Genomic DNA, 72,089 nt, shown 5'->3' on the forward strand with positions numbered 1-72,089 from the left:
TCCACATTATTCAAGAATATCCATATAAAATATTTTAACCCTATCCTCATACATTTTCTAAAGTCTCTACAAAAACTACTTGTGAAGCATAAAAAACTGCATTAAGATAGAAACTCCATTTTATTCATTTCTGATAAAATCAAAGATTACTTGATGCTGAGAAATGGCAAGAATACAAAACTGAGATAAAATTACCAATATATTTTCTTGGTTGATGTGGGATCACCTATCGATCTGTATGCTCCCGCATCACTGAGTAGAAAGGAATAGTCAAAATAAGGCTTTTGTGGTAATGGTTTTTTTCGATAGACCGGACAAGAACAATGGTTGGAATAAACCTCAATCATAGACAACTTATTATTAGAAATACTATAGATGTTAATCTAGTTGTATTGTTATAGGAATTGGTCATGGCCAATTTTATCTTCCTGTGCCCACACCAATTTTGTAATCTTTATACTTTCTTAGAGATTGCATTTACGCAAATGCAAAATATGTATTATTTACCAAAAGCAGGATTATTTTTGAAAAATATGCACTTAGAAAAATAGTGCCAAAAAAATGAGTCTCAAGTTATTCTTCTCCAAGTTTTGCTAATCCAAAGCATCAAACCCTTAGTTGGGGAATCCACCATCAAATCTAGCAAAACCTTTCATGCCAATCCAAAGCATCAAACCCGTAGTTGGGGAATCCACCATGAAGCTAGCCAATGGCTACAAGATCACAGCTTAAAATAGAGGTGTCTAGCAGTGAAAAGAAAACTCCCAAACCAATAAACAGAACATCCACCCAAGGCATGTAAGGTGGGAGCCACTGAGGAAAATTATATGTTACGAATTCCAATCACATTGAAGCTAATGTGTTGAACAACGAAAAAGAGGAGATACAACAGAGATAGAACCTTACTATTCTGGCAGAGGTTGCACTGAAGCTGCCAAACGTGGCACGTAATCTTCAAACCCTTCCTCTGCATGTAATGGAACCACAAAATGCAGTATCCGACCAACATTAACCGCACAGCCTTTCTTCCAGTCACGCAAGACTGAAATTAAGGTGCAGAAAAGACTTCTTTTTAACTTTGGGAAAGTGTAAGTCCGTGTTGGTTGAAATTTTGACCAACACGGGCTTCTAGTTAAAAAATTTATATACATTGGCATAGCAAAGACCTTGTTTTTAATTTCGGTAAAGTGTAAGTTCGTGTTGGTCAAAATTTAGACCAACATGGGCTTCTAGTTAAAAAAATTGTATACATTGCCTGCATAAAATGACCAATTTGACCCCATTTTTTAGATGGTTGAAAATTTTGGTCTAAAAATGGGGTCAAATGTACTAGTGAACACTTTTGTGGTTCAAAAAAATCTTGAGGTAAATTTATATCAGAGATATTATAAGGAGGTGCTTTTAACTTGCATCAAATGGCCAATATTTTGTGTTGCAGTGACTTAGGAATATAATTGAGAAATTTTATTTCATCTTGGAGGATTTCTATTATAAATGCAACTATTAGAATGGTGTGTGTTTTGGCATATTTTTTTTATCCTAAATGGAATATTGAAAACTTAAATATCTAAGTTTATATTTTACTTTATGAACACACAAAGATATTGTTTTACATTGGTGAGTTACATATTAAAATCTTATAGATTATATACATTGATCATCTTTTTGATTTTCATACTCTGATCTTTGTGCTTCTTTATTTTATACCTTTCCAAGAAATAAATGGGAGAAAATATATCAAGGAAGACTAGCAATGCTCGTTAATTTTTCTTCTGAAACTCCTAGTACACCTTCTAAAGGGGTTTGTGAAGATCATAGTAAAACTTCTAAAAGAGATGGTGTACATCCTAAATAGGCTTCTACTACAAATGGTAAGCAACACATGGTTTCCATACTTTAACAATTTTAGCCGCAACATATAGTCTAGCATCGACATAGTTTAGAGCTTAATGTTAGTTTCACTACGATTTAGTTAATCTCATTGTATAACTGTAATTGAGGTATTGAACATATAATACATGCTTCTTATATAACTATAATAGGATAATAAGGGAGTTCTTTCTCACAAGAAATTTGCATGCATTATATGAAGGGTATCCTCCTAATAGGAAAAACTATAAACTTAAATAATAAAAGATGCCATGTGCAAGATAACCCCTAGATGGCCTAGAATTAAATGCTCTAAAATTATAATATAATTTTTTGAGTTAGTATAGTTAGTTGCATGTAGAATATAAATAATAGCCTTTAACAGCTAAAAATTTATCATTAATTGAAATAGTAAAAGGTTGCATATAGAATACAAACTCCAGATGGGCCAGAAAAGAAATGCCACATAGTTTCAATATTTGGTCAGCTAAAATGCTTACCAATGACCTTAATCATGAGATGAAACCAAAGAAACCTCTTGAATTTAAAGTCTCAAAGTACCCTTAGAACTATGCCTCATTTTATTGATTAATATTTGATTTTGTTAGTCAATGGTTTATATTGTCAATTTCATAAGCTTCATTTTTGTGATCCAAGAGAGAAGCATACACTAAAACATTGGTCTAGGGGCATATGCATGTTCTTGAATCTATCTTTCTATTCAAACCAAATGAGTTCTAACATGCCACAATATATAGTTCTTTCTAAACATTAAGCATATATTATTATTACCAACAACAATACATTACATCTACAAAATTTGTCAATATTTTTGTTTTTTTAAAACCAATTTCATGATTCATTTTTCTAGATTTTATATTAAATTATGTAAAACATCAATGTACTCGCATCCCCTATTTCAATAAATAGTTGTACCTATACCCATATATACCATACCTTAAGTACTCAATTTTCCTCGTCCCCATTCAAGCTCATGCAAGCTCAATATTAAGGAGAATGCTTCAATAATAGTTTCTAAAATCTAAAATAATTTATAGGAGCTATTTGTTAACAACTCAATAAAAGAACTTATATCAAGAGAATAAGGAAAAAACCACAGAAGGATAAAATGGTGACAAGAACTATTGTGATACCTTCAATCTCTTATTTTCTTTCCTGTACAAAATTACATCAATGGTTTTGATTACAAAGCTTGTCATCCTAATGATAGTTACATAGGCCTAAATTTTTTGTAATCTATGAAGATAATTTTGAGCACTTTTGCATATAATTTAGAAAATGATTTGTAGTGTTGAAAATAAATAAATAGATTTGCATAATTGAATCCAAAATTGAAATACAAATGTTGGCAGTCTCCTTTATTGATATGTAGATTTCTAGGATAAAATATCTACAAGCTTCCAAACACCATCACATTATTAGGTAGCTCTACATTGAACTATTCCATTATATGATAAACTTGATGTAAATATAAATTATTTTCTTGATATCCCAACTCTCGCAACACTCCAACCAATTGTTAATATTATTGGATAGTCAAAGCAAGATTGCACTATGTCAAATGTCACTCAAACAAGATTTCTCCAGATGGACAATCAACTTGCCTGCTTGGATATTTCTGCAATGACTTAGCCATCAATTGTTGACTAGTGCATCTATTGATACTAAATAGATCCTTCCTACATTTTTTTCTTTGAATATCAAATAAATCAATAGTCTAACCACTATTTGATACCAATCATCACACAACTAGAACATGACTACACATTGAGGGTCTTCTGCCATGTCACTCCAATAAGATATTTTGAAATGAATAGCCCAATCATTTTCTTAGATACTCTTACAACAATTCATTCATTAGTTTTTGACTAATACACCTATTGATATTGAACAAAGTCTCTGCAATACCACCAGGACTAAACCCATGGCTTACCATAGGAAACAACACTCCTATAATTACCTCTCAAAACATCTACATGCTCTATGTCATTATTACATGCACTCTTACAATATCTCACAATTACCTACACTACTACACATACTTTCAAGTTGTGACTGTTGTAAAAGCATGAGAAAATCCTTTCATCATATTCTTGTTGGTAGGAACCTAATCATTACAATGGCTTATTGTGTGAACCTAATGAACTTTTTAGTCACAAAACATACTAGTCCTCTAATGTTACACATTTTGGGAAATGCCAAGGTATTTGTCACAACATTTATTTTAGTTCTTACCTTTAAGAACTTAGTAACTATCATGGGGATAACAAGCATTGTAATCACAATCATCAATGTGACTGTGTATAGTGAAACAAAGAATAGATTTAAGGCACCACATATATTCTTATGACCATTTTATTACTTCCATAAATTTTTCCTTGTTCTCTTAATATGTAATCAATTATTGAGTTGTTAAAAAATATCTCTAGGTGAATATTTTGCATTAAAAACACTCTCTCAAGATGTTAAGGTTCTATGCAAGCTTACTTTGAACGTAACATGTTGCATAATGATATTTTTGGTGAGGTATTAGAATAAAGACACGCAAAAAATGCTAGAAGTTGGCAAAATCAAAGTTCAAATTAATTTACGTACCAAGCTACTTTAATCAATTCATTCAATGTACTTACATATTCTTTTTGTTAATTTTTTATGTTTCTAAAAGAGAAAATGCTCCATTGAAAATTTTCATTTACATTTTTCCATTGGCTACTTTCCTTTTGTATTATTCTTCCATTTCAGACAACTTTAAATATCTCATGTAGGAATCTTTAATTATCTCATGTAGTAATTTCTAATAATAAAGAATGTTATATTTTGTCTTCTCTGATAGACACAAGGATTTAGATGATCTTACAGATATTGATCACAAATTTGAATAGTAAATGTCGATTTGAACCTAAAAGATGAATATTCCATATTCTATGTACAATTTTTGTTCATTATGATGAATGCCATTTTTTATCTTTTTAATAGAAACTTAATGTTCTATAATACTAGGATAACTTGAAAATGAATATTAGTACACATGAATTTTTTGGAATTAATTAGGAATAATGAATAAGGAACCCAAGTTGGAGGTCAATCCATGACTATTGAAGAGAGAACAAATAGTTTTGGTAAAAGTTACTCTAAAACCCTCAGGGATAAACCTATCAGTGAGGGTTTTTTTTATTTTGCAATTTAACCATTGGAAAAATTTGATACTTGGTTTTTCTTGAAGTATACTCATGGACCTTTGATATGCATTTGGTCTCATTTCAAATGGTTTGGTACAATGAAAGAAATGTTATGCCCTTGTTGATTGTTTCTCTCTTTTTTCCGCTATTTTGGGATAGTAAAATTGTTCTTAGGATGGGGTGCATAAGTTTGAATTCAATTGCTAGATTCTCCTAATTTTTGGATATGTTTTCATAAACCTAGACATTTATAATCTCATTGGAGGGATTCTCAAAATTCATTGAAATGTGAAAGATATGGGTGACTATATTCACATATATAAAATTGTCATGATGCTAACAACAACATTGATAGTTCTTATTTCTTATTAATTGGTATAGAAGGAAATTGATTGCGAAGGGTTGGAAAATATCTAGAGGACTATAAATAAACCTCTAGAATCCTTGAATGAAAAATTTGCATAAATATTTAATCTTTGTGCATACAACTCAACTATCAAGAATGAAATAGTGATACTATTTAGCCTGATTGACAATAAGCCAATGTTCTCATTATTGTTCCTTCTTGATAAATGAGTCAATAGATAGAATATTTTAAATGAGTTGCCTAAGTAGTTCTAGAAAATGTCAATTTTGGTGTAAATTTTTGGAAATTGAATGTCAACCTTAATCAAATTATCATAGAGCACCTATAGTGTTGCAATCCTAGTTTGGACAATACTTATCAGTCTAATATTATTGGAAAATGTTACTAACATGATATTGATACACATTGCTGACAAGATAAATTTGATTAGAGAATGTGATGGGATATTTTGTGTTTATTTATAAAAGGAGCATATTGTGACTTAGTATACTACATTAAAGAAAAACCTTGAAATATTTTTGATTGATTGAATGAGTTCTTGCAGCATATCTTGAAGTTGTCATATCGTTTTGTCTCTTCAAATGTTGATGGTATGAAGTACTATCACCCATCTAAGATAAGAGTTAAAAAAATCTAGTTCATTCTTTTATTTCTCTTGTTAGATCTATGTACTAAATAACTAAATGATTTGAATTACTTTGGGTTGTTAATACATCTCTGGTTGGGGATGAGCTTTTATGAGGTAATCAATCCCCCATTTCATGGCCTCTAGGGAATTGTCCATATATCCACTATCTTCCAATTAATCCCTATACTTAATTACACTCTAGGCTATCATGGTGGTATTATATGCCATTGGAAGATCAAACTCAACATTATCTTCAGCATCATTGTATCTACTAGTTAAATGAAACTATCCACAATGAAGTAGTTGGTTATCATTAGCACAAAAATAAAGTTTGGAGGAGAATTTGTAAAATTGGAACTTGAAATCCTCTAACTGTCATGTATTTCTATCATATTGTTGACAATGACAAATTTTGTAAACCATTTCAAGATACAAATATCTCATGTAATAGTGGTAGAAAGAATGAGGAAGGAAATTGATTCTATGTGAATCATTTTCAATGCATTTAGGTTTGGATAGTTAATGGATAAATTTATGTTCTTGTTAAATATTTATGACAATCACATTTTTTATTTTGTCCAAGGCATATTTCTATTGGTATTTTGATTGAATGAGTCCAAAAACCTATTTGAACTTGTATAAGGGAGAGTTAACTTTGGTTTGAAATTAACTTGATGTCTTTTTATTAAGTATTTTGAAAGTTATAATAAATTTCCTAAAACTTACCACAAACTATTCCCAAGGTTATTCATCATAGTAAAAATGGCATAACTTTATTTTTCACCATTAGATTTCTCTCTAAATTGAACTAAATCTATATAATGCATTTATCTAGACCTCCATCGAAGTGATTGAAAATAGATGGTTATATGCAAAAGTTATTGATGACCAATACAAAAGTATTGAATCTTTTTGGCAATCATAGATTAGAGATGAATTATTCATGGCTTGATCTTTAACTAAAGGGTCAATAGATAGATTCACCGATGGCTATAGAATTTAGGTGAGTGGATGGACTGAGTGGCCTAATGGCTATGGCCCATATAGAACTTGTATTCACCAACTGTGGCCTTGTAGATATATAGGAGATTAAAAATGCATCTTCCAAATTTTTTTAAGCAAACATGCAATATCTTAGTTAAGGATGGAATCATGTTATCGTAATGTTACCTAAAAAATATGAAATAAAATGATATTATCCTTTTCATAACAACCAAGGTTGCACATATCAATCAAACAAGTATTGAATGTGAAAATATATATGGGAAGTTCTTTTAAAATTATAGGAATGTGAAAATATCAAGATTTTGTAAGGACATAAATTCTTTGTAAATTATTATTAGAGAATGAAATAAGGTTCTGCATAAATAGAAAACTCCATTCACACCCAATAGGATATCATTTTATATATTGAACACAAAGGAGCTACCTTACACTTGTTGTATGTGAACAGGCTATCCAAGTTTTACTCTAGAAAATTGAGTAGCCAACTCAGAGGGATAAATAGCACCTTGGCCATACATGCCAAGTCCTACTATAATTTGGTTTTATCCACTCAACTCTCTTAAAATTCCTCTACCTAACTTTAGTTCTAGAACTTTGTGTTCATTAAATTATATCTTGGCCCTTTGGGAGTCAATATGTTGTGACTAGAAACATATTGGAAAAGGCAATTATTTATTAGCATTACTACAAGAAGATAGATTTTATATTGGTCTAGAAATAAATAAAGCAAAAATTAGGAATCAAGATGACTTAGTTCCTAAAATTACTATCAAAAATATAGGAAACAATTAAGCACAAAAGTTGGAATATGAATCAAAATGATTCAGTTCTAAAATATTGCCATACTAGATTTATAAAACTAGAATGCATAAAATATTTCAAGATATCTTCAAAGATGGTGTATTTTGGTGTACATCTATGTTCTAAGTGTTTCATGGTATCACTACTAAAAAATAGATAGATTCTCACATGGCCTTTAGTTATTACTTTGAGGGCATCTTATAGTCTCGATAATCTAGTATGACCTCCAAGGTTTGGAGGCATATTTGCAATCATTGTCCTTCCCATGTCTTGTAGAAGATCATGCATTATAAACCTTTTTTTTTTCATTTACCATGACAGGTGAATTTTGAATTAGACAACTCTATTTGGAGTGTGGCCAATGGCTTCCTAGAACCTCAAAATGCTCTTTCCTGGTTATCTTTCCCAACAAAAGAGCAAGCAATGTCTAGAAATATTTTAATCTCATGATTCATGATAGGTAAGAACTTGTCTACTTACACAAAGGTGTCTATGGATATCCTAGTCAATATTATTTTCTAAATGCTTGATACAATCATCCCATATAAGGATGCCCCAACTAATTCAAGCAAACAAGGAATTCCTAAGCAACATGGGCATGTTTACAATGTCCTTTTCTACATATAGAAGAACTAACCAATATAGCTTACATGTTCCAAAAACCTTGTATAATAAAATATAAAATTCAAGGTAGCCAAGTGAAATGTATATTCCATGATATCCAGTTAGTAGTTTCAATAGGTAAATAGACAACAAATAGGCATCACCAAATAGCACTCACATACTCAAAAAAATGTTTTGGACATAATTAGGGCCTCCATTTAAGAATTAATGTTGGAGATTGATATAAATATTGTCATTGGTGGAAAAAGATTTCAAAGATGAACAAGACACTTAACATAATCAATGTCAAAGATTTATGAACCTTGTATATTAAAATGAATGATGTTAATAAAAATAAATATAAAGAAATAGAAAATATTTAGGTAAAAAATATTATAAAATGGTAGAGAACTAAATTGCCAACGCTCAATCCTTAAGCAGTGATTAATCTCCCCTTAGCCAGCCAATTAAATGCTACACATTATTTGTACAAACTCTATCTCTAATGTTTCAAGGTACACATTATTTTTACACATTAATCCTTAAGCAATGATTAATCTCCCCTCAACTAGCCAATCAAATGCTATACATTATTTGTACAAACTCTATCTCTAATGTTTCAAGGTACAAAGTTGCTCATTTTTTACTTGTCTTTATGCAAGAATAATTTTGGTGGCCTTTGATTTTCATTTTAGATGGTAACTAGAGCCCTTCATAGTAATCAACACTAGAGAACAAACACTTACAAATGCTATTCTTGAAGGGACTTAGTATAGTTGGTACTTGGGCTTTAGTGTTTTAATGTGATGTGCTATTTTGACTAGCTAGCTTCAACTACAAGGCTATGGCAGGGACACCAATGACAAAAGAAAGAGTACTTGTCACATAATCCACCCATTGATAATTAAGAATTTTCCCCCATGTAGCTTAGAGGAGTATCATGTGTATTAAGCTCTGTATAGATTTTGATGATAGAAATAATTTTAGAAATTGAAAACCTTGAGGTTGATTTTGCTATTAAGGAGGTTGTGTATTTTGTAATAGTCAAACATGGGGGTTCATTCATGTCTAGCAAGGCTTTATATTCATGCACACAAGCTTTGGAGTCAGGATAGGAAAATAGTTGTTTCTAGAAATACAACCTTTGGACTTATCTTGGTTACAAATGACTATAGGAATGATTTTTGATATATGATTGAAAAGATCATTTGAGTAGAAGAATGTTCAAAGAAGACTATGTATTTTTAATCATTTTTTTGTCACTAATGTCAAACCTGCTACATGCTAGTAAAATAATTGCTTATATGTTTCAAGCACTATCACTTAGTTGGTTGATGAAGAGGATTTGATCAACAAGATGTAACAAAAGTACCTAGAGGAAAGATTGAGTTATGATTATGTATTGAAGTGCAAGAATCAGTTAAGACAGTGATAACATAATGTATTGGTAATCTACTTGAGGTTACAAAATGATTGGCTACACTTAGAAAGTTTAGAAGAATAAGGTTGGACAGAGTTCATTTATTGAGCTTGACCAAGTTGATAGAAGGTGTCAAGCAAAGTTAGTGCAAGCCAAGCAAAAAGTTAGTTGGAGCTGAGTGGAAGTAAATTATAGTGGATGTCGAGCAAGTTAGTAGGTGCCCAGCAAGATAGTACATGCCAAGTGATTTTCAGTTGATACCAAGCACCAGTAAAATCCAATTGATGCTGAGTGATTTTATAGTAGATGTTGAGTAACATAGTATGTGTCAAGCATCAATAAATTGATAATATTATGCTACTACATTATGAAAAAGATCAAAGATTCGCCAATTAAAAGCTGACAAGTTTGTTTTCTTGGAACCCGTGAACTAGGAGGAAGATAAGATTGATGAGCTAGAGGCACAAAATCTTATGTAAACCATTTTGGAGGTGAATTCAAGTGGATTCTAGGAGAAGTTTCTAGAGAAAACAAGATATGGGATAGATGAATTGTATCCTACCTAATCCATCAAAAACTCTAATTTTGGTGATAGATAATGAGTGGAAAAAAGTTCTAATTTCCTATATGTAAGAATGTATAGTCATGAAGCAATGTTGGATTGAGGTTAGAGAGTTTTGGAAGTGAAAATATAACAAGGAGAAGGAAGAGGGTTTGCTTCATCAAGTGACCCCAGAGAAGAAGTCTGCAATGGTAAACTAAGCAAGAAGGCTTAATGAGGATGAATGCTTGAAGGGTGAACAAGTTAATAGAACTAAAAAGATTGAAAGCCAAGTAGAGATGAGGACTAAATAGTGATCTGTAATCTACAAGTAAGGTTGTAAGTTGTATCAGATCAAACCTATATTGTTACTTTCTAACAATTGTATCAGATTAGGGTAAATCCTTTGGAGAAAGGTTGACTTAACAGTCATTGGAAAATCCTTTAATAGGGTGGCATTCCAAGTGAATGGCCTAAAGTCCTCTAACAAGGCTCACTTTTAACACAGTGATTGAAATCTCTTAACTAGATCACATTTAATAGTGTGTGTTGTAACCTTTAACACAGTTGGCCTTTAACTAGGCATCACTTCAGAAGAGTGAAAAAGGAGTAGCATGTTACTAGTGGTTTTTCCCAAATTGGGTTTCCACATTAAATTATTATGTCAAGTGTAGTGATGGATATGTAGTGTTTAATGCTTTACATTTTTGCATGTTAACATCATAGTAACATATCAGTTTAGATTAACACACAATGATTGCATGCATGGTTGAGAAATTTTTAAGGGTTCACTAAATTGTGAAAAGTTTTATTTTGTACATTTGGACCTTGAATAATTTATTCACCCCCCCTCTCAGTTATTCTAAAAGGATTCCAATGATTGGTATCAGAGCCTAGTTGCTTAAGAGGATTAGTTTTAAGGTACTAAAAGCATAAAGATCAAGATGTCAAAAAGAGAGATACCCAAGTTAAATAGAGATAACTTTCCTGCATGGAAAAGTTTGATGAAGCTATATCTTGGAGGACTTGGAGATTATGCACAAACTTGCATTACAGTAGAACATGTTGATCCAACAAGAGCCCTAACTATTGAAGACTTGAAAAAAAAAAAAGAGCACAATTAGGCAATGTTGGAGATTGCCTCTACCCTAAGCTACGCTAAGTTTGATGATATCAAAGACCTCAAAAGTGCAAAGCAAATGTGGGATGACCTAAACACCATTTATGGAGGAGAAAAAAATGTTCAAAGAGCCAAGCCAAAGAGTCTAAGAGGTAAGTTTGATGACATGAGAATGAAAGAAGGTGAAAATATTGCTCAATATGTTGCTAGAATAAAAGAAGTTGTTAGTGCAATAAAAAGTGCTACTAGTAAAATAGATGATGATACTATGCTAAGTAAAGTCTTGAGAACATTATTGTCTATGTATGCCATTAGAGTGTTTGTTTGATCCAAGAGTTAAGATGTATGCCAAGAAATGATCTAACCCTTAAATGTTTGGTACGAAGACTCACTACTTTTGAGTAATCTAATTTTGTCAACTACAAACTAGAAAGTATTGAATTAGCTTTCAAAGCAAAATTATTACTGAAGGATTCTGAGGAGGTAAAGCCAAAGAAGAAGAAAAGAAAGATAAAGTATGCATCCAATCACAGCAACATAGATGAGGAAGACATTGAAAAATTGGAAACATTGCTAGCAAGAAGATTTCACAAAGGAAAAGGTAAATTCAAAGGTAAGTTTCCTATCATTTGTTTTAATTTCAATGAATTTGGCCATATTGCAGCAAGATGTAGATAGAAGAAGAACTTTAGATAAGGGAACAAGCACAAAAATAGAAGAGAATATGATGGAAGAGACTACAAAGATAAAGGTAAGAAGTCGTGCTACATTGCTAATGAAAATGATGATGAAGTGGTATATGTTGCAACAAAGGATGAATCAAATGAGGATGAGGCTATTGCACTTATGACTTGTGTGAACAAGAATGACAAATGGATCATTAACAATGGATGCCCACATTACATGACTGAAGACAAAAGTAAGTTCATTACCTTAACCTGTTATGATGGAAATAGTGTAAGATTTGGTAATGATGCACCATGTGACAATGCTTATTATGTTGAAGGAATGAATTATAACTTGTTAAGTGTGTCACAATTGAATAATTTGGGGTGCAAATTTGAGTTTGAAAATAAATCAATCAAGATATATGATACAAACTAAAACTTGATTAGAAAAGGTGATCAAACTAGGAGTAATCTATTTTATTTGGATATAGAAGATGTTACTTGCCTTATTGCAAAATCTGATGATGTATGGCTTTGGCACAAGATATTATGTCATGTTAACTTTGATAATCTAATTAGTATCAATAACATGAAAAGAGTTAGAGGTTTTCCTAAGTTGAAGAAACCAGAAAATATAATGTGCAAACAATGTCAACTAGGAAAGATGACAAAGTCAAGCTTTAAAAGTAAAGCTTATACCTCTAAGGAAATACTTGAAATCGTTCATACTGACTAGTGTGGACCTATTGAAGTACAAAGCTACAAAGGAGACAAGTATATAATGCTACTTGTTGATGATTACTCTAGGATGATGACAATCATGTTTCTAAAACAAAAATCAAGTAAGAGTTGAGAAAGAAACAGGTAAGAGCTTGAAATGTTTGAGATCAGACAGAGGAGGTGAATTCACTTCACATGAGTTTGAAATATTCTACAATGATAGAGGTATTAAGAGATAGGCATTAGCACCTAGGACCCCTCCACAAAATGGAATTTTTGAAAGAAGAAATAAGTCAATAATGGACTGTGCTAGAACACTCATGATGGAGAAAAATGTTTCCCTGAAATACTAGAGAGAAGTTGTAAGTACTACAGTATACAATTTGAATCATGTGTAAGTAAAGAAAGGTACACACTCAACACCTTTTGAATTATGGTATGGTCATCCACCTAATGTGAAATACTTTAAGGTATTTGGAAGAAAATGTTATATTCTTAAAGATGTTAGGAATGGAAAGTTTGATGCAAAGAGAACAGAAGGTATATTCCTTAGTTACTCCACAAGAAGTAAAGCTTACAAGTATTTAATTACTAACACTAACAAAATTGTGGAAAGTGAAAATGTGAATTTTGATGAGTTTACAGATGCACATGAGGCTGAACCTATGAAAGAACTAGAAGATTACAAGACATTTGTATACTATTATGAAGCAATGCCTACTGAAGAAGATGCTACAAATCATGTAGCAAACCAACAGTAAGTTTCAATAATTGTCAAGTCACATCCTATGAATGTCACGTTGCATTCAAATGCCAAGTTGCAAAATGAGGAAAATGCACAATCTGACTCTAAGATTGGCACACATGAAAGAGATGTTGAAACATCTAACATAGATACACATAGTGATACTTAAGCTAAGGGACAGAATGCAACCACAAGAATTAAGCCAAGATTATCCAAATATGTCAAAAGACACCATCCTACAGATCAAATCATTGGAGACAAAGATGCAAGGCCAATAACAAGAAATAGGTTGAGAGGTGAAGCATGCTTGTTAAGCATGAAGGAACCTAAGACAGTAAGAGATGCATTGGAGGATTATGATTGGTACAAGGCTATGGAAGAGGAAATTCACCAGATAGAAAAGAACAAGACTTGGAGCCTAGTTCCTAGACCAGAAGACAAGAATGTGATTGGCACAAAATGGGTATTCAGAAACAAGCTAGATGAGAAAGGTGAAGTGACAAGGAACAAATCAAGATTAGTTTGCAAAGGGTATGCACAAGAAGAAAGAATTGACTATGGTGAAACATTTTTCCCTGTTGCAAGAATGGAAAAAGTAAGAATTTTGCTTTCTTATGCTGCATACAAAGGTTTTAAAGTTTACCAGATGGATGTCAAGTCTATATTTTTTAATGGAATATTTGAATAAGAGGTCTACATAGAAAAACTAGAAATATTTGTGGATGAGAACAATAAGAACATGGTATGTAGACTACACAAAGCTCTGTATGGATTAAAACAAGCACCAAGAGCATGGTGTGAGAGACTTCATACTTATCTTGTTAAGATTGGATTTGAAAGGATAGATGATAACAACAATTTGTACATGAAGATAGATAAAGAAAAAGGTATATTGTTATCTAAAATATTTGTTTATGACATAATATTGGAGGAGAAGATGTTTTGTGTAAAAAATTTGCAAATCAAATGAAGCAAGAGTTTAAAATGTCAATGTTTGGAGAGATAAAATTCTTTGTGGGATTACAAGTCTATCAAATGAAGAATGGTGTATATATCACTTAATCAAAATATGTTAAGGAGATATTGAAGACATTTGGACTTGAGGATTCAAAACTAGTTAGTACACCTATCGTAACAGCACTCAAGTTATCAAAGAATGATGATTCAACTGAGGTCAATCAAATATTATACAGATCCATGATTGGAAAATTGCAATATGTAGTACACATCAAACCTAATATTACATTAGTTGTGGGGATAGTTGCTAGATTCTCTAGTAACCCTAGAGAGAATCACATGATGGAAGTGAAAAGGATAATGAGATACTTGAAAGGAACATAAGAATATGGTTTATACAGTAAGAAGAATGAAAAGTTTGAACCAAAAGCCTACACTAATGCTGATTGGGCTGGAAATATTGATGACGGAAATAGCACCAATGGAGGAGCGTTTTCTTAGGTAGAAGACTTGTTACATGGACAAGCAAGAAGCAAAGTTGTACTTCCCAATCTACTGCTGAAGCAGAATATGTTGTTGCTACTATTAATTCTACAAACATTGTATAGATCAAATAGCTACTAAAGGGAATGAAGGAAGAGATCATTTAACTAGTGACACTTTATTGTGATAATATAAGTGATATTAACATATCAAAGAATCCTGTAATGCATACAAAGAAAAAGCACATTGCAATAAAGTATCATTACGTAAGGGAGTTAGTTCAAGACAAAGAGGTGAAGATGGAATATATCAACACAAAGAAGAAAATTGCTGATATCTTCACCAAAGCATTGCCTAAGGATGCTTATGATTATCTAAGAGGTAAATTAGGGGTGATACCACTATCAAAGGTTATGTAAAAGACAGAGGGAGCACCCTACATCAAACAAGATGACATTCATTTCATACACATTGATGTAGTGGATCTTACTTTAGGAATTTGCCTAAATAATCATAGAACTAAAACTTCAAATCAGTCACAAGCAAGGTGACAGAGGGAGAAAATTGAAGAGCTTGCAAAAGCCTATATCTACATATATAAAGATGCCAAGTGTTAAGTATATGTCTTTGGCATTGTTGTCAAAGAGGGGGAAAGTGCAATAAACTAATCAAGTGCATACTGATCAAGAGGGAGATAGCAAAAAAAAAAAGACAGAGGTATTCAAATATTTTGTTGATCCATGACTGAAGAGAATCTTGTATTTTGTAACCTAAGAGGGAGTTGTTGATAGAGGGAGAAGTTTTATTCACAAGCTTTCTTTTTGGTATTTCCTAACTATTTTAACTTAGTTAGTTTGATAGAACACTATGTTCATCATTTATTTAACTAGTTGATTAGTTTGGTTTGCCATCAATGCCAAAGAGGGAGATTGTTGATATATGATTGAAAAGATCATTTGAGTAGAAGAATGTTGAAAGAAGACTGTGTGTTTTCAATTATTATTTTGTCACTGATGTCAAACTTGCTACATGTTGGTAAGATAATTGCTTATATGTTTCAAGCACTATCACTTGGTTGGTTGATGAAGAGGATTCAATCAACAAGATTTAACAAAAGTACCTAGAGGAAAGGTTGTGTAATGATTATGTATTGAAGTGTGAGAATCAGTTAAGACAGTGATAACATAATGTACTGATAATCTATTTGAGGTTACAAAATGATTGGCTACACTTAGAAATTCAGAAGAATAAGGTTGGACAAAGTTCATTTGCTAACCTTGACCAAGTTGATAGAAGGTGCCAAGCAAAGTTAGTGTGAGCTGAGAAAAAAGTTAGTTGGAGCCGAGTGAAAGTAATTTCTAGAGGATGTTGAGCAAGTTAGTAGGTGCCAAGCAAGATAGTAGATGCTGAGCACCAGTAAAATCTAATTGATGTCAAGGGATTTTACAATAGATGTTGAGTAACATAGTATGTGCCAAGCATCAGTAAATTGATAATGTTGAGCTACTACATTATGAAAGAAATGAATGATTCCCCAATTAAAAGCTAACAAGTTCATTTTCTTAGAACTTGTGAATCAAGAGGAAGATAAGATTGATGAGCTAGAGGCACAAAATCTTATGTAAACCTTTTGGAGGAAAATTCAAGTGGATTCTAGGAGAAGTTTTTAGAGAAGACAAGATATGGGGTAGATACATTGTATCCTACCTAATCCATTGAAAACCCTAATTTTGGTGATGGATAATGAGTGGGAAAAGAGTTCTAATTTCCTATATGTATGAATGTTTGGTCATGAAGCAATGTTGGATTGAGGTTAGAGAGTATTGGAAGTGAAAATCTGACAAGGAGAAGGAAGAGGGTTTTCTTCATCAAGTGACCCAAGAGAAGAAGTCTACAATGTTGAACTAAGCAAGAAGGTTTAATGAGGATGAATGCTTGAAGGGTGAACAAGCTATCTAAACTAAAAAGATTGAAAGCCAAGTAGAGATGAGGACTGTATAGTGATCTATAATCTAGAAGTAAGGTTGTAAGTTTCATTAAATCAAACCTATACTGTTACTTTCTAACAATTGTATCAGATTAGGGTAAGTCCTTTGGAGAAAGGTTGACTTAAAAGTCATTGGAAAATCCTCTAATAGGGTGGCATTCTAATTGAATGGCCTAAAGTCCTCTAACAAGGCTCACTTTTAATAAGGTGATTGAAATCCCTTAACCAGGTCACATTTAATAGTGTGTGTTGTAACCTTTAACAGGGCATCACTTCAGAAGAGTGAAAAAGGAGTAGCATGTTACTGGTGGTTTTTCCCAAATTAGGTTTCCATGTTAAATCATTATGTCAAGTTATTTATGGATATGTCGTGTTCTATGGTTTACATTTTTGCATGTCAATGTTACAACAACATATCAGTTTAGATTAACACACAATGATTGCATGCATGGTTGAGAAAGTTTTAAGGGTTCACTAAATTATGAAAAGTTTTATTTTTTACATCTGAACCTTGAATAACTAATTCACCCCCCCCACCCCACCCTCCCCGCCCTAGTTATTCTAAAAGAATTCCAACAATGATTTTTCAAGTTAATCTAATACCATATATTTCACTTAAATGTATGGCTGATTTCTATCAAGGATTACTATGTTCTTTTTTGTTTTATTGCTCTATTATACTCTTCTTGCAAAGAAATTCATTTCTTTATTTTATTTTTTCTTTGAATAGTGGGGTTAAAAACTCATTGATTTTCTTTCTTTCTATTTTATTCTTTCTCGTGGAAAAGAAAAACACTTTCACTATTGTTATATTTTCCTCTCATATGATATGGAAAATTCATCTATTTTATTCAATCTTCCCTCCTTAAAAAAACACTAGGGATTTATCTTCTCTAGCTCTCAAGTGTCACTTATAAATATTCAACATAGATTGGTTCAGAGCACTAGAGATCAGAGAACCTCGTGCATTCACATGTATGTGAAATATTCATTTTCTTGAGGGTTTAATCAGATGTATGTAGCAGTTTGAGGGTTTTCATAGTTGAATTGGGTAGGATTTTATAGTTACTAAATAATTTTTGCTCTCCCAAATTGAGTTGATATATGCATTTGAAATGATAATGTGACTAAATAAATTCTCCTAAGTTTTCTTTTAGTGTTTCCTTCTTACCCAATCAGCCCTATTAAGTCACAAAATCTATTTAATTGAAGACTACTCACTAGCTATAGTTCTAATGATGTATATTCTTAATATCTTTGAGAGATTGTTGAAAACTCTTGCAAGCTTAAATGGTATTATGATTCTTCCAAACTTGTATATGAAATTATATTATCTAGTGTGATGAGATTATATTTGATTAATATGTCATTTGCATTCGTTGCTCAAGACAACAAATAATAGTGTCAAACTTGATAACAAGGGGAATTAATTTTTTTTTCTCAATAATGTTATCATAGATGAGATGAATGAATGAATGTTGTGTCTATACTAGGCACCTAGTAAATTCTTTTAATGTGATCCTAATCATCACTTCACTTAGAATCTTTTTTCCCAAAACTTTGAAGTATTAAGAAAAAAAAAATTGGTCAGGTTTGTGTGCCTTGAAATTTTTATTCTAAATTTAGGGGCTACCCTACATGTTGCTATATAATTAGATGTATGATAGACATGGAAGGTGGCTATGTAGGGCTACAACATGGAAGGGGTCAATTATACAGGCAAAGTTTGTTCCTTGTCTCTTATTGTTGTTGTGTTTTAGGTTTAGCTAGGCATTCCCAATTGCATGAAGCCAGTTTATCTTCTTTCTTGTGCTCTATTTTGGTTAAATTAGAAATTATAATTATAGACAATGATGGATTTAAAAAAACATTAGACAATTCATTTTGACATGGTTTTGAATCTTTGAGAAGCTTGTTTCTCATTGCCATTGCAATGCATTTTCTTCAATTATTTGTTGTACATTGTGTGGAGCATGTGACAGATTTTCCTCTTCCATCCATATAGCTCGATTCATATCTTTGACCTAGATTACTGGTAATGACTTGTAGTTTCACACCTAAAGTATGTCATAACAAAAATTTTAGGCTATGATTAATTGCACCCTTTCAAGAAAATTGTCATTGTGCTTTGGTTTAGATGTTGCATTTCATAATTCGTCTCTTGTCACCACATTTAGAATTGAATGTGTTTTGTTATAGGAAATTATAATGCTTGGAAGCATTTCAAATATTACACTACAAATTTGTTTCATCTATTTCTGATGATGTATGAATTATAAGTCCTTTGAGTTAGTCTCTTCATGAGAATTTAGAACACGTATCTCAATCTCATTATCATCTTCAAATTCATGATTTTCTACATCTAAATCACTTGAAATTTCTTGTTGATCTTAGATTGGTTTTGACAAGTGAGTGTCAACACACTTAAGTCTACTTAGTTCATGTTGAACTAGTAATATATGTCAAGCAATACATGTAAATAATAGACCATGCCGAGTTGCAATGAGTGTCGAGTCACTCATGTGCTAAGTCACTCAAGTGTCGAGTAGATAGACCATGCTGAGTGATTTAGGAACCAAATAAATAGTGGATGTTGAGTAATGGAAGTGCCAAGTCATAGTATACTAAACAATGCATACTGAGCATCAGAGACTTCATATGTCGAGTGACATAGTTTTGACATATTTGATTGTAATGGCACAAACAACTATGTAAACTATTTTGAGTTGACTTAAGATTATATTTTGATATTTTGAAGATAAGGATGAATCTCTATTTGGATTCCCTGTGCAATTGCATGCAACCAAATAGAAAATGGGAAGGATTAAGCAGCAAAATGGGTGAATCTTAGTTATAGATTAATACCTAACCCTAAGTCACCTAAGTCTTATTAAGGAGGACAAATCCCTAAACTTTTTACTAAGTGAGCAAGGAATTGAAGGAGTTAACAAGATAATTTGCATGCAAAGCATTCATGGTGACTTAGAAGTAGTGAAGAAAGAGTGAATTGCAAAATTAGTTAGAGAAGAATAGAGGATAGAGAAAAGGATATAGCATTGAGACATCTAATTGTGAAGGATCAAGAAGACATTGTTTAGAGGTGATCTGTTATCAGGAAAGCAAGAGCCAACTACAGGATCTATGCTGAGACATTTTAAAAGGTGATTTCAATTAAATTTCTTAACAGAGTAGTCCTCACAAGATGTATGAAATCCTTAACAGGGTGCTTACTTAGTTTTAAGTTGAAGTCCTATAACAAGGAACACTTCTAATAAGGTATTGAAATCCTCTAACAAGGTGAGACCTAATAGTCTTTGTAAGCCTTTAACAAGGCAGACCTTTCACAAGGTAGATCATGTTTCATGGTCAAAACATTTTCACCTTCATTGGATACACTTTATTACTGTAGTAGTGAAGATTTGTGGGTGTCATCCCCACCCCTATTTTACCTTCTCACTTGGAGGGTTTATGGGTAATTGTATTTAGTGTTATGTGTGTGAATGCTTGCATGGTTATATGATTTAGATGTATATGCTTTACATGTTAATTTAGTTTACTCATTGAATGCATGAGGTAGATGTACGGTGAATTTTTTATGGGTCCAAGTTTAAACTATTGATTCACCACCACCACCCCCCCCCCCAAAGAAGTTTACATTTCCTATTCTAATTCCAACAATTGGTATCAGAGCCTAGTTCTCTAAAATGAGAACCTGTGTAGCTTTGAGGAAAGATCTTGAAATGGAAGTCTACAAGTTGGAAAAGACTATTGAAAATCAAGAGATTGAAATACATCTCATACTATATCAACTAAATGAGGCAAAAAAGGAACTAAAGAAATCCTTGAAGAGAAGGAAAGAGATTTCTACTATAGAGAATAACACACTATACAAAGAGATAGACAATACTAAGCTATTTGTAGATGGTGACTCCAATGAATTTGATGCAGCAGTCATAGATCTAATAGAAAAGAATAGATTCCAGGCTGAGGAAATTAGATATATCAAGATAGAACAAGAATCAAAAGCTATACTACTATGTGAGGTGACTGAACAAAAGAAGAAAGCTATGGAAGAAAAAGCCATGATTGAAGAAGACAAAAGAATTTTGGCCAAAAAATTGGAAAAGAAGTCAACAAAGCTAACCAAGATTTCCAACATGCAATTGGATACTCTAAGTCAAATAATGAATGCCAACTATGAATTGAATGTCAAGGACATTGAGATAACTATATTGAAGGTTGTAGAATGAATAATTATAGAGTGACCTAAAGAGAGAAAAGGAATTTGCTAAAAGTTTCAACAAGCCAAATGAATCCATCAAATATGTTGAGCAACTATTGAGATCCGATAGATCCAAGAATGATACATCAGGACTGAGCTACACAAGCAATGAAGAAGGAGAATCATCCAAAAGTGCAAAAGAAAGGAACACGTAAGAACTCCAAACCTGCTTGTCATAATTATGGTAAGAAAGGACATACTACTAATATGTGCAGGAGCAAGATTAAAAATTAGAATTTCAAGCCTAAGAACATGATTCATTGTCATAAGTGCAACAAGCAAGGTCATCAAGCATATGAATGTAGAACTAGGACCATGCATACACAAAGATTTGAAGGATATTTCTACAATTGTCAAAAGTATGGACATAGAGCTTTTGAATGCAAATCCAAAACCATGTGATCATCAAACAAGCCAACAAAGGTAAGAAACAATGACAACTCTTATAATTGGGATTATAATACAAGATATACCTATCATTATTGTCAAGAATATGGACATGTTCCTCAAAATTCTATTAGGACACACTTCAGTGGTAATTACAAAAGATGGTTAAGTCAAACTACATGTTTTAGTTGTTTGAAGATTGGTCACATCAATAAATATTGTCCACCTAAGACAAAGGTGCCAATTTGTGAATTTGATAAAGGTAAAGGCAAGGCAGATGTTGAATACATCAAAAATGAGATGAACAAGACATAGAAAAAGAAAGATGTTTGTAGAACATCAAATGGAGAAGGGATCACCTCACCCAATGGGTCAGGTGATCACACCTCATCAAACTAGGAAAACAAGAGGTATGTGGGACTAATATTTAAAGGTTATATCATGCATCAATTTCAAAAGGAGATGGTACTAAAAAGAATACATTAGCATGAATAAAGATGCAAGATGTTATTAGAAATTAAAGACAAATCTTTAAGTTTTTCATGTTGTTGTTGAGTATTAAAAGTTTCCTATATGCGTCGAATGGAATGTTAGTTGATGTTGAGTTGTCAGACTAGTTAATTAATGTCAAGCTCATAGTAACTATCGAGTGATGGAAATTTCAATGGATGCCTAGTGAACCCAAAATTGGTTATTGCCAAGCTTATACCTATGTAAGCACTTAACATTAAATGCAAGGTTTTCAAAGGGTATATGATCGATTTGAGCTTATTTTTCATCATTTCAAAATTGAGAAAGAGCAAGAAGAGCTAGAGGTGACTTAGAAATTTGTCAAAAGTGATTGCAAAAGATTTGTGCAGTGACTCATTGCCTGTTTGTCAAATTTTCTAAGGTATTTATCAAGAGCTAAACTATGTAGTTTAAATTTTCTAAACCCTAGCTTGTCATAATGGCATCAAGTTCAAAAATTTTGAAGGAAAGGAATTTTTAAATATTCAGCTAGTTAGTAATGAAGTTAAGTAGCCTATGTTTAAAGCCATTCTTGAATTCACTTATAAACAAGACCCTTCTGATGCATTATCAATGATCTCACCAAATGTGATAATGGTACAAGATGTCAGGAAATGCTACAATTACAAGATAGGAAGCATTGGTGACATGGAAATGAGAGTTGCATACAAAAGGTTGTGTGAAAACAATGTTTTGAAGGAAGAATACGAAATTGTTGAGAAAAAGGGTTTAACACAAGCCCTAGATTTTACAAATGTATTCAAAACAAAGTGGATACGAATTGTGCTAAGTTGAATTCATGATGGTTCCTTGTGGCTGGAAGGAGGACCAATCAAAATAACTAAGAGAATAATTCATAGGGTTACTGGCTACCCAACCTTAGATCGTCCCAAGACAATAAGAAGTGATTCCAAGGAAATGATTGAGAAGAATACTAGAGCAGTTTGGAATAAGAGATGTATGACTATAGATACAATCATAAATCCCCTTATCAATTTTGTTGTAAGGGTAATCTTACATAAATTCTATCAATCCAGTGGATTGAATAGTGTACCCTGCATAGCTGTGGATGTTGGTTATAAAATTGTTAAGAAAGATCATGCATATGATCTAGTAGAACTTCAATTACAACAACTAATAGAGAACCTTGGAGCAATAAGGAAAACCAAGAGTGCACAATGCAAGTTTGGTTCTATACTAGTTTGCATATTATTTTATGTATAGAACACATTTCCCTCATTTGTAATAGTAGGATGGAAAACTAATAGATCAGTTGCAGTATAGATTAGTGAATACATTGAGCAACTAGGAGAAAACTTTGAATCCTTAATGACTAGTTACTTTGAAGATTTCAAGAAGTCAATGAAGGAGAGACTCAAAATACTAGTTTTCTTAGTTGAGAAATATTATAATGATGTATGTTTTCTTGTCGATGCTGAATACACATTTGTGCAAGCTACCACACCAAGGGTATAAAGTCAATCTGGATGAAGCCTCAAAAGCCAAAATAGCTCTACTTGCAGAAGAAATAGATAAAACTACAAAAAAAATTGGAAATTATGAGATGGTGAAATCAAAGATTGCCATGGAATTGAAGACTACCTCTGTAGTCAAGAAGAAGGACAAGCTAGTAAAGAAGTTAAAGAAAATTTTTGAGAGAGTACCAAGGAGGAAAAGGAAGAAGAAGAAGAGGATGAAGAGGAAGAACAAAAACAAGCTCAAGAACCTCTAGCTTTAACTCAAGGCATGGGAGAAGACAAAGAAGAGGAGGAGACTAAAGGTGCTAAAGGAGAAGAAGTCAAGAAATCACCTACTCCTATTGAGTCAAAGAAGAGGAAGGCTAAGGCACAACCCGTGGCAAGGGAAAAGAAAATTGTAAAACCAAGTTAACCAAAGCCTACTACACCTACTACAAGGGCCACCACATGTGAAACTACCCAAAAGGACAAGGAAAAGACTAAACAAATAGAGCAAGGAGGATATGAGCAGAAAAGACAGAGAAGAAAGTATGTGGCTCAACCAAATTCTAATGAAGAGAAGACAGAATCAGATGACAACAACCAATTCAAGGTGGTGAGTCACAATCCTCTCTCAAATCTTGAGAATCTATGTCAAAAATTTCAAGAACAATGTTGATTTATCAGGTTGTAGTCATGTTGATTTTGTTAAATTTGGTAAAGAGGAGAAAAACCAAGTGGAAGAGGCATTATATGCCATGATGTCAAAGTTCAAGACAACACCACTAGAATTTTCCAACTCAGTAGCTAAAAGCCTATATGACATTGTTAAGCAAAAATGGCATTATTGTCTAAATTTGGAAAGACAAATCAGGGAGACAACAATAGCCCAAGTAATGCTAGAGTTGACAAAGGCACAAATTGCTAAGGCAATAAAGAAATATGTAGTTAGGTTCACACCTAAATACAAAGCCTTTAACATTCTCCAAAATATTATTGAAGATGTTTTTAAGAAATCAACTCAAATATGGAAACTCATTTATGGGTTAACCACTATCAAGAAAGGAGTAGCTAACCCTTCAAATGGTAAAGATGATGATAAGGAAGATGATGAAAAAGATAAAAAAAATTGGAGAAGAGACAGAAAAGAAAGAAGATGACAAGGCAATAGTTGAGTAGCAACAAGAAAAAAAAAGTGTGCATGACACACAATTACTGAGTGTTAGTCCTCCCCAAGACACAACCAAAACTACTAAAACTATAACTGTAAAACATGTTTCTAATATATTAGGCTCAAAACATCAATCCTCTTACTATAGAAGATTTAAAGAAGATCTTAGATCAATCTACATTACAAGCCAAACTATGTGGCAATCCTGTTTTAGTTAGTATAGAAGAACTACAAAAGGCAATAATTGATGTCACAAGGGAAAAGTTGAATCCACAAGAACCACCTTCCATCATCCCTTTAGTTACTAATGTGCAACCATTGATCCAAATGATAGTAGATACATCTACGAAGGTTGATACAATTGAGAAGAAAATAATGGAAGAGGAAGACACCACTATAGGACAACAGAAGGAAACTGAATAGATAGATTCATCTATACCTACAACACAAGAACAAGGTGCAAACCAAGTCATAGTGATAGACTAGAGCAAGCCTAAATAGACAGAACCAAAAGTGAAGGAACATGTGGCCATCCAAGCACTAGTAACTTTACCAGCATCTGACACTCCTTCTACACAAACTCTTCAGAAGCTAAGCATAGATGCTACTCCATTGCAAATCTTAGTGCCAAGCCCAAGCTCATCAAATGTTGAAAAGGTAATAAGTTATGGAGACATAAGCCTTGATAAAGAAATTGTTATTCCAAAGTATGATTATGATACTATGACATTGGAACAAATAGGCATTTTATAGCATTCCTTAGAAATGAAAAAACATCAAGAAATGCTTAGGAGAGAACATAGGCAAAAGCAAGCACTTCAAGACATCAAGGACATATTTCTAGATGCATTTAGCCTACCAACTCTTGAAGAGACCAAGCCACTAATAGAACAATTGACAGATGTAGTGGAGAATGTCAATAATGAAGACCTTGATAAAAATGCAAAACTATTGGAATGGTTAGAAAAGAAGTTTCAAAGCAAGGTAAATAAGAAAATATCTAGTGAGATAGCACTAAAAAAAAATTGCATTGGCAACAAAGGATGAGGATGTGAATAAGGTACTTGAGAATATATTATCACTATACACAAAACTATGCAATCCTACATTCTTCACCCAAGAGACCAGAAGTCACATTCTAAGTCTACAAAGCCAAATATCTACATCAAGTGCAAGACTACCTACAAATCTAGCTTAGAGTGAGAAGCACTTTAGGACATTGCTTTAGAAATAGAGTTAGTTAGTTATCTTAATAGTATATGAGGCTAACATTAGAGCCAAACTGATAAGCATACAAGCTACCCTCACCCCATATATGGAGATAATGCACAAGGAGCTAGGCTATGCTAAAAATATATTGAAGAAAGACCCCAATATTTATACTTTAAATGGTCTAGTACACCTTGCTACCAATCTTGCAATTCAAATTAATTCATTGGATGTTGCATGTGATAACTGGGATGTAGCCCTAAAGATCATAATGGATGTCCACAAATCTTTTCTAGATAAACACACCATAGGTGTATAGCCCATTTAACATAAGTGTCAAAAAGGGGGAGAGATATAATATGGGGGAGTATGAACAAAAGGGAGAGAAATAAGAAAAGGGGAGCATAGCAATAGGGAGAATACAATAGAGAAGAGATATATCATTGGGGAGATATACATTTTTGGTGGAGAAAGAGAAAAAAGGGACAGATATCAGCTAAGGGAGAGCATATCAGATGAAAAGTATCAGTAACAAAACCCATTGAAGTCAAAATGTATTAGTAGAGACACATTTACTTAGAAAGGAACACAAATTTTGGATACAAAAAAAAAATATTAACTTAGGGGGAGTTATCAAATTTTGAGGTATACAAGTTATTGCAAATTTTTGAAATCTTGTATACAAGCCGAGTTTGCATAGACATGTTATGCTCGAGAGATTAAGGATAATTTTGTATATTCAAGTGTTTCTAATGCTCATGTCAAAGGGGGAGATTATTGATCTCAGATTGGTTTTGACAACTGAGTGGCAACACACTTAAGCCATTTACTTAGTTCATGTTGAACTAGTAAAACATGTCAAGCACAACATGTAAATAATAGACCACACTGATTTGCAATGAGTGTTGAGTCACTCATGTGCTGAGTCATTGACGAAGGGCCACTCTAATACTACTTGATGAAGGTACACTCTGATACCACTAATGAAGGTATGCTCTGATACCACTTGATGATGGGACACACTACCCTTACCAACTCACAACCAAGAATGCAACAATATGAAGACAATGAGATAAAATGCTTCCCAAGTAACCTCCTTGTTTCTAAACCGCAGTCACTATCTCTTCTCCAACTTTATCCAAGATCCAAGTGTAAACTGCCTCACATTCGGCACTCTGTCTACACTCACAACTTCACCATAATCTTTCTGTAAACTGCCTTACATTTGGCGCTCTATCCACAGACTCATGAAAACTCACTCTTCACTTCCTCCTTCTCTTTCACGCCTTCCAAGCTTTCCAAGCTTCACCTTCCACAACTTTCACCTTTCCAAGCTTTCCTTCCAAAGCTTCTACTTCCCGAGCTTCTCCTTCTCAAGCTTCCACTTCTCAAGCTTCTACTCCTCGAGCTTGATTAGAAATGCTCATATGCCTTGCTTAAATAGGCACTTACCACCCAATACATGACTTATCCACAACCTTCTAGAATTCCTCCACAACCTTCTATAACTTCCATAACCTTCTACAATATTCATAACTTTCTAGAATTCTACCCACACACCTCGATAAATGGAATGACAACCATTTATTTTTTATTTTTTTCTATTATGCCACCTATGCACCTCAAAAATAGAAATTTCTCATTTTCCTTTATTTTCTCCTTTTTTCCCCTTTTTATTATTTTTTTTATTATTTCTCCTCTAATTTTTGTCACTTTCTCTCTCCTCCACAATTTTTTTTTTTTTTTTCTAATTTTTTTTCTTTTTTTTTTTTTTTTTTTAAAATAATTTTCCCATGCAAGATGCTCCTGCATCAGACTCCCCCGGTAGATAGAAAAGTGTGTCCCACACTTTGACACCAAAAAAAAAAGATCTACCACCATCTTTATCTTCACCAAAGGTTTCCACCTCAACGAGGACAAGAAAACCACCATGCAAATCTTCCACATCTGCATTACTCTATCAAACACTAGAATCTCAACCATCCAATCAACATGCTCACTCCTAGGAACAAACTGAACATAATTCTTCATCAACAAACCCTCATTCACATCAGCAACTAGTGAATTCACACCAGTAGCAATAAACCCCGTATCAACAACAACAAACTCCATATCAACACCAACATGTAGATCTCCATCAATACATGCCAAACTAGCAATATCATTGCTCACAACAAGATGCTCTGCAATACATAACTCACCTCCAACAACAATTGGATCATCCATGACCAAGTGCTCTGCAACATACAAAGCACCACCAACATCAACTAGATCATCCATGACCAAATGCTCTATAGTCTCCATGTTAGACTCAACCAACTGATGATGAAAACCAATCTCCATCCCAACATCAGCAAGGTTAGGAATATCCTTAGCAACAACCTCTATTTGCTCTACAGGTTTTGCATCAGGCTCCACAAATTGATCAGCAAAACTATCCTCTTCCACCTTGACCTTCTTAGCTTGATCAGCCAATCTAGCATCCAACCGAGAAAACATCTTAGAAAAATTCCTCTCCACTATATCATGGATTTTCGCAATCATCTTAGGGTCCAATCCTCTTGGAGCCATCTCCCAAGATCTTCGTAAACCCTCTACAACAAATCCTTCCTATGCTCCTTGTGACAACCTTGAATTGTTTACAAGTCAGATTGCAACCTGCCACCTCACATGAACAATCAGAAACCACATCACAAGTCTAGGACAACAGATTTGCAATCCACAAGCTCTCCACAATCATGCCTCAACAAGTTTAGTCTTCCATCTCTGCATCAATCAATCACTCTACATGTCCTCCCAAGGTCCTAGTGCAAATTGCCTCAGCTTCGACGATCTGTTTACACACTCAGGAACTCCCACTCTAATAAACTTCACCCAACCAAGGTCCTAGTACAAACTGCCTCACACTTCGACGATTTGCTTGTACACTTGAGAACTCCTGCTCTAATAAACTTCACCCAACCAAGGTCTTGGTACAAACTGCCTCAAACTTCAGCGATCTGCTTGTACACTCAGGAACTCCAGCATATACCACTGACGAAGGGTCGCTCTGATACTACTTGATGAAGGTACGCTCTGATACCACTAATGAAGGTACGCTTTGATACCACTTGATGACGGGCCACACTACCCTTACCAACTCACAACCAAGAATGCAACAATATGAAGACAACGAGATAAAATGCTTCCCAAGTAACCTCCTTGCTTCTAAACCATAGTCACTAGCTCTTCTCCAACTTTATCCAAGATCCAAGTGTAAACTGCCTCACATTCGATGTTTTGTCTACGCTCACAACTTCACCATAATCTTGTTGTAAACTACCTCAAATTCGGCGCTCTGTCCACAGAATTAGGAAAACTCACTCTTCACTTCCTCCTTCTCTTTCACACCTTCCAAGCTTTCCAAGCTTCACCTTCCACAACTTTCACCTTTCCAAGCTTTCCTTCCAAAGCCTCTACTTCTTGAGCTTCTCCTTCTCAAGCTTTCACTTCTCAAGCTTCTACTCCTTGAGCTTGATTAGAAATTGTCATATGCCTTTCTTAAATAGGCACTTACCACCCAATACATGACTTATCCACAACCTTCTAGAATTCCTCCACAACCTTCTACAACTTCCATAACCTTCTACAATATTCATAACTTTCTAGAATTCTACCCACACACCTCGATAAATGGAATGACAACCATCTATTTTTTATTTTTTTTCTATTATGCCACCTATGCACCTCAAAAATAGAAATTTCTCCTTTTCCTTTCTTTTCTCCTTTTTTCCCCTTTTTATTATTTTTTTTATTATTTCTCCTCTAATTTTTGTCACTTTCTCTCTCCACAATTTTTTTTTTTCCAATTTTTTTTCAATTTTTCTTTTTTTTTTTTTTTAAATAATTTTCCCATGCAAGATGCTCCTGCATCAGTTACTCAAGTGTTGAGTAGATAGACCATGCCACGTGATTTAGGAACTGAGTAAATAGTAGATGTCGAGTAATGCAGGTGTCGAGTCACAATATACAGAATAGTGCATGCTGAGCATTAGAGACTTCATATGTCGAGTGACACAATTTTGACATATTTGTTTGTAATGGCACATACAACTATGTAAACCATTTTTGAGCTGACTTAAGATTATATTTTGATATTTTGAAGATAAGGACAAATCTCTATTTGGATTCGCTATGTAATTACATGCAGCCAATTAGAAAATGGGAAGGATTAAGTGGCAAAATGGATGAATCTCAGCTGTAGATTCATACCTAACCCTAAGTCACCTAAGTCTTCTTAAGGAGGATGAAGCCTTAAACTTTTTTAGTGAGTGAGCAAGGAATTGAAGGAGCAAACAAGATAATTTGAATGCAAAGTATTCATGGTGACTTAGAAGTTAGGAAGAAAGAGTGAATTTTAGAATCAGTTAGGGAAGAACAAAGGATAGAGAAAAGGATACATCATTAACACATTTGATTGTGAAGTATCAAGGAGAAATTATTTAGAGGTGATCTATTATCAGGTAAGCAAGCACCGACTGCAAGATCTATGCTGAAACATTTTCACAAGTGATTTCAATTAAATCTCTTAACATAGTAGCCCTAACATGCTATATGAAATCCTTAATAGGGTGCTTACGTAGTTGTAAGTTGAAGTCCTCTAACAAGGCACACTTCTAACAGGGTGTTGAAATCCTCTAACAAGGTGAGACCTAATAGTCTTTGTAAGCCTTTAACAAGGCAGACCTTTCATAGGGTAGATCATGTTTCATGGTCAAAACATTGTAACCTTCATTAGATACTTTTTATTACTATTGTAGTGAAGATTTGTGGGTGTCATCCCCACACCAATTTTACCTTCTCACTTGGAGGGTTTATGGGTAATCATATATGGTGTTATGTGTGCGAATGCTTACATGGTTATATAATTTAGATGTATATGCTTTACATGTTAATTCAGTTTACTCATTGAATGCATGAGGTAGATGTATGGTGAATTTTTTATGGATCCAAGTTTTAAACTATTGATTCACCCCCTACCCCCCTCAAATGTTTACCTTTCATATTGTAATTCCAACATTTCTATGCTATTATAAAATTTTGTAGAGTTTATTTCATCCATGTTGGTTGGATCCTTTGGAGATCTATCTACAGATGGTGTGTTCAAGTTTGTACAAGATGTTGATTCATTATTACTACCAATGTCACAAGATTCTTATTAATAATTCTTATTATTGGTCCAGAGAGTAGTTTGCTACATTTAGTTCAATAGAACAACAATGATAATACATCTACTCATACCATTTAAACAATGTTCTTACACTAATATTTTGATGGTGAAACCACACATTTGATGTTGGCCTTCTTATTGGAGACTCTCAAGAGGCATTGGTGGAAGACTCATGAAATATTTATCAAAGTAGTTCACTAGATCTTTTTCTCCACTGCATTTTATTTCTTGAAATTCGATTTTATGAGATAAAATCTTGTCATGCATGAAGCATCCATCTTATATAAAAGCAACCATTTTAATATCAAAATTAAGTCCAAATGTTGCAAGCCAAACCAAGGACACAAATCCCTTCAAAATTTGTATTTGACAATTCATCCAATCTATGGAAAATTGCTTCATATTGACTTCCAATAGTCACAACACTAATAAGCTTGTAATGCAACTCCTAAGGCATTTTTGCATCCTCTTGCAAACTAGTGGTATATTATCATCATTATTCTCATCAATATCAACATCAAAACCCCTTATTCTATAACCTCCTTGGGATGCTCTAGGTCACCCCAAGGCTACTCCAACCAAAGAACTAACATATTAACTTCTGAAACTATCTTACAGAGTAAACATAGACATCATAGCCCATGGTAATGATACTTGGACTGAGTTTTTTATCACACCTCTACACTACAACTTTAGGCCTCCAAAGGTTCAAAGACTTTGAGAAAACCATTTTATCTTTCTCAGTAATTGCATCAGTAATGGAGGAATTTTTATTATTTTATTTATTTAAATATTTTTTTTTAAATGAATTTGAACCCTAAAGTTATATTATGTACTTCCATATCCAGTATGTTGTAAGATCAAGTCACATTGTATACTTTGGACTGTCAGATTTAAATGAAGATTTTCATTGAGCATTTAAAAGAAAATAGTCTTTATCTTTTTTAAACTTAGGGACAAACATTTATCTACACTTTTTATAGAAGTATTTCTTGTTGATTATGTATGATATATTAGAATTTTGTAATATTTATATCTCTAAATTTGTTGGAGAAAACCAAATTACAATACACAACAACCCTTTCAACATTTATGTTGGTGCAATTTGATGGTAACTTGGCTTAATATAAGACATTATCCAAGATGAAGTTGTGATCCAACCCTTGATTATGGTCTGATATTTGAAAATTTTTATTAAGGGGGGTGTGAATTATTTTCATGTAAAGGGGTGCTTTAGTATATAGAAAAATTGGGAGGTGAAATACAGGGCAACCTATTTCAAGGTAGTCATGTGAAATTGTTCTACATTCTTAACATATTTAATACAATATGATATTCTATCCATTTTTTTATGTAAAATCTTCTAGAATAGCCATTTCTTGAATTCCACAATTAACTGCATTGGTTATTACACATACAAAATAATGTTGATAGCAAGCGACCAACTAATAACAAACAATGTGTTCGAGATGAGGATGCAAACAAGATGAGGAAATTTTTCTTGGCAAATATGTCTTGTCCAATCCACTATAAGATTCACAAATTATCAGATGGAATGTCTAAGGGAAAGACAACCTCTCATCCTCTACATGGTAGATAAAAATATTAAGAGGAAATGCAGAATCTCATTTACTTGTTCTTTTATTTACCTCTAATTTTCCTTATATTTCTCTATAGACTATTCAAATACTTTATACAAACTCTAGTTTTAGTGTCCTAAATTTGGACTCCAATGCTTGTCACAAGTAATGGACATGGAGATGTAATGAGGGGAATCCAACTGGGAAGGTGTACATTTTCAGGAAAACATTTTACTTAGATTTAAATGGAAACAAATTTATTTTAAATGAATATATACATTTAATTTGACCATATTAGGAACTTGTTTTTAGGTGATAGTTACCAATTCAATTGGATTGCCCTTTGAGTCACCTAGTCATTCAACAATACATGATTCACATTACAAGGATCTAGAAAAATAGATCTCATGTATGGTTGTGTCAAACAATGATGAGTACATAATCTCCACTTCTGCTAGAGAGATGGCCCTACTCAAATTACAAACATCTAAGGTGATTGATATGCTCATTTATAATGAATAAGTTGATTTTTAGTTTCATTATTTGCTTCACTAAATTTCTTCCTTTCCAATTAAACATTTCTCATGATAGAAAATATGGTAATTTGCCAATGTTTCTACTTGTACTTAATCTTGTTATATAAACTCCATGTTGTTTATGTTATCAACATTTTTAAAAACATTATTATGTAGGTAGAATTAAGATATGGGTGTTGAGAAGTAGTTTTCTTTTGGGAACTTTCTTTAGGTGAGTGTTGTTACCAAAACAAGATTGATAATGATAAGTTTCCTTGTGAGAGCATGTGGATCCAAGATATTGTGGATCAGTCACTAATTTAGAGATGCTTGACTGTCTTTTTAGTACAACTGTATTTAAAATAAGTTGTTTTAAGAGAACTAGTTTATGCGATAACTATTGATCGATAGTTTCTTTTTTTTGTTCCAAAAGTTAATATTTTTCATTTATCATACATTGCACCTATTTACCTTGTAAAATTGAATAAGTTATAAAACACCAAAATTGAATATGTAAATTTGTGAGTTGTGTTTTCATAAACCTTATGCACTTTATGTTCAATAAGTGTACTCAAACATTTAGAATATTGTCTTAAGTATATCTCCAAAACTTCTATTGCAAATAGAGGTCTTCAAAACACCCAATGAAATTTATTTAGCCCTTAAAAAACTCTTTGAGAAGGTTCATGCATTAAGGAGTCATGAGTAAGAAAAGTGAACTCTTAAGTAAAAGAGGCTCTAACACCTTGGAGGACTATTTTATAAAATTTGAATCATTAAGGTTGTCGCTCGAAGAATGTGGCATATAAAAGAAAGATAATCAGCTCATCATTTCCATTCTTTCAACCAATGAAGCCCCAAATATCCCATTTTTTATTTACCTTTTATGCCACTAAGAGAGCTCTTAAGGACACTAAGAAAAGTTAAGGTTTGCTCAAGACAAAACTACTATCCTCCACTTGGAGTACTCAATCATAGAACTTCTACACCCTCAAATGTATCCTTTTGTTTCACCAACTCATCTTATTACATTCCCCATAACCCCTTACTAAATTGCTCCTAACATCCAGGTCTCCTTGTGCTAATGCACCCTTTTCTTCCTAGTATTCCTATCTCTCTTCATTTGATAGGTTCATTCCAAGAAAATTCATAGGCTTCAAGATGTTTACCTAGGTCAAAACAACTTCATGTTATTCCTCACAACATCCAACTTCTGCTTTGGTCTCAAATTCACTCATCATCTAAATTGTTCTAATCATGCCAATTTTAAATGGCCTTGTCTAGACCCTTTTTGTGGGATTGTCTTCAAAACTCTTATAGAACATACCATTTGATACACCCTCCTCTATAACAAGGTTATATAGAACCTTTCCCAAAAATGTAGCCTTTGACTCTTTATATAACTCCTCAAGGTTGCAAACCCTCATCTAGGCTATGGAGACCTAATTAGCATCCCTACCAAAGGAAGTATCAATTAGACTTAGATTTAAATCAATTTTCTTATTGGGGCATTTAGAAGCATCCAAAACAACTTTGAATCTCCATTTTTAGGCTTTATATCAAAGCCCATCAAAAGTTATGGGGACTATTGTTTCTTTCCTAATTAATGTTACCAACCACATTGAGATGTTTGACTAGGGTTTCAACCATATCTCCTCCAAAATATAACCATTTGAACTAAAACTAAATACAACATAAAATAGACTCTTATGTCTTTCATTTAAAGCTAGTTTGAGGATTTTCCAATGGTTACATTGGAAGATATTGAAGTTTGAAGTTGGCTAATTCTATTTTCCACTAGATTACAACCTCTTAGTGGTTGTATGCGGATTTCTCCCTCATTTATTCACCTTTTAACCTCAAACTTGTTGTAAATGAAAGTTAACAAGTTTTCCCAACTTCCTACTAGGCTATTTTTTGCATTTAAATCCATACAATAGTGTGATAAATGAAAACCTAGTCATTTTTATAGTAAAATATTTTATTTTTTATTGATATATACCTTCTTACAAATAAATAAAAATTCACCTTGTTTTCATCAGTTTTCACTCACTAATTCAATGATTTTCCTCCAATTACAATCAACTTGGAGGTTATGAACATTGGGCAACCAACTTTTAAAATACAAGGTAAAAAATAACTTTTGTTTTCAATAATCTTATTGCTAACAATAATTAAAACAAATTTTGATTATTGTCTTAAACATCTTAAGAACTTACATATTTATTCTAGTGATTGATTCAACCCTCTTACAAATCTACCCAAACTTTGTCCATTTGACCATAGCAGACTATAGGATTTATAACTCATCCTAAGTCACTAGGCCTTACATATTAGGACTTAGTACAATTTTAGGACCTCTTGATCCTCATAGGCACTTGGCCATCTTATTGAGGTCTTGTACCCTCATTGTCTTCATCAAAGGTTTCTGTTAAGGTGTGCCCTTGCACCAGTGATGTACCAAACTAGGTGAAATTCTAAAAAATAAAGATGATGTTGTGGCTAAAGGAAAACCATCTGAAGGACTTAATTGGTAAGATAAAGAAAGAATAGTGAACAAGCATCTCTATGAATATAACCAAATATATAAATCAAGCATTATGGGCCATGGAAATTGAAGCCTTGGAAGTCTTTATGACATTCTTAAGTTGCATTGATGTAATTTTACTAGAGGAAAGACCACGTTTGATTTCACAAATTTAAGGATAAAGGTCAAAATGCTAGCAATCCCCAAGATATGTACTTTTTTCTAACCTGGATGAAGAGATGAACAATTTGACTGTTGCCAATATTTTTGATAGATTTATTACTGCATGTCTAGATGAATAGATTCTTGTGCTCAAGTTCTTACTATAAAATTTGAAAAAGAGCCCAAAGTCTTATCTATCATCTTTTTCTCACGCTATTTCTTCCTAATACATTTATTGTTTCAACTTTAATATCTTTCTTCAAAAGGGCTTCATGTCCCCCTACTTATAAACCTCTATAGACCATTGCACCATGAGTATTTTAAGTTTTGGGGGTAAATTGTGGGAAAGGTTATGCTTTGCCTTTGTTAAGATTTGATATAAGCTTGGGTCTTAATTGTTAAAATTACATATCTTTTTCACACATGAATGTACATGATTTTTGTACACCACCACAAACTCGTCACTTGTTAGTGTGTGGAAAATATTTATCTAGTATTGCATGGAAATTCATTACTTGGGGAGTGTAGTCCACCTTTATTTCTATGTGGGACAAGCCTAATTCACCTTCCATTTTAAACATGTTCTTGATCACTTGGCAATGTTTGTATTGTTTAGTGTGGTGAACCTCAGCACATGTTGGTTGCATACTTTTATTATCAGTAGGGAAAAGCTCTGATAAAATTCACTACCTATTTTGAACATGTTTGTTACACCACATCCTGATCACTTGGTAACATTGGTCATATTTAGTGGAGTGAGTTCATTACAACATGGTGGTAGCCCACTTTTAGTGTGATACGGGACAAGCTTGGATGACACTCTTAAGATTCTCAACCTAATTTACACATGAATAAACCCATTTTTGTCTCACTATAGTGCCAATACTTGGGCTAAGCTTAATTCACCTTGTCTTTTATAAATGTTTGCTACACCACATCCTGATGACTTGGTAACATTAGTCATATATAGTATGTTTTATCTCACTAGGTAATTGTTCATATTTATTGTGATATAGAATAAGCTCGATTGACAATTTTAAGATTTTCAATCTAAGTTACACCTGAATAGACCCATACCGTCTCATCACAATCTTGTCACTTGGCTAATTGGGCCAAGCTGTTAGAGTAAATAATTAATAATTATTTATTTATTCTATTACTTAAGCTTACTTAGGTTAATGCATTTATTTAATATTTATTATTTAATGCATGTAGTGGTTAGTTGTTGACAACACGGGAGTTTGTTCCCTTCTAGTTGTCACACTTATCTTCTACCACCTTCCAGCTTGTTCTACAAGCTTCCATGAGGCCTTTATAAGTGGTCTCTCACTCATTGTAAATTCATTCCATTTTCACATAGCAATTCTAATTTTCTATTGTGAAACATTCTTGTGCGTTTGTTGCTTCAAGCTCTTTGCTCCCTAGGCTTTTCTTCAGCAAGTTATTTGCACTGCAGGTGATCTTGGCGCATTATCGGAGTCGGATTCTCAACTCCTACACAAGCTTAGGTTATATTTTGATCAAAACATGCTTGTTACACCACAATTTAACCATTTGTATTCTAATGAACCTCCTTAGATGATGGTTGACCACTTTTAGTAGGATGTAGGATAAGATTGGATGATATTCTTAAGATTATGAGTATAGGCTTCTCTTATGAACTCGTGTTTATACCAAAAACTCATCACATTTCTATTGGGTTTGTGGGAAACCTTTCCTAAGTTATTTAACCTCATGACTTTCCAAGCTGGCCTCCAAAATCTCATAATCCTCACGCTCAAGAAAGTCATTAAAAATATAGATTTCCTTTGTTGAGTATACATAAATTACAAAACATGAAAAATTGCTTCATGTTTATGATTTGATAGTACTTTTTTTTTTAGAACAAAGTGAAAGGGAACTCTTTTGAGACTAAAAGGGAAATCTTATGAAAAAGGGAGCAATTGCAAAGTTCAACTAAATAGGTTTTGAATCAAATAACTCATAATATAGTAATAGAAAATGCTTCTAAAATAGTATCTTACATCTAAAAAATAATAAAAATAACTTTTAAAATAGTATTTCATATGTCAAAAGACCATAAGTGATACTAAAATGTTCTCATTGATAACCATTTTAGTAGATATGCAAAATAGTTAAGGGAGTGTTGATAGTTTTTTATTAGATTATAAAGATATGCTAGTACAAAAGAAGAGAGCAACTATTTGAGCCATATTTTAGGTACTATTTTTCAAGTAGAGTTTCCTTATTATTAGATATAAGTGGATGATAGAGTTAAAAACATCAACAAACCTTGTTATAACATGAGTAAAATGGTATCTTATTCCATTCAAAATAATGTTAGATAAGAGAAATAAGAAAATTAATAAATAATTTCAAACATAGATTTTTCAAGAAATGCATAAAAACGGAAACTCAAAACTCAGACATAGGTGAATTAGAGAGAAAAATCAATATAAATAATAGAATTTAAGACCTTGAGCTCTTAAAATTTAAAAAAAAATTGTGATGTGATGTAGTGAAAAAAAAACCATTCCCTACAAATTTGATGGGTACACCGTACAACTATATACCTTGGCATAATTGGTGAAAATCTTACCAATTCCAAACTGAAGTGGAGAAAAAAAGTGATAACTAATTTCAAGCAAAGATTGAATTTGAACTCTTCAAGTCTTGAGCTTTTCCAAACCTCTAGTTCCCCAACATGAAGCCAACTAAGTTTTGGTTCTAGTTATAGGAAAGCAATAGATAGCTAATTATGGTAGACCAGCTGAATATCATTCCTAAATAACTTGTAAAGTGAACCATAGATATTATAATGTTTCTTCAAAAGGCATATCTTCATCATCATGGTAGATATTTTCTGCCAAAATTGAAGAATGTATCCTTTGCCACACTAGCTATTACCCAATCCTCATATGGGTTCCATAAGAAATCTGATATCTTACTCAAATGTCCACCATGAATGAACAACAATTTAGGTGGTCCATCTTCTACATCCTCTAGTGTTTGCACATGATTAATCCTACAAAATCATAGACCTTTTAGAAGTATCAAATGGCAACTGCAAAATACAATAAACTATATTATAAGGCAAGGACATAAGATATTTAGAAATCATGAACCAAGAATTTGTAGTGTACCTATTACACTTGAAAACATAATTCTTACTTTTGTAACAAAATACAAAGCTTTATCCAGGATAATTCAAAAACCCAAGGACTAAGATTAGGATAGGAAAAATGTGTCAATTGGATTTTATAGAATATAAAAAGTAAAACCAATAACATAATACTAAACTAGAAATATAATAATAAATCAGAAATACATAGAGGCCTTACAACTTCCAAAATAGAAACACTAGATACTGATGTACCAATTGTTTAGCATTAAACTAATAGTATCTTATATCTTAGACTTATTTTTTTAATGTGTCTTGCCTTCCAACTCATGTCAAAAACATAAGACTCTACATTTTTGCAAGTCATCCCTACCATTCCCTTACTTCTTCAAGAGTAACCTTATTTAATTCAAGCAGTTCAACTCCATCCATTCTTTGAGCTCCAACCACATGCTTATCCTATACCAAATCCATAAACTATTTATTACATTTAAATGGATTATGGAAATCTGATAGATTTGAATCATGAAGTTGTTGACAACTTTAATTATCAATTTGAAAACATTAGTTAAGGGCTAGATTGATCAAGATTGGTTATAATGGTGGTTAAGAGGTTATTGTTGGTCAATAGTGTAGGAAATGGTTTAAATATGGATTTAATTGTCCTAAATGATAAGAGGAGTCCATGTAAGGAAGTTTTGAGCATTTACACAATTTATTTCTACTTATTAGAAGACAAAATAAAGTAAGAATTTCTTGTAGCTCTGTCTAGTTGGTCTATGTTAAGATATTCATGACTGAATTATCTACCTTGCCCATTTGTTTGACACTGCTTAAAAGTACTACAATGTTTCCTTTTTATTTTTTCATTAGAAGCTGTTTTGGTCAAATTTATTGTTGTTGGAATCCCTATACCCCAATACTTCATTGTTACATATAGGGGCTAAGATAATTTAGATTGCTAAACTGCTAGATAGCCTCAACATTATTTGTGGGTTTCAATCATCATTAATTAATAACTAGAAGTTATTCATGATTGTTGAATGAAGTTTATTTGATATTATGTTTTCAGTAGACATACTAAATGGTGAAACTATTGTTGGCCTTCCCTTATGAGTTTTGTCTTCCACTATTTGAAGTTACTCTAAATTCTTTTTTTTGGCAAATATTCTAGACTTAACGTGTTTACTTTATATTTTGTTGTATAGCTCTATGGCAGTGTTCTTGTGATCCACCGTGGGCAAGCCCATAAAATCAATTTTACTGTCAAAATGTGCAATAGGTCACACAGACTAACTGAATCAAAACCTTTATTGAAGTCTTTAAACATAGTAGCCCCTATACTTAGGGAAGGTTTTTATAGTAGGAATGTTAATGTTATGGAACTTAGATTTTTGTATCATGGGTGATATAAAATCTAACATCATATGAGTGATATAAAATCTAATATCATGAGTGGCATTGATAGGTCACCCTTTTACTTCTTCTTCTAGAGTCTACATTGGCATTTGCATCAAGCATAGTAATTAGTATCGGTGCTAAAACAAGTTCAGGAAAGGATGGAAGGTTGAGACACTAATGGGAAAAGGTTAATTATTACTAAATTACTAGTTATTTGATAATATTTATCAAGTCCACTTTTTTTTTCTAACAGTATTTAGCAAAATCCTTTTTATGTTGTTTGTGTAGACAATTTACTATCTTAGAACAAATGGACCATCTTCTTCATCAAGCTACAAGCATTGATAATTTATGCAACATGTATGAGGGTTGGATACCCTAGATATTATGCCTCAAAAAAAAAATCGTTGGAAAGTGTATTTTATTTCAGGCTAGTTGATATACCTATTATGATATTCCAGAAAGTGTATTTATCACATACCTCTTAGAAGTCAAGTTGTTGTCTTTCTTCATTTGGGCTATCTACATATATTTGTGTGAGTCTTTATGTTTATTTAAGAGAATGGAAGCATGGAAAATAAATTCATCCAACAACATATTGGATGTGCAAGGATTGGATGCATCTGTTACATAGCAAAAAAAATAATCTCCATTAAATAAGGTATTCTCTTCAACTATAGTAGTCACATTACTATTGATTTAATTTTTATCAATGGTCTATTCAAAGAATTTCTAGCCTTATCTTGTAGATGCCTATGATATTAATTGAAACATAATTGAGTCCTACCTTTCTGTATTTGTTTTGCAGTTACCTTTTCAATCATAATCTCTGAGGTGTCCAACTCTCTCTAATCATCCTTTATGGCTCACCTCTAGCTCCTTGGCCTTTATTAGTGTATCCTATAGCCATCTCTCCTTCCTCTTTCACAAAGTGACCTCTTGTAGAGGAACATCCTCATGCCACCTTGTCCCCTATGGAAGTCTAGCTATACAAGATATACCTTTGTATTAGTTGACCGATCACAAAGAGAAGATCATTGAAATGTATTATTCTCTCTATATCAACAATATTAGAGTTCAAGTTTCATGCATCTAGATTTATTATACAATCTACAATATAATTTCAATTTGAACCCACACTTATATGATTATTATCTACAAAAAAAAACTAACTATGATTGTAAAGGCATGTGTTAGGGCTAATGATTCTTCTTTGTCACAATAGTTTCAAACATTCTATAATACTTTGAGAGTCATTTTCACATTGATGTGGGTAGTCGCTTGGCTATGACTCTTTGAGGAGATGAAGCATATGAGGACTTTGATCTTATCAAGAGTGTGGATCCTATAATGCTTCTCATAAATCTTCCCAATGAAGAAGAGAAGGTGAACCGTGTCCACACAATTCTATGTAATGGTTTGAGAAAATATCATGTCATTAATTGATTTTATTTCCAATTTTATATTGGAAATTACTTATTATTGATAAGTATAATATTTGTTTTATTAGTGTTGGTAGTGTTGCAGGTTACCAATTATCCTATCATGTTGAGCATTTATTTTGCCTTATTCCTCTCATTTTTCTATGTCATCCTGGCTAGATTTCTTGGATCAAGATATCTTTATAGTTGTCTCTATAACCTTTAGACATAAATGTAGATAATTTTCAAATATTATTACTAAAAGTTAAGTGAGCTATTAAATTTGATGTCCTAATTAAGAGTTTAATTCTTCAGTAATGGGCTTATTTATGGATTTCTTGCCACTTAGTTATAGTTTTTCTCAATATTCTCTTTGTATTACATTTAAGTGACATTTAGTTTCTTAGTAGTTGTTTTTCTTATTCTTCAAACTTTTTGGATATATGCAAATTAGAAACTAAGACAAGACAAAGAGTGAAATTATGGTCTAGTAGCTTTATTGAGATGCAATTGGGACTTTTCAATTTGTTTAAATATCATTTGTTCTTTTAACAATTATTAGTGATAATTCTTCACTATGTAACAATGTGTAGATGCATCCACTATCTAGAAAGAATTCATGACCCTAGAAGGAAGGAAGTAGTAATCTCATCCTTGCATAAAATGCTCTCAATTTTTGGACAATTTCAATTGCCTCGAGCTCTATTATTATTAGATATCTAAGTATTTGGATTATTGTTTTCTACTTTATAGGTATTATTAAAATAGGGTTACAAAAATTTCTAAGTGGATAATTCTAGATGATCTAAGGGTTTCTATAGCTATTTTATTCTGTCTACAAAAAATTCAAGTATAGCTCTTCCCTTATATTTTGTTTTTGTAGAATAATATAGGTAATTTTAACTATGAAAAATGTTGATATCATGCTTAAGTGATTTCTCCTATGAGAAGGAATTTTCTATAGTTGGTTGTTAATTATTGTCTGGTTATAGATTATGTCATTGTGAGATACTAAATAATTTATTAGTTAGGTTTTAAATTTGATCTTGTCTATCTTCTGAATATGATTATTTATGTTATAGGAATTAGCCTATATTTCTTTCCCAAATAATCAAGAGAAGAAAAGGATTTTAACAATGTGCAGAGCACATGTTTGTTACTTGAAATAAAAAGGATCCTTTAAACTATTAGCTTGATTGGATGTTGCCTTGTTGCCCCCATTTCAAGAAATATAGGTTCATAACCTTTTTGCGTGCTATATTGAGAATGAAATGAAACAAATAATAATTTATTATGTAATCTTTGAAGGGTGCTAGCTCAATGGAAGATCACCTACTTCACAAGCAAGAGGATGGTGGTTTGATTCCATTGTGCCCTATTATGACCAAGTACAGTACCAAATATGTGACTAAATATGCTATTAAATATGCTACTAAATATGTGACCAAATATACTATTAAATATGCTACTAAATACACTATCAAATATGTGCCAAATATGTGACTAAATATGCTACTAAATGTGACCAAATATAATATTAAATATGCTACTAAATACACTACCAAATATGTGAGTAAATATACTAAATATGTGATTAAATATGCTACTAAATATATTGCTCAATATGTGACTAAATCAACTATCAAATATACGACTAAACATGTGATTAAATATACTACTAAATATACCACTAAATATGTGACTAAATCGATGATCAAAATCAGTGATCAAATTGTTGGAAATAATTGATTAATTTTGTATTATCTTTGATGTTACACAAAATGTCATATCATTGTCAGTCAATGCATGCCAAGCTCACTCAGGCATTGAGGACAGTTTCCTATGTTTGTCGAGGATTCTAGAGTTTGCCTAGTTCAGAAGATAATGTCTACCGATTTCACACGAGCAACAAAGGAAAGTTTGCAAAAGTTGAGTGTTAACCGAACTCACTCGGTTAATAAAAGAAAGGTTGGATGGAACCAGTGTTAACTGAGCTCACTCAGTTATCAAAGAAACTTTGTGCATATGTAGTGTTAATTGAGTTCACTTGGTTAATATAGGAAAATCACTTTGAGTTAGTATCTACCGAGCAAGATCGGTTAACAAAGGATTTTCTTGTTTTGGCATATTGAGCTCAATTGAATTGTTTGTTAGTTCTAGCCAACTAAGGAGATGAATATTAATTATTCTAAGTAGTATTCAAGTCGACTTGATAATGTATAAGGTACAAATATAAGGTCAAGTTAAGAATTGAATGTGTGGAACATAATTGAAGATTTTGATGATGCTTAGAGGAAGTGAATTAGAAGGATAAGTAGAATATCCTTGTTGAGCTACAAAGGTACATTCAATTAGGTAGGATCAAGTATACAAGCCAAAATTGAGATCTATAATTAGCAATTCAGTTGCATCAGAAATCAAGTCATCTCATTATTACCTTCTAACCATTGTAGCATTGATATAAATCTCTTAATAGAGTTTACTTAACAATTATTTTTAAATCCTCTAACAAGGTGGCATTTCTATTGAAGTGTCTAAAGACCTCTAACAATGCCACTCCTAACAAGGTGATTGAATCCTCTAATAGGGTCACACCTAATAGTGGGTTTTGTTATCTTTAATAGGGTTGGATCCTAACAGGGCTCACTTCAAAAGAGTGAAAATTGGTAATTAGTTGCAATTGGTGCTTTTTCCCAAATTGGGTTTCTATGTTGAATCTTGGTGTCAATTGTGTTCATGCTATTTTTTTTTATGTGTTTGCAAGTAAGTTAAAATTAAGGTTAATCATACTAAGATCAATACATTTAGTTATTTCCAAGTTAAAGTTGATTTTCAATTGTTTAGTGAGTTATAACATTTGCTAGTATAAACCAAGTGTATGTGTCTTTGCTGAGTTACAATAGAGTTCAATTTAATTAGAGTTTTTATTTGTATTAACATCTAAGGGATATAGGATTTATTTTTGTTGTAACTAATTCACCCTTCCCCTCTTAGTTACTCCTCTTACATTTCCAACAATTGGTATCATAGCTTTTGGTGCTTGTAGAGAAGGTTTCAAGGACCCAAGCTAAAGATCATGATGTCTTATAGAAGAGAGATTCCCAAGTTAAACAGAGATAACTTTGTAGCATGGAAAGGACTTATGAGGTTACATTTGGCAACAATCAGTGATTTAAGTTGTAAATATCATGATATTGAATACAAGACTCCTACTGGAACATTATCAATTAAAGAAATTGTTGAAAAGAAAAATCACAACATCATGATGAATGGCATTGATTATGCTCTTAATTATGCTAAATTTGATGAAATCAAAAGTTGCACTATAGCTTATGACATGTGAATCAAGTTGAAAGCCATCTACAAAGGAGATGATAATTTAAGAAGAGCTAAAGCTAAAAGTCTCAGAGGATAATTTGATCAAATGAAGAAGAGAGAAGATGGAAACATTGCAAAATATGTGGAGTGAATTAAAGCAAGTGTGAGTGTAATCAAAGCATCTGGAGGAGAAATTGATGACAAAACAATTATAAGAAAGGTACTCATAACCTTTCTTCCTATCTATGCAATTAGAGTGTCTTCTATTCAAGAGATGAGATGTAATCCAAATAGCAATATAACTTTGGATGCTCTAGTTGGAAGATTGACAACTTTTGAGTTAGATAATTATGATAACTATGTCCCTAGTTCCAAAGGTATTGAGTTTGCATTAAAATCCAAGCTTTCACTCAATAAAAAGGGTAAAAAATTAAAATCCAATCAATCAAAAAGTGAAGAAGAGGAAGAAATTTCAGACAGTGATCTTGAAGTTGTTGAAGCCCTACTTTCAAGAAAATATTCCAAAGGTAGAGGAAAGTAAAAAGGTAAGATTACTCTAATCTATTTTTCTTGTGAAGAAGTTGGTCACATCGCTGCAAAATGTCCCAACAAAGAAAGAAAAGAAGAAAAGAAAAGCAATAAGTTCAAAGGCAAGAAGGAATTCAACAACTACAAGGACTACAAGGAAAAAGGTAAGAAATATTATTTTATGGCTAAAGTATCTGATAATAATGAAGATGAAATGGTATATATTGTTGTAAAAGATGAATCTGATGATGAAGGAGACAAAATGGCACTTATCTCTCATATTAGCAAAAATGATACATGAATTATCGATAGTGGCTGCTCACATCATATGAATGGAGACAAAACAAAGTTTGAACACATGGAACATTATGATGGTGGTGGTGTGAGATTTGGAAAAAAATGAACCTTGTTGTATAAAGGGAAAAGGGTCTATCTCATTAAGCAATGAACTTAGATGTGACAATGATAATTGGAGTGAAGGACTGAAGCATAATCTACTGAGTGAGACATAGTTTAATACCATTGGATTCAAAGTAGAATTCATGAATGGGAAGGCCAAATTGTTGGTTGGGTCTAAAAAACAAACAAAAGGTTATCTATTCTACCTAGATCTTAGTGAAATTTTATGTTTTATTACTCAAGTAGAAGAAATTTGGTTATGGCACAAAAGATTATGTCATGTGAACTTTGATAATCTGATCAAGATAAGAAAAAATAGAAGAGTAAGAGGTATTCCTAACTTGAGTAAACCTGATATGGGTCTATGCAAAAATTGTCAAATTGGTAAAATGGGAAAAACTAGTTTCAAAAGTAAGAACTATCATTCTGAGGAAGTCTTGGAGCTTGTACATACAAACATATGTGTACCTATTGGAATAGAGAGTTATAGTGGAGATAAGTTTTTCATTCTTTTTGGTCATGATTATTCTAAAATGATGACTATAATGTATCTAAAATAAAAGTCTAAAGCATTTCAAAAATTTAAGTAGTATCTGGCAAGAGTAGAGAAAGAAACTAGAAAGAAGCTAAAATGTTTGAGATTAGACATAGGTGGTGAATTCATTTCCTGAAATGTCCCCTTTTCTGATTTGATATGGTATTTCACACCTCTAATCAGATTTTCAAAATCAAACAACTGCTATCACAAAGATTCACCAAATTTCTCAAGAAACCTCAAATCGGGTATGCCGAAAATAGTGCCAAAAAGCTTCACAGCTTCACCTGTTATTAATAAATCTGAAAGTAGACATTTTTAAAGAAATTTGAGCAGCATAACAGCCTATAAAATTTCATTTCCAGATCTATATAACATGCACACAATAGCTCCCAAATGGAGGACAAAAACAATGCTCATTGAGCTCCCGAAAATAGCACAAAATAGCCCGAAATCACCACAAAAACACTAGTAAACTATCTCAGAAGTTTAATCACATCCCAATACATATATTCAGCTCTATTTTAATAGCTTAAAGTCTGAAATACAGTAGCAACCAAAACTGATATGAAATGGTCAACTGAAAACACCAAATTCATGCAAAAAACACACCCAAAAACCCACAAATCTGCACTGTTCAGCACAAAGGCAAACTCTGTATGAGCATGCACATGAAATGGCTTCAAACTCCCATCCTTAGCCTTCTTGGAAACCTACAAACTCCCATTCTTGGGTCTCCTTGGAAACCTGCAAACTCCCGTTCTTGGGTCTCCTTCTCCACAGGTTTGGCAGCCTCTGAAGAATAACAAAGAATGAGCAAGAATCAAGTTCTGTAATCAGCCCAAAATGCCTCCAAACCCCTTAAAAGAGGGCATAACCGTAACTCATGTCCAAGAGAGGTTAATGAAACATATTTTAATAATAATTTTCATTTATTAGTCCAACGGTTTTCAAAGATTAACCCCCTTTTTCTGAAACTTCACTTTCTTGGGCCTGCCTACCTTAGCAAAGATTATTATTTTTTAATTATTTGAAAAGGGGACATGACAAGTCCTCCCCTCCCAAACATTGCTTGTCCTCAAGCAATGGCTGAACAATAAAGCAATCAATCCACCTGGATCCCAAATGTAGTCATGAACTATACTACTACCAATTAACACAGGCTCCTGCAATATCCTCTGCAATATGACCAAGAGGAATCCATAATCAAACTGACAATTACAGCTCAACCAAGCTCCAAAATCACAACTTCCACAGTCAGAAACCCACGAGATACAAACTCTTAGAACATCAAAACCCAAGTAAAGTGGACTACCAACATAGTAAATACCATCAATGCATTCCACTGGCCTACACGGAATGTACAATCCAACTCTGCAACAATGGTGAATGCTCCCGAATAAAATTGTACCAAGTATGGAGAATCCACACACTGTACAACTCCTGTAGTCAACATAGCTCTGTAGATCATCGGCCACTGTCTCATAACCATAACTCCCATGCACCCTTGATGGTGAAAAGCCATCACAAGATAAACAACAAGAAATGGAACCCAAACCAAATTTTCCTGCCATCAACTCCTCAACACAAGGATCAATTGCTAACTGATGTACATACCCTGAAATATAATGTTGATTAAAAAAACCAACCTCAGTCAACAACTCACCATGAACAAGTGATATAACCCAATGTGACTGATCACTAGCTAAGTCAAGAGATGTCATAGCCAAAGGAGTAGAATCAATAACAACACCTGCTGAAGCATCACTCCAAAACTCCTTCTCTAAGTCATGTATTATCAAGCTATCAACTGCAGGACCTATCACCATGTCGTGCCCATCACAACTCTCATCTCGAGGCATCAAACTATTCCATAACTGATGATAAGCACTAGGAACCAAAGTACATCTCTGTATCATAATCTCATCAACATGGTCATCAAAGGTAAATTGATGAGCGTACCTCATAGTGTAATGCCGATAGAATGCGCCAATCTCAGTCAGTGGCTCAGACTGTAATCTAGATGAAACTAACTGCAATTGATCATTAACCATGTTGAAACTGACTGCTACCTCCAAAGATATCACCAAGGGAGTAGTATTACTAGCAAGAACCATGCCAACTCTCGACTCACCAACATCACACACGATCTTTGATGCATCTCTAGTCTCTGTGCCATCAGTACCAGAGGCCACCACCATGTTAGGCATACAACAATCTGCTATAACACCCAACTCAACTGAACTTGACTCTAGTGGGAATGAACCTAATATGCCAATGTTAGTATCAAGGACGGATGCATCCCCATCTCCACTGTCTCTGACAATCTCGGCCATGGACATCCTGGGATCACCAAACACCATAGCTTGTGACTGTATAGAATCAGGTAAAGACTGTAGTTGCTCTAACTCCATGGTCACCTTAGCCAAATGAAGTTGTGACTCCTTGAAAGCCAACTGTGTACTCTCAAGAATCTCAGAAGTCACCTCAAGCTACTCAGTAAGCTCACTCACCTCATCTTCCTTGGCCAACAATGCATCATATGCTGTACTACCCCACTCCATAAGATAATCTCTGTCGGCTAGCAACTGCATATAATTCTGTCTCAAAATCTGAATAGCCTCCCATAAAGAGTGGATCTCTGTCAAGGAAAGATAACTGCCTTCCTACTCATCGCTAGTAGGAGAACCCCATCCATAAACTGCTAACAACTAAAGAACAGCATCGAAATGCTGGCAAGTGATAGCAATGTCTCGATCACTAGCTCTCAACTGATTAGACACATGATGGCGCTGGCTTGACTGTCTCCTACAAACCTCCTCTGATGCATTGTCTAAAAGAGTATCCTCAAAGTTACTAGTCTCTAGAGTATTACCATCCATATCGTGTGAATCAAATCTAAAGCTCATATCAACATACAGAGTATCAAAAACATTAGCATTGCTGTCCAACTCCTCTATACCCAAGGAAACTAAGTCTTCAAAACTGCCCACTGCATCCTCCTGGATGTCATCAATGCCAATATGATCCTGGGACTCATCTATACACCCTGCCAAATATGAAATATCATCAACACATTCTAGCAAGTATGGTCGACTAGATATATGAACAAAGCCCAACATTGGTGTATAAAAACTAATACCAACATCAGACAAGATATTGGCACAAGAAAAGACAACACCGTGTAATCTGCTAATCAACTCCATGATAGCACCGAAACAAAAAATGCTACCAGAAAGGGTTAAAGATCTCCAGTCAACTGAATCCCAAACACCAATATAACAATCTCGAGTCCATATCTGTAAACTAGAATCAACTGGTAACTCAAGAAAACTCCTCGCCTGAGTAATATGACCAATACCAACTAACTCCACATACTTGTCATGATGAGATAATGAAGTCACAATACTATCTTTGTTCACCTTCAGCTGGCTGGACAAATCATGTGAAGTACTACCAGCCTCAACCTCATGTGATGAAGCATCTAACTGTGCCTGGTACTCTTTCTCAGCAAAGTCATGAATGCTCAATGTCTGCTCATCTCTACCAGGTATCTCACCATCTTGCACAACAACATCCTCATAATCATCATCTAAACCCACTACACTGTAGTCATTGCCTGTTGTAACTATACCATCCTGAATACCTGTGGCATCACCCTTTGACGACCTGTAAACAATTGTCTCAATCTGAGTATCAAGTTGACCGTTACTATCAATCTGTGTAATATCCTTTCCCACCACCTCCTGTGGCAGAGTAGAATCTAAGACCTCTACCTGGCTATCAGCTAGTTTCTCAAACTCCTCATGCAACTTCTTGGGAATTGTGTCATCTGTCCTATGAGAAATTATGCCAAATAGAAATCCAGTCAACTTATCCACCTTAGCTGGGTCAGATAACATGTCATTCATTATACGGTGGTGCTCAACCAACTGTTCAGACATGTCATGGCTTATTTTCATAAGTTTATCTCGAATGTCTAAATAACCATCCTTTCTACTATTTTGACTCTGGTTATCAATTGTCCAAGATCGTGTCCTCTGAGACTCTGTACTATACCTGCCCATTCTGGATAAAGTAGAGTGTAACCCCAATAGGATATAACTTCTTCAAACACCAAGAACTAACATGCAAATGATTAGAAGTAGCATGCAACCATAGATTTGGACATGCAACTGATTAGAAGCAACATGCAACCACCAAATTATGACATGCAAGATCTGGGTAGTTGTCAAAATTGACATGCAAGATCTGGGTAGTTGTCAAAACTAACATGCAAGATCTGGGTAGTTGTCAAAACTGACATGCAAACTTCTACAACCACCAAATTCACCAAGAACTAACATGAAAATGATTAGAACTAGCATGCAACCATAGATTTTGACATGCAACTGATTAGAAGCAACATGCAACCACCAAATTATGACATGCAAGATCTGGGTAGTTGACAAAACTGACATGCAAGATCTGGGTAGTTGTCAAAACTGAAATGCAAACTTCTACAACCACCAAATTCACCAAGAACTAACATGAAAATGATTAGAAGTAGCATGCAACCATAAATTTTGACATGTAGCTGATTAGAAGCAACATGCAACCATAAATTATGACATGCAAGATTTGGGTAGTTCTCAAAACTGAAATGCAAGATCTGGGTAGTTGTCAAAACTGACCTGCAAACTTCTACAAACCCTCAGGCTGGCAAGATCATGGCTCTGATACCATTGAAATGTCCCCTTTTCTTATTTTATATGGTATTTCACACCTCTAATCAGATTTTCAAAATCAAACAACTGTTATCACAAAGATCCACCAAATTTCTCAAGAAACCCCAAATCGGGTATGCCGAAAATAGTGCCAAAAAGCTTCACAGCTTCACCTATTATTAATAAATCTGAAAGTAGAAATTTTTAAAGAAATTTGAGCAGCATAAAAGCCTATAAAATTTCATTTCTAGATCTGTATAACATGCACACAATAGCTCCCAAATGGAGGACAAAAACAATGCTCATTGAGCTCTCGAAAATAGCACAAAATAGCCCGAAATCACCACAAAAACACTAATAAACTATCTCAGAAGTTTAATCACGTCCCAATACATATATTCAGCTCTATTTTAACAGCTTAAAGTCTGAAATACAGCAGCAACCAAAACTGATATGAAATGCTCAACTGAAAACACCAAACTCATGCAAAAAACACACCCAAAAACCCACAAATCTGCACTGTTCAGCACAAAGGCAAACTCTGTATGAGCATGCACATGGAATGGCTTCAAACTCCCATCCTTAGCCTTCTTGGAAACCTACAAACTCCCGTTCTTGGGTCTCCCTGGAAACCTGCAAACTCCCGTTCTTGGGTCTCCTTCTCCACAGGTTTGGCAGCCTCTGAAGAATAACAAAGAATGAGCAAGAATCAAGTTCTGTAATCAGCCCAAAATGCCTCCAAACCCCTTAAAAGAGGGCATAACCATAACTCATGTCCAAGAGAGGTTAATGAAACATATTTTAATAATAATTTTCATTTATTAGTCCAACGGTTTCCAAAGATTAACCCCCTTTTTCTGAAACTTCACTTTCTTGGGCCTGCCTGCCTTAGCAAAGATTATTATTTTTTAATTATTTGAAAAGGGGACATGACATTTCCAATGAGTTCAATAAATTCTACATTGAAAAAGGAATTAACAGACATGTATCAACCCTTGTTACACCACAACAAAATGGTATAGATGAAAGAAGAAATAGATCCATCATGGATTACGCAAGAACATTGATGATAGAAAAGAATGTTGCAATCAAATACTGGAAGGAAGCAATCAATATTGTAGTGCACACTTTGAATAGAGTACAATTGAAGAAAGACTCAAATCAAACTCCTTATGAACTATGGTATGGCTACAAACCTAATATAAGTTACTTGAAAGTATTTGGTAGCAAATGTTATATCTTGAACTAATCTAGGAAAGGTAAATTTGATGTCAAAGGTGATGAAGGCATATTCTTAGGATACCCTTACAGAAGTAAAGCATACAAATGTTTGAATTTTTCTACTCATACAATCATAGATAGTGCAAATGTGAGAATTGATGAGTTTTTAGAAAAGAGTGAAGAGGAAAGTAGCAAAGAATATGAGGATTACAGAAGGCTTGTGTATTATGAACCTGATACATTGTCAAATCTTTCTAGAAATTAGAAAGCTTCACCCCCCAAGTCCCTAAAATCTCCAAAAGCTACCAAGTTGCATCCAATGTAACCTGAGTCATAGTCTAAAGGACACAAGTTGCAATCAGAAGCTACCAAGTTATTGCAAGAGCAAACCAAATCTGATGTACCCAAGTCATAGATATGGGACCCAAGCTTAATATAGAAGATCATGAAGAGGTCAATGGAACAAACTCCAAATCCAAAGTACCTATGTTTAAAAGATATGTTATAAGGCATCATGCACTTGATCAGATCATGGAGACAAGTCAGATGGAATAATGACAAGAAACAAATTCAAAGGTACATGTTTTCTTGTTTAATTTGAACCTAGAAATATTAAAGATGCTTTGTATAATGAAATTTGGATTGAAGCTATGAATGAAGAAATATAATAGATAGAGAAGAATAAGACTTGGACTCTTGTTCCAAGACCCAATGATAAAAATGTAATTGGCACAAAGTGGGTACTCAAAAATAAGCTAAATGAAGATGGAGAAGTTTCAAGAAACAAAGCAAGGTTAGTTTGTAAAGGTTATTCTCAAGAAGAAGGTATTGGTTATGGTGAAACTTTTTCCTTTGTTTCAAGATCAGAAGATGTTAGAACTTTACTAGCATATACAACATACAAAGAATTTAAAGTTTATCAAATGGATGTAAAATTTGCATTCTTGAATGGAATTCTTGATGAGGAAGTCTACATAGAGAAACCTGAAGGTTTTGTAGATTCTGGCAAAAGAGATATGGTATACAAATTACACAAAGTATTGTATAGTCTCAAGCAACCTCCTGGAGCTTGGTATGAAAGATTTCATAACTACTTGATAAAGATTTGTTTTCAAAGAAAAAATGATGACAACAGTCTGTCTATCAAAGAAGGACTAGATAATAAGATTGTGTTGGCAAAAATATTTGTGGATGACACTTTATTTACTGGAAATGATGACTTGTGCAAAGCATTTTTAGAAGAAATGAGTAAAGAACTTGAGACGTCCATTTTTGGAGAGATAAAATTCTTTATTGGATTGTAGATCTAGTAGAAGAAAGATGATATATCTACATTACTCGATCTAAATATATCAAGAAGATAATAAAGAAGTTTGGAATAGAAGATTCAAGACCAATTGGAACTCTTATGTCTACTGGACATACAAATTACACAAAGTATTGTATGGGAAGCTCCTAGAGCTTGGTATGAAAGACTTCATAACTACTTGATAAAGATTTATTTTGAAAGAAAAAATGATAACAAAAGTCTATCTATCAAAGAAGGACTAGACGATAAGATTGTGTTGGCAAAAATATTTGTGAATCACTTTATTTACCAGAAATGATGACTTGTGCAAAGCATTTTTAGAAAAAATGAGTAAAGAATTTGAGATGTCCATGTTTGGAGAGATAAAATTCTTTATTGGATTGTAGATCTAGTAGAAGAAAGATGATATATCTACATTACTCAATCTAAATATATCAAGGAGATACTAAAGAAGTTTGGAATGAAAGATTCAAGACCAGTTGGAACTCCTATGTCTACTGGACATACAAAATATACAAAGTATTGTATGGTCTCAAGCAAGCTCCTAGAGCTTGGTATGAAAGACTTCATAACTACTTGATAAACATTGGTTTTCAAAGAAAAATGATAACAACAGTCTATCTATCAAAGAAGGACTAGACAAGAAGATTGTGTTGGTAGAAATATTTGTGGATGACACTTTATTTACTAGAAATGATGACTTGTGCAAAGCATTTTCAGAAGAAATGAGTAAAGAATTTGAGATGTCCATGTTTGGAGAGATAAAATTCTTTATTAGAGTGTAGATCTAGCAAAAGAAAGATGATATCTACATTACTTAATCTAAATATGTCAAGGAGATACTAAAGAAGTTTGGAATGGAAGATTCAAGACTAGTTGGAACTCCTATGTCTATTAGACATAAGATTTCAAAAATGATGATTCCAAGGAGGTAGATCAAACCACATACAAATCAATGATTGGGAAATTGTAGTATGTAGTGCACACAAGGCTTGATATTGCATTAGCATTTGGTATGGTAGCAAGATTTTCAGCGAATCCCAAAGAAAATCGCATGATGGCAATCAAAAGAATCATGAGAAATCTGAAAGGTACTGAAGACTATGGATTATGATACAAAAAAGGAGGCTATTTGAATTTGAAATCATTCACAAATAATGATTGGGAAGGAAGTGTTGATGACAAAAAGAGCACCAGTGGTGGAGCATTCTTTCTTGGTAAAACACTAGTGTCTTGGACAAATAGGAAACATAATTATATTTCTTAGTCCACAACAGAGGTAGAATATGTGGCAACAGTAATTAATTGTTCAAATGTTGTTTGGTTCAAGAAATTATTGGTAGGTATGAAGATAGAAATCAAGGATCCATGGTTATCTTCTATGATAACGCTATTGCTTTTAATATGGCAAAGAATCCTTTGATACATACCGAAACAAAACACATTGCTATAAAATATCATTTTTTGAGAGAATTGGTACAAGATAAAGAGGTAAGATTGGAATATGTGAGTACTAAAGAACAAATTGTAGATACATTCACTAAGTCATTACCTAAGGATGCATTTTTTATCTAAGAGGTAAGTTAGGGGTCATTCCCCTATCTGAAGCTCACTAAAAGAAGTTTAGTTATGCATCAACGAGAGTATGTTGAAGATTAGTTAGTTGATGCAGTATTGACAAGGTCACATTGCAAATGAATTAATGCATGAGGTACATTGATATTGACTAAATATTATCTTTGGCATGAGATGTCAAAGAGGGAGAAGTTTACTATCTTATCTCATAGAAATTTTATAAAGATAAAGAAAAAGAAAAAGAGATGTCAAAGAGGGAGAATGAATTTGGTTTGATATCAAAGATAGAGTTTGCTATCAAAAGAAGATGTTGAAGATAAAGTTTTGCTAATAGAGGGAGAAACTAAAAGCAGAGGGAGTTCACATTAATAGAGGGAATTCTCATGGATGAGAATCAGAATGAAACTAAGGATATGTTCCTTATTTTATTCTTGCTCTAAAAATTTCATTGCATTATGACATGTTGTGTTGTCAGCAATGCCAAAGAGGGCGATTGTTGGAAACAATTGATTAAATATGTATTGTCTTTGATGTTACACATAATGTCATATCATTGCCAGTCAGTATATGTCAAGCTCACTTGGGCATTGAAGATAGTTTCTTGTGTCTACCAAGCATTCTAGAGTCTACCTAGTTTAGAAGACAATGTCTACTGAGTTCACTCAGGCGATAAAGGAAAGTTTGCACAAGTTGAGTGTTAATCAAGCTCACTCAATTAATGAAGGAAATGTTTGATGGAACTAGTGTTAACAAAGCTTGCTTAGATACCAAAAGAACTTTGTGAATATGCAGTGTAAATTGAGTTCACTTGGTTAACACAGGAAAATCACTTTGAGTTGGTATCTATCGAACAGGGTTGGCTAACAAAGGACTTTCTTGTTTTGGCATATTGAGTTCAATTAAATTATTTGTCAATTCTAGCCAACTAAGGAGATGAATATTAATTATTCTAAGTACTATTCAAGCCAACTTGACAATGTATAAGGTATAAATATAAGGTCAAGTTGAGGATTGAATGTGTGGAACATAATTGAAGATTTTCATGATGCTTAGAGGAAGAAAATTAGAAGGATAAGAAAAATATCATTATTGAGTTCTAGAGATACATTAAATTAGGAAGGATCAAGTATACAATCTAGAATTGAGATTTGTAATCAGTAATTCAATTGCATTAGAAATCAAGTCATCTCATTGTTACCTTCTAACCATTGTAGTAGTGATTTAAATATCTTAACATAGTTGGCTTAATAGTTATTTGTAAATCCTCTAATAGGATGGCATTTATATTTAAGTGTCTAAAGATCTCTAACAAGGCCACTCCTAACAAGGTGATTGAATCCTCTAACAAGATCACACCTAGAAGTCTATTTTGTAACCTTTAACAAGGTTGGCTCCTAATAGGGCTCACTTTAAAAGAGTGAAAATCAGTAACAAGTTGCAATTGGCCATTTTTCCCAAATTGGGTTTCCATGTTAAATCTTGGTATCAATTGTGTTCATGCTATTTTATTTTATGTGTTTGCAACTAAGTTAAAATTGAGGTTAATCGCACTAAGATCAATACATTTAGTTATTGTCAAGTTAAAATTGATTTTCAAGTGTAATCAAGTTACAACATTTGCTAGTGTTAACCAAGTGTATGTGTGTTTGCCGAGTTACAACATAGTTCAATTTAATTAGAGTTTTAATTTTTATTGACATCTAAGGGATCTAAGATTTATTTTTGTGGTAACTGATTCACCCCTCCCCTCTTAGTTTCTCTTCTTATATTTCCAACACAAATAAGTGACTAAAATCATTTAGTATTAATAATAGCATTATAAATGACTGGATATTAACTACTATTAGTCCCATGACTAATTTTAGTCACATATATACAAATTTTAATGGTTTTTTTAGTCACATATTGTTGTTTTTGTAATAGTGGATTGATCCTTTTAATCCTAATTCTAAGGTAACTAGATCTAGGAAGATTAGTGCCAACCAAGTGATAAAGGAGAACAAATGCAAGCAAATTTATAATGGTTATAGAATTAGAGAAAGAATGCAAAAGTCCTTAAAAGCCTAGTATATCAATAGCTATCAAATGAAATTAAAGCACTGTATTTAGAAGGTAGATGTGCAAAAATAAAAAAAAGGTAATTAGAGAATTCACCTTAAGAATGAAGAACTTTGAATCTATTTTTTTTTGTTGTTTGCAAAACTCCATTCGACAAATAATCAAAAAGTTGAACCTAAAACTACAAGATCTATAAAACCCATAATTATTTTGGCTATTTTACAAAGTCAATATTTTTCAATGGAGATGATGTTGGGCAGTCGAGATGTAGTGCATCCCTGCTTAATAGTCTTTGAATGTGAAACAAGTTCTAATTCTCTAAATATTAATGAAAAGGGTATCCAAATCCAAAACCTAATCTTCCTTCTAAAATTTTTAACTTGTAATAAAAATGATTTTGTTTTGTTCATGGGGGGTTTTCCTCAGTCAAACCCTTGTTTAGGAATCAACATTTAAACACTAGTACAAAAAGAGCAATATGTGACTAAAAAAACTACTAAAATTTGTATATAAGTGACTAAACTTAGTCATGTGACTATTAGTAGTTAATATCCAATCATTTATAATGCTACCAAATTTACTACTAAGAAATCTTAGTCACTTATTTGGTCACTAATTTTGATAATTGATTTTGTCACATATTTAGTTGTATATTTAATAGTATATTTAATCACATATTTTGTCGTATATTTGCTAGTTGATTTAGTCACATATTTAGCAATATATTTATTATCTATTTAATCAATATTTGGTCACATATTTAGTATATTTACTCATATTTTTGGTAGTGTATTTAGTATCATATTTAATAGTATATTTGATCACATATTTAGTAGTACATTTATTAGCATATTTAGTAGCATATTTAGTCAAATATTTGGTAGTGTATTTTCTCATTATAGGGCACGATGGAATCGAACCACCATCCTCCTACTTGTAAGTAGGTACTCTACCATTGAGCTAGCACCCTTTCTGTAATGCATAATAAATTGTTATTTGTTTCTTTTCATTCTCAATATAGCACCCAAAATGGTTATGGCCCAATATTTCTTGAAATGGGGGTAGCAAGAAAACATCCAATCACTATGTCTCTAATGTCACCTACGCCCCTCTTGAAAAAATGACTATGAAACTACATACAAATATAACAATGGTTTTTAAGATCTATTAAAAATATGTATGATTAATATTAATTTTAATAGAATGTCTCTTGCATCTATCACAAGACAAGATAATTATGATTGATATGAACATTTCTTTTAGACTCCCTAAAGCCCCATGATGAGACTAAAGACCTCTATTTAGTACTATCAACTTGACTAATTCCCTACTATCATAAGTTGACCTCAATAATAATCCTAGAAGCTTTTCAAAAAATAGCATATAAGAAGTAAGTTATTAGTGATGGATACAATTAAGTAATTGTGTATTGTCTTTGATGTTACACAAATGCCATATCAGTTATCAGACAGAGTCTACCGAGTTCTGTCGGTCAGGAAAATAGTTTACAGAGTCTACCGAGCTCAGTCGGTCAGTAAAGCCTTTTGCAATATATACCGAGCGTTCCTGTATGTCACACGGTGAGTTAGTGTTAACCGAGTTCGCACGGTAAGCTAAGGAAAGTTTAGTTCTTACCGAGATCACTCGGGTATCAAAGGATTTTGTAGCGGACGGTTAGTGTTAACCGAGTTCGCACGGTAAGCTAAGGAAAGCTTAGTTTTCACCGAGCTCACTCGGTAGTCGAAGATAGCTTTTATCGAGTCTAGTCAGTTTCCAAAAGAAGTGGCAGGTTTACCAAATTCCCCGGTAACTATAGTTTTTACCGAGTTCTGTCGGTTAACACAGGAAGTAGTTTTTTTTTTTTTAGCAGAGTCGGCCAGTGAAGAATTTTGTTTTGATTGTTAGTTCAAGCCAACTTTGGAATATGTTTTGTCAAGTTGGTTGGGCCGACCTGGTATTATGTATAGTATATAAAGAGGTGCTCAAGATGCGGAAAAGTGTGGAATTGAGAGCATATACAGATAGTGCACGAAAATGCAAGGAAGAGACTTGTGTGTGCCTAAGCAGAGTTGAGCAGAGGGAAATCTTGGAGCCGCAAAGATATATTTAATCAGTAAGGATCTTGTGGAGCTAAATTGAGATTTGTATTCAGCAAGATAAGTTGCATATATTTTCAGATCATTCATTGTTGCTTTCTAACCATTGTAACAGTGATTCCAAAATCTCCTAACAGAGTTGGTTTAACAGCCATTCCATAAATCCTTTAACAGGGTGGCAATTCAGTTGAATTGTTCTAAAGACCTCTTACAAGGCCACTCCTAACAGGGTGATTAAATCCTCTAACAGGGTCACACCTAATAGTGTGTTTTGTAACCTTTAACAGGGTTGGCTCCTAACAGGGCTCACTTCAGAAGAGTGAAAATTGGTGACTAGTTGCTGGTGGTTTTTCCCATATTGGGTTTCCACGTAAATCTGGTGTCAACTGTGTTCATGATTACTTTCTTTTGCATGGTCGCTTATTTCAGTAAATGCTTAATAAATTAACTAAACATCTATCAAGTTTTAAGCAGTAATTTATGTGTTTACTGAGTAGCAGCAGCAACTAAGTTTAAGGCATCTTTGGGACTGTTGAATTTTTTTTTGTGGTAAATGATTCACCCCTCCCCTCTCAGTTACCCCATCTTCATTTTCCAACAATTAGCTCCTTACAAAACATAAGAATAATGTGAAATGAGGTACAACCAAATATATTAGCAATTATAAGAATAAAAATATCAAAAATCATACCAGCAATATTGCCCCATGGTGTATACACTTCAAGATTGTAAGAAATACAATCTTGAGAGCATGTAGTACACTTGCAACTTGACCCCCTTTTCCAAATTCAGTGTTAGGATCAAAGCTAAGCAAAATTGGCATTATACACCCACATAGCATTGGCCTTCTCTTCGCAGTAGCTGCAAGAATGAGAAGCAAATAATTTGTTAGATAAAATGAAGAAGTTATAAAAACACCAATGAGAAATATGTTATATACATGATTTGGTGAAGGATCTCGCATATGACAAATAAGTTAAAATTAAACCACAGTCTTAACAGTTGCAACTACCCATTTATATCAATTAAAATAAACTACTTAGTTTCAAGGATTATAAATCCCAACATGTATAATCAATTTACCAATTCCATTTAATAATATATATGTTGTAAAGTACAAACCTTTCAATGGGAATGCTCTTTTTCCAACTCAATCTAGTATTATGAAAATTATAAATCAAGTTTGGAAGATAGATTTATATTTTATGCTTGCAAGCATTGTAGTCAAAGCTTATGGATTTAGCATAGAAGTTGCGAAGCATTATGAACTTATTTATCAACCTCATATACAAGGACTTAAACATACTAATTTGATCAACCAACCAAGATGTTGTAATAGTATGCCAAAGGTTCCATACAACAAGAAGATTGCTTTGTGCCTATTTCAACAAGATAAAATGTAAACAAAATTGTTTATTCAGGGGTGTACTTTCCTATGGAAATTTCATTATGGCCCTCATGAATACTATGGAATCAATACTAGGATGCACACAAACCTCTTAATGATTTCCTATGAGAGTATGTGATTAGCTCTCACTTGAACAAAGCACTTAGTTCATGAAATTGTATAATGGAAGCATCTTTGCACCTTTAATTACCTCAATGCTAGCACCTTCTTTAAGAACTACCAAAACTCACCATCCACAAGTTTCTATTTTTTCCCTACAGCCTAAGGAGAAAAGTAAAATTAAGGGCTCGTGTCCAAACCCCATGGTAGATACAATCTATGTCACAAGGTTCAAGTTCTAGTTCTAGTTCAACAACAATAAAATTTGTATGGTTGGTGGATTGTACATTATGAAAATGGCATTTCTTTCCAACTATGACTTAACTTGCATTCAACATGACAAGGAATAAGTGTCTTGACTTTGCTTATGGAAATCCCTGTATACTAAACAAGTCCAATGAATGAAGTAAGATAATATTTGATGTGGCTTTGATAGTGAATATGAAGAGATTTGCAAGATAGGAAATATGTATTATATATTTAAATAATTATGATGCATCATTGGCATATTTCCTACTTAGACTTGAACTTTGAAGGGGGTTGAGTTGTAGCACCCATCACAAGGGTGTGGACATTTCATAGACCAAATGAGCATTGAAGTTTTGTACATTAAAAAAAAGGCTAAATCTTAGGCCCTGACTCACCAAGGCTCAACAAGTATAGGAAAGTCTCAAAGGCCAAGTCTCCTAGGCTTAGCTAACTTGTCTTACCTTCATCTTGCTAAGTCTTGGTGAGTGTAAGAGAGTCTCATTTCTTTGGTTCAATTTTTTTATCAAAAATTGAATAGTCACATGTATATATGTTGTTTTGGTCAAATTATATCATAATGCAAGTTTATTAACAACAAAGAAAGGTTTTTGCACAAGTCTGAATATAGAAACAAAGAAAATTTCTAATTTTTTATTGAAATATTGCCACTTTTGGTTCTCACATGTGTGAATGGCATGGTTAAGGTCTAAAACCTATATGGTTTGAAAGATATTTGAATTATCTTTCCAACGAATCCAATTGGAGGTTCTAACTCATCCGTATGTGGGAGAAAAGTGAATTTAATTGAGTAGTAGTTGGAATTTTGGGTGTTTTTTTTCACATTTTTTTGTTGTTCCTAGCCTTAGTACACATGTGTAAATTTTGGAAAAGGTATAGATTCTCTCATTAGTTGATATGTTGACATTTGTATGTCTCTTATCCCTTGATATTACTTTTTTTCTTTGTTGATCATAGGTGCCTTGGTTGATTATGATCATCACTTATGGTGTTACTATCAATCTAGTCTACATGCATGTAATTTGACCTTTTTCACCTTGTATAATATTGATAAGAATTCCTCATTAGTTGATTATCTAGTCTTCATCAATTTTTTCCTTCATTTTATGGCTCAATACTTGATATTTTAATTCTCTAGACAACTTATTAGATATAAAAAACTAAGCATCTTCAACAAGTAGATAATGTTAAACTTCACAAATAATGGAATCATACCACCAAAAATAAAGTCCAAAACTAGACCAGACTGCAGTAATTGTGTCCCTAGACATATCCAATTTGCAACAATTTTGAGTTATAGTTAAAATAAAATTATCAAAAATCCAATAGTCATGTGTATATATGCTTTTTTGGTCCAATTATATCATAATGCAAGTTTATGAATAGAAAAGAAAGGTTTTTGTACAAGTTTTGATATAGAAACAAAGAAAAAATCTATTTTTTGATTGAAATCTTACCATTGTTTGGTCCCCATGTGTGTGTGGCTAGCGTCATTAAGATTTAAAACTTATATGCTTGGAAAGATATTTGAATTATCTTTCCAACAAATCCAGTTGGAGGTTCCAACTCATCCATATGTGAGAGAAAAGTGAATTTTATTGAGTATTAGTTGGATTTCTGAGTGGTATTTTTCATTTTTTTTGTTGTTCCCAGCCTTAGTACACATGTATAAAGTTTGGTAAAGGTATGTATCCTCTCATTAGTTGATATACTGACAATTACACATCTCTTGTCCCTTGATAGTGCTTTTGTTCTTTGTTGATCATAGGTGCCTTGGTTGATTATAATCATCACTTATGGTGTTACTATCAATTTGGTATACATGCATGTAATTGGACCTTTTCAGCTTGTATATTGATAAGAATTCCTCATTATTGATTATCTAGTCTTCATCGATTCTTTCCTTCATATGATGGCTCAATACTTGATATTTTAATCCTCTAGACAACTTATTCCTTATTAGATATACAAAATTGAGCATCTTTGACAAGTAGATACTGTTAAACTTCACAAATAATGGAATCATACCACCGAAAATAAAATCTAGAACTAGACCAAACTGGTGCAATTGTGTCCCTAGACATATCCAATTTGTAACAATTTTGAGTTATAATTAAAAAGTTTTTTTATCAAAAATCCAAGATTTGTGTGTATATATGTTGTTTTGGTCAAAATATATCATAATGCAAGTTTATGAACAACAAAGAAAGGTTTTTGCACAAGTTTTTTGGATATAGACACAAAGAATTTTTTTGATTTTTTATTAAAATTTTTCCGCTATCTACCATATGTGTGTGTGTGGCCTAGTTAAGTTCTAAATCGTATATGGTTTGAAAGATATTTGAATTTTCTTTCTAACAAATCTAGTTAGAGGTTCTAACTCATCTGTATGTGGGAGAAAAGTGAATTTTATTGAGTAGTAGTTGGAATTCTGAGTGTTGTTTTTCACATTTTTTTGTTGTTCCCAGCCTTAATACGCATGTATAAAGTTTGGTAAAGGTCTCAATCCTCTCATTAGTTGATATGTTGACATTTACACATCTCTTATCCCTTGATAGTGCTTATATTCTTTGTTGAGCATAGGTTCCTTGGTTGATTATGATCATTACTTATGGTGTTACTATCAATCTGGTATACATGCATGTAATTTGACCTTTTTTAGCTTGTATATTGATAAGAATTCCTCATTAGTTGATTATCTAGTCTTCATTGATTCCTTCCTTCATACGATGGCCCATATTTTCTTATAGGGATTGTGAGGTGTGTTGTAGCTCTTTTTTGGTATCTTCAAAATCTATTGGCCATGGTTGCAACATTATGTGGTCTTGGAAAAGAGCTATTATCACTAAAGCCTCATTTACTAGAATTTTGTTGAGTAGTAGTTGGAATTTTGAGAATTGTTCTTCACATTTTTTTGTTTTTCCTGGCCTTAATATGCATGTATAAAGTTTGGTAAAGGTTCAGATCCTCTCATTAGTTGATATGTTGACATTTAAACATCTCTTATCCCTTGATAGTGCTTATGTTCTTTGTTGAGCATAGGTGCCTTGGTTGATTATGATCATCACTTATGGTGTTACTATCAATCTGGTATACATGCATATAATTTGACCTTTTTCAGCTTGTATATCAATAAGAATTCCTCATTAGTTGATTATCTAGTCTTCATCAATTCCTTCCTTCTTATGATGGCCCATATTTTCTTATAGGGATTGTGAGGTGTGTTGTGGCTCTATTTCGATATCTTCAAAATCTATTGGCCATGGTTACAACATTTTGTGGTCTTGGAAAAGAGCTATTATCACTAAAGCCTCATTTACTGGAACATTTCCTTACTCTAGATGAAAATTATGAAGCTATTGAATAGGCAAAGAAAAGGAGATTGCAAAAAGGGCTTTAAAATATCAAATGATTATGAATCCACACTTCCAAAATATTTTAGAGGATGAAAACCATTGTTAGAATGAGTTTTAGAGGATAGAAACTTTGAGAATCACTTCTTCAAATAACTTCCATAACAACTCATGCAGTTATCAAGGATGAAAAATTTGTCTGGTTCAAGAAGCAGATATAGTGTGTGTGAATTTGTAATTAAAGTTAAAATAATATAAATAATGAGAACTATGGTGTATGAACTATGCTACCTATATTATTTTACTTTTGATTGTATGAGTTTTCGAAACAACATTGTTCCCTAATCATAGCAGCAAGCATCCAAGACCTTTCATAAATCCATTTATTGTATCCCCCATATAACTTGGAGTGCATGTAAGGGTGCCTAGATGTAGGGAATAGAACATGGAGAAAATAGTTGTGGTCTGACACTCTACATCAAAATATAACAAATATAGAAGACTCCATTTTATCCAATTTGTATTATTTATACCATGATGTTTGTTCGTTAATCATGTAAGTTGGGTGGTGTTGGTAATTTATCCCACTCAATTGTTGATGAGAGCCATTTACATCCAATTTTATTTAATATTTTAGCCGTGTTCAATATGTCTTAATACTCACATTCATTATCCATTTTCATTCCATATTATCTATTTTTACCATCTTTAGTTAATAATGAATAAATATAAACTAAAAAAATTTGATGTCATTTTGGGGTAAAATAGGAAAAATTATTAGATTGTATTTACTAACAAGCATTACCAGTTTAAGTTAGAAAATAATTTCTAGCAAGCTACTGGAGAAAAGAACAACTGCTAAATTCTGACTTGCACATGCCAACAAATAGATTCAAGTTGATCAATAATTGTTACATATTTTATATATCATACGGTTACTCCATGCCATTTTGTTATAGATTCTATTTCATTGTATGGCCACAAGTTAAAATAAATAACCATGATCTAAATAAAATTGTTTGTTAAATCACTCCCTATTATCTTGGATTATATGTTAGAGGACATGGGTTATTAAATCAAAAAAACCATGACATGAGATAGGTGGGAAATAGTGCAGAAATATATGGATAGAAGGCATGAGAGAGCATGGAGAATTTAGTAATGTAATGAGTGTCAGAAATGAGAGATGAAATAAGACTAATAGATAGCATAGTAAGAATGTCCAATAAAGGATATTACAGAGATGTAAAAGCATAGAAGTTATAGTAGTAAAGAATAGAGGTTTGTATATTTTTTGTATCAACAAAATGTTGTAGTGTTATAAATGATACAATAAGAATTTCCAGCCACCGCATGGAAGAGGAGGGCTCCCTCTGATGAAATGTAGTGACATCATTTACATTGCTTTAAAATATGATATTAGTAATAAAAGTGTATGAACAGCAACAATAAAATGAGTTATAGTTAGCAAAAAAAATTGTTGGTTGTGTTTTCAACTTCATTTTTTATTTTCAATGTCAATTGCAATTATCAATCATTTGCATAGTTCCTTTAGTTCCTGTAGACAAATACGAACATCTTTCTTGTTGCATTTCATCCACACTCACCTCACTACCTACAACTACTGTGCACATAGCCAATATTCCTTTCGTGAACTTACTCTCCTAGATTGATACTTAAAACCAACTTGAATTTAGTGTATATATATATATATATATATATATATATATATATATATATATATATATATATATATATATATATATATATATATATATATATATATATATATATATATATATATATATATATACATATGTTTGATTTGTCTCATTATTTACCTTGATTTTGTCTATATATATAACTCACTAGTTAACATCAATCTAATGTCAACTTCTTGTGAAACAAAGCTAAATTCTAGTCCACACAACAACAAGAAATCTCTATTTAGAAAATATGTCACATAAATAGAATTCAACAAAATATACACAAAACAAATTTCATAGAAATTGCACCAACAAAAAATGGGTGATATCATTTTCAATAACTACAGAAGGCAGATGCAAACCATCAAATAGTCTAATGAATTTTAATCAAGAAGAGACAGATAGAATTTTGAAAAGTAATCTAAAAGTTGGATCAAAGAAATTATCAAATAAGTTGCACTTTTTCTTGACCTAAAGTCAATGCTATTTGATTAATTATATAATATATCATACCAAAAAAGATTGTCGAAGCTATTAATATGGAAAGATATTAAAAATGTATACTTCCTTACCTCTAGAGCTTCAAGATATTCAACCAGGTCATTTTCAAAAGGTGATGTTGTCCTTACATCCTTTTACTCTTTCAAAGGGAAGTCTTGCATCCACAAACCTTGAATCTTGTTATTCCATTCAACGTATATTATATTTGTAGTGTGGACAACTACTCAAACCCCTATTCTATACACTAGCAACATAGCTTTTGAATGATGTATCCCATAAGAAAGGCGCAAAGGTGGCTTGTACAATAACTAATTTGAAGGCTTTTTCTTCTTCAAGTGGGGGAAACAAAATCAAACAGACATGAAAATGAACTAAAGTAACACATACAATATTTAGAGTGATGACGGGAACCCAATTATTGAATAACTTTTACATTATAATAGTTGAAGTCATACTAATGCAGAGATAAACTCAACAGAAGCAAAAATAAAAGGAATTAGCACTAGAAAGAGATAGATAACAATATTTTTCTAAAATTGATTCATCAAATGAACCATATATACACTTGCTCTCCTAAAGATTTCTTCTTCCTATAACTTTGCATCCAAAAACTTTGATACCAAAAATGATGCAGAGATAAACTCAACGAAAGCAAAAACAAAAGGAATCAGTACCAAAAAGAGATAAATAACAATATTCTTCTAATTGATTCATCAAATAAATAATATATACACTTTCTCTCCTAAATATTTCTTCTTCCCGTAACTTTATATCCAAAAATTTTACTAAACCTAAACCTAAAAACTCTATTTATACTTGCTAGGATGGTCTGCAAAATATTCTAGATAATTACAAAATAGGAAAATCGACCCAAAGAGAGACTTCTCACCAAAACAGCTTATAGAATATTCTAGATCAATATAGAATAGGGAATAATGACCTCACAATGGTCTAAAAAAATCCCAACAAAAGATCTTACCCTAATGACAAAATCAGGATAAATTCCTCAAGTCGGCTTGTGTAGAAATCATGTCCAAAATACTAACGCTCAAAATCAACAAGGTAACTTGGCATATGAAGGAACTCGGCATAAAATACAACAATTTTTGGTGCTTGGTAACTTCTACAACTCAATAGAGTTTGAAATGCGGCAACATGTACAATCTTTATGTGGGTGCTCCTGCAACATACACCCGAGGACAATAGAATCCAAGTCCTTTGGATTGTCCTTCCTCTTTCTTGTCTTCCAATTCCTTGATATTTGTTGTTTATACTCTAGCCAAGTACCCAAGTCAACTTTCATATTTTCATAAACCTCTTCCACATAAGAATTTAGGTAGAAATCCTATTAACCTACAATAAATGGATTAGAAAAAACAAATGGGACCTTAGCATATATGAATTCATCAATTTGGTTCACTATAGGAACCGTTGCAACCTTTTTTTCAATGTCATTATGATGCAATATCTCCATGCTTGGAGAAAAAATCATCATTATTTGATCCTTATCTATCATCTTAGCTTCATCATAATTCTTCTTCCTTGCTGCAATTATTATCCTTTGGATAGGCCATACCGCTTTCTTTCTTAACTTCAAATGCCATCTCTTGGTTCCATCAAGAATCGACGCATCCACCTCTTTTCCATCTTTATGAACCTTTTCATCACAAGGCTCATCAATAATTACCACTTCAACATCTTTCCTATCTTAAAGAACCTTTTTATAATAAGGTTCATCAACAAGTATTTGCTACAAACTTTTTATATCAACATCAATTTGTTCATTTTGTCCTTCCAATCGACAAGTCTTCTCTTCATTGGCAACCAAATTCTCTATTCCATCTTCACAAGCTTTTGTAATCTCAATGGATTGTTTCTCCGAATCACTATTTTCTTTCTCCATATTTTTCTTCAACTCCTCTTTTAGTCTCACTAAATTTTCTTCCCCTTTTTGAAGTTCCCTCATTAGGAATCTCATTTTCTCTTCTGTCTCTTGATTCATTCTAGCTTCCTCTTCTCTTTTCTTTTCTTTTTTTCTCTTCCTCTCTTTTCTTTTTCTAAAAATCACAATATGAAACTCATGCATCTAAAAGAATCCTCTTATCATGAGATAAATCTCCTCTTGTGACCATTTTCTCCTATCTAGGTTCTCTCCACTCAACCTAGTCTTTTGGCCACTCTACAAGTTCTCTTCCCAACCTGTCACAACAAACACAAACTCACAATTCACCTTTGTCCAGACCTTTTTCTGAGCTCTAATACCAAAAATGATGTAGAGATAAACTCAATGGAAGCAAAAACAAAAGGAACTAGCACTAGAAAGAGATAGATAACAATATTCTTCTAATTGATTCATCAAATGAACAATGTATACACTTTCTCTTCTAAAGATTTCTTCTTCTTGTAACTTCGTATCCAGAAACTTTATTAAAGCTAAACCTACAAACTCTATTTATACTCGCTAGGATGGTCTATGGAATATTCTAGATTATTACAAAATAGGAAAATCGACCCAAAGAGACTTCCCACCAAAACAGCTTACAAAATATTCTAGATCAATATAGAATAGGGAAGAATGACCCCACAATGGTCTAAACAAATCCCAAGAAAATATCTTATCCTAATGATGAAATCAGGATAAATTCCTCAAGTTGGCTCATGCAAAAATCACATCCAAATTACTGACGCTCGGCATCAATAGGGTAACTTGAACTATGAAGGAACTTAGCATAAACTGCAATAATTTCTAGTGCTCCGTAACTTCTACAACTCAATAAAGTCTGAAATGTAGCAACATGTACAATCTTTATGTGGGTGCTCCTACACCACATACCTTTAAATATTCCAACGTACCACGACTTTGTCCATGTATTACCAACACATGAGGAATTATCGTTAGAATTGGATAAATTGTCAAGATAAATCCAAATAAATTGAAAAGAATGTAATACTTTAATGTGCAGAGAAATCAAAAAGGTTAATTATATTCAAGCAAAGAATTATAGAGGAAGATTCTAAATTGCATTCCTTAGGCTCCATTAATTTTGGAATGTAACTTAATGTCAAACCCCTTTCTAAAACCACATGACTGAGTGAACTGTTAATGGATAGATCGCGATGATTTTTAGATATGTTTTTGATAACATAGTTGTTTACACCCTCACCAGAGAAATTGCAAAGTAATGTATTTTCTAAAAGTTGTGGGGTACAGAGTACATGTCTAGAAAATTGTCATAAATGATAGTCAAAGTTCACATTGTAATGAACACTAAAGAAAGATGTGGGTTAGTTAGGGACTATGTCAGTACTTTGGGCATGTGCCTTATGATTGAAGAATATCTAAGAATTCTACTCTCATAATTTTGGTCAATATTTGTAAATGGGACTAATGTTGTTCATAGATATTGATATGAGTGGTAAATGACTCCTTGTTGATATGAGCAATATACAAGGCTTGGTGGAAGAGTAATGTAAGATGGATGTTGATAGACAAAGGATTGCAAAGTGTATTTTTATTGCAAGATAAGGATAGGGTATGGATAACGCGAATATATTTGTGTTGTGTGTAGGACAATGTGAAAATACTAATACATGAGGATGATGATAAAAGGTTGATTGTTGCTAATAATATGTGTGTATATAGGTAGATCAGATTTATTGAATGGATGTTGGTTGAAGATCTAATGAATGGTCACTGAATGGTAAGGTTGGAGGAAGATTGTATGAGGTATGACATTTCCTTGATAGAGGTTGATTGATTTTTGTTTGATTATCGAATCGCAGGAAAAGATGATTAGGAAGTGGATGAATTGTTGATGGAAGATGCCTTTAATGTATTTTCAATGTGATGAAATAAAACTTGGATCAAATAGATCCCAAAATATTGAAGGGTTTTGGTAGACACTCTGCATCACATGCAGTATATGGTATTTATGGCATTACACATTCTAGTGGAAAAAACATACAGTTTTAGAAATACAAAACTTAGTTCCTAAATTGTAAGGCATATATAGGATTTCCTTAAGTTTCTAGCCTTTAGAAGCTAGAAAATGATACCCAAAAGTATCTTTAAAATTTCATCTTCAACACATTCTATAAAAATTTAACAAAATGGTCTCTAATATATTGTGCATATCCACTTACCAGTCAATCTCTCTCAAGGGTGGTTGATTCTTGTAACTTGATTCGTTCATCTATAATTTCGTAGCTCAGTATTTGGCACAACATTGAAGATTAAGTAACTAGTAGAAGGTGAGTCATTCAACCTACCAAAGTAGTTTTTCTTACATTAGATAATATTTAATAAACATAAATATAAATATTCAATTCAAATTAAAGATAGGTAAAACAAATCTTGCAAGTTAAAGTTATCAACTTCATAAAAGAATTTGACTTTTGACCTTTTGAAGAATTGATAGAGTGAGCTTAGAATTATGAGAGAGCTTAAAGGATAATTGAATGTGTGTAGCTTGCATGAGAGACTACCTAAATTCCATGTGTATAAAAAAATCTTCAAAAAGACACCATGTCTCTTGTTGTATTGCATTTATATTCAAAAATAAAAATTTGAGATTGTTGGGCTGATACTAATAGAGGTATGAAACCATCCTTTAGAGCTTGTATCTTCAAAGCTTATTTCATATTATTGTTTAATTCAAAGATCATATGAGGAGAAACTTTGCCACAATCATGCAACAATTGGGTTTAATAGTCTACAGTAAAGAGTTTGATGTATATTTGGTAAGAGATCAAGGGATTGGCTATGCTTTATATTTAGATGTGAAGTGATTTCTACACACTATTTATGGTGTTAACTTTGTATGTTATATTCGACACCATGAAATTTTTCCTTCAATTTTTGGGCTAGGTAGGTTGAGATTACAAATCTTGTTCCCTTTAATTATAGAAACAATATAAAACAAAATATTAAACCAACACAAACAT

Source organism: Cupressus sempervirens, chromosome 10 (genome assembly GCF_028749045.1).
Source record: "Cupressus sempervirens isolate cs-2001-9-10 chromosome 10, ASM2874904v1, whole genome shotgun sequence".
In the NCBI taxonomy this organism is placed as follows: Eukaryota; Viridiplantae; Streptophyta; class Pinopsida; order Cupressales; family Cupressaceae; genus Cupressus; species Cupressus sempervirens.